The following is a 72089-nucleotide window of genomic DNA, read 5'->3' as shown; positions in this document are numbered from 1 at the left end:
CCTTTGATAACTGCAACTGCAGCTGCTTGGCTTTAGAAACCAAGCAGCTGCAGTTATCAAAGGACAATGGCCAAGCAACTGCGCCGAGTAGCAATCCAGCATACAGTGATACAAGCAGGGAAGAAAGAAAAACACTGGAGAATTTGACTTTCAACTACGACAATCAGTGTATTCGCCTAGCTACAGCGGGACAGCAACACCATCAGTAAATCTAGAGAAGAATTGAAATCTGTTCAGTAGGAAGGCAAGCCTCGGGAACTACTAGTAGTAGTGTTAGCTACTGATACTCGCTACAACTGAAACAAATCTCTGCCAAAGCCCTTTATATACGCGCCAAAAGCCATGCTATTATGTGGGCGAATCCACAACCACTTATATTTTTACACACGGTTGGTAGTGACCATGCGATGGGGACACGCCAGCTAAAGACTAAGTCAGTGTCTTGGACTTGATTGAACAACGCGTTACGTACAATGACTATGCAGTAGCCCCACGTACACGTCATGTCGACGTCGTTCCTCGGCCCCTTTAGCTTTGACTTTGGCTGCGCTTCGTCTACGTGGCCACGTACTAGTGAGTAGTGACGTAGACGAAGCCAAAGCGTGGTCACGTATACTACGCGTAGATGAAGCCAAAGCCTGCCGAAGACCGACATCACGTGTACTCTTCATGCATTAATAATTAATTACTATGTTGTCGGTCTCGACTCTTGATCGAGTCGAGACGATGAGAGGCTCGCAGTTGGCGCCCACGTCATTATTGGGAAACGCCATCCCTCCGCAAAATCGAGGAGACACAACACCACCGACTCCTCGATCTCATCTGGCGCGGCCTGAACGGCCAATGTAGTACAGCGCTTTCAAAGCAGCTGACGCCCGCAACCACGGTCCCAACTCGACATCAAGCCAACGTCGGGCTCATTCTCCCGCTGGCCAGGACGAATACAGGCACTCGCCGACCGTTCTTCCGTGGACCTGCGCTGTGGAACACTCTGCCAGCCAGTGTAGTTTCATTTCTATTATTGATCAAGATTGTATTTTTGCCCGTACAAGAGGCTTGAGTCAACTGGAATCCGTTCCTGCCCATCGTCAAGTCGAATCGGTTCCTACCCGTCGTCACTTGACGACGGGCGGTTGATCCAGTTCCATCACCTTTGACTTTTGAGCAGGCAGGACCGCGCTTTCCAGCCGGTGCAGTTTGATAATAGGGACCTTTCGCATTTGCTACGAAACGAATGCGAAACGAAAGTTTGATTCGGCTCGTAATCGTTTCGTTGAAAACAGATTTCAGGTTTCGCGAGTCGTCATGCAAATGTGCATGGCAACTACGAATACGGCCGCGGGCGCCGGTAGTTTGGCGTAGACCTACGGGTTTTTACACGCACACGTGCATGGATCATGGAATCAAGGGAAAAATGTGTACCTTGCAAAACATGTGTATCTATCCAAATAAATGTGTACCTGACGGATTCGGAGCGTGCCACGAATGAAGAGGCTTCCATTCGTGAAAACGAGTTCTCCGCAGGGACTCTGACGAATCCTCGAACCCAGGTGACGAATCAGCATTCGTTTCGTATCCGCACGCGGGGTGCGAAAGGTCCCTAATGTCATTGGTCGACTCCAAAGGCGACGATCAGGTGACACACGGGAAACAGCCTGCATGGCATGTGCATGCATGCACATCATTGATGCAGCCAGGGCTTTCTAACTGAATCAAAATCACAACCATCACCACCACCACCGTCACAACCAACAACAACAACAACAACAACAACAACAACAACAACAACAACAACAACAACAACAACAACAACAACAGCAACAACAACAACAGCAACAACAACAACAACAACAACAACAACAACAACAACAACAACAACAACAACAACAACAACAACAACAACAAAACCTGATAATGTGCTATAGCGCGACAGGACAGCATAATAATTATTACTATGGTGGTGGGATTGCAATCTGGGTGAAGGCTGGCCTACCAGATAGACAGCTGGACACCGACTGCACCGACCAGGATATGCTCTGGATTATCATAACTGAACCACAGGGCACACAGATCAGTGTATGTGCTGTATATCGCCCCGGCTCCTGTGCAGACAATAAACGTGGGCTGACGAATAATACACTTGTTGGTCAGGCTTCTGCACTTCTGTGCTTCTGTGAGTTTTCAGCAGACTTGGGATGGTGTTCAAGAAATTTTAATTGGTGCGGAGTGATGAGGATCAAGACCATCCATGCTCTACGCCAGAGGTTGCCCGAGAGTTGTTGTGCAACAACAACTGGATGGCTGATTTATTCACTGCCTTTTGTAACACAATGTATTTCGATGTGGAAAACGCTGTGATAAATTGTTGTATTTCCTGACATGTACCTACATGTATGTTTGTTTAAGAAGCTTCTGGGTCATCGATATTGATTTGTTCCGTCTAATACTTTGCCTTTTGATCACTAGATACCTCTAGATGACAAAAGCAGAAAAACGTCATTTTGTGAAGAATAGCCCTAACTAAGGTCCAGTATTGCAGATACTGGGCCATAAAGCCTTGTCGGACAAAATTGCTTTGGCCCAGTTTGGGGGTGCACACAGAAAACTGAACATACCATTTTTATTCATATCCCACAAATGCTTGCACATGCATTTGAAGTGAACATCTACGCAGTGCTAGAGCTAAGGATGATCGACAAAACCTAGTGTGATAGTCCCGACACAAGCAACGCAACGAAACTTTGCTTTAGTGCGCAAAAATAACTGAGAACAACGGGATAATTCAGCAAAATTAGTAAGCAGATTTTCAAGCCTTAAAAGTTCACCTTACCGTCCGTGGTAGTGAGAGTCTTCGATCCGTCTAGCTGAGCTTCTGCCGAATTCTGCATTCTAAGAGATTCTTCCTGTTCCAGTGTTTTTCTTTCTTCCCTGCTTGTATCACTGTATGGTGGATTGCTACTCGGCGCAGTTGCTTGGCCATTGTCCTTTGATAACTGCAACTGCAGCTGCTTGGCTTTAGAAACCAAGCAGCTGCAGTTATCAAAGGACAATGGCCAAGCAACTGCGCCGAGTAGCAATCCAGCATACAGTGATACAAGCAGGGAAGAAAGAAAAACACTGGAGAATTTGACTTTCAACTACGACAATCAGTGTATTCGCCTAGCTACAGCGGGACAGCAACACCATCAGTAAATCTAGAGAAGAATTGAAATCTGTTCAGTAGGAAGGCAAGCCTCGGGAACTACTAGTAGTAGTGTTAGCTACTGATACTCGCTACAACTGAAACAAATCTCTGCCAAAGCCCTTTATATACGCGCCAAAAGCCATGCTATTATGTGGGCGAATCCACAACCACTTATATTTTTACACACGGTTGGTAGTGACCATGCGATGGGGACACGCCAGCTAAAGACTAAGTCAGTGTCTTGGACTTGATTGAACAACGCGTTACGTACAATGACTATGCAGAAGCCCCACGTACACGTCATGTCGACGTCGTTCCTCGGCCCCTTTAGCTTTGACTTTGGCTGCGCTTCGTCTACGTGGCCACGTACTAGTGAGTAGTGACGTAGACGAAGCCAAAGCGTGGCCACGTACGTATACTACGCGTAGATGAAGCCAAAGCCTGCCGAAGACCGACATCACGTGTACTCTTCATGCATTAATAATTAATTACTATGTTGTCGGTCTCGACTCTTGATCGAGTCGAGACGATGAGAGGCTCGCAGTTGGCGCCCACGTCATTATTGGGAAACGCCAGCTAAAGACTTGGACTTGATCCTACAACGCGTTATTCTTACGTGTGCAACACTACCAAGCCAGCAGGCACTATACCCTCGAATGCAGCTACGATCCGTGATCAGGCAGTCGACTCAGCTTGAATTTCGGGACCCCCTACAACATGTAGTACGTGTACGTACATGTCCCATGATTGTGTACAAATTCTCCAATGACTATGTAGTAGCCCCACGTAGACGAAGCCAAAGAGGCCGAAAACCGACGTCACGTGTGCTCTTTATGCAGTGCAGTGTTGTCGTCCTGGAGTCGAGACGATGAGAGGCTCACAGCGGGCGCCCACGTCATTATTGCAATATTGGCTCCTTCTCTTAGTCATAGCCTCTCAAACCCTACCATAATAACAATTACTTCAAGTACGTGTATTATAGATTTGTGCACCGGCTCGCAGTTTTTGATCAAGAATCGTTGCGAAAGCTCGCGGTGAGCCGCGGCCTCGCTGCTCCAGCTCGAGCCGCGGTCACGATGGTAATGATGACGTTTCAAGCCGCGGATGACAAGCAGCGGAGCCGCAGTGGAACCCGGTCCTAAGGCTAAGCGTGATACCACATAGCATAGAGATGGAGGTCGGGGACGTGGTGGCTAGACCTACTGCATTTTTTCTTTGCTCAACAAGAAGTACAAGTAGGTTTAGAATTGTTTTCAGGTTGTCTTAGAGGTGGAAGTTGGGGACGTGGTGGCTACATTTTCATTTCTACTAGACTACACTCGAGCACGCGTACCTGGAAAACTTGATGAAGGCGAAAAGTCCTTCCCGATCGCCATGATCGTGTTTCAGGTTTCGACTTTCTTTGGCCCACGTACAGTCAACTTCGCTTCTAACGACGCTCGGCGAGGCATCAAAAAGGTGTCCTTATTCGCGAAGTGTCGTTATACCCGAAGTCTCATTAAATGTTTAGACATGGAGAAAATCAATGTGTCTAGCCCCATAAATATGTTTTTCGGCATGAAACAGAAAGGAAATCCTCGCAGTCCAAGGAGAATGCTTCCCTCACCCCCCCCCCCCCCCCCCCTCTCTCTCCAACCCCCAAAAATGCAAAATTCAATGTGGAAAGGTCTAGTCGTACACGTAGTAGTACCCACCGACTTGGGCAACACTAGCTTCACGGCCGGCCACAGTAGATCACTAGATAACTGTATCATACGTCATTACGTATGTGTAGACTTTAGAATAGCTGGTGCATGTCATCATGGTCACCAACTGGCTGACTGGCTCGAAAACCGCGGCCTGATATTGAATGAACGCAAAAGTCAAGTTCTGTCCATCTGTGGGAGGGATGCGCAAACCAGTATCGCTGTAAATTGCCATCAGACCCGCTTACCTGCTTGTACTGCGGCCAAGTACTTGGGTTTAACCATCACCGAGCAACTGACCTGGGACCACCATATCCACGATGTTACAGCGAAGGTGAACAGGAAAGTCGGAGCATTTATGGCGAGCCTGGCGATCCCTTTCCCAGAAGGCCAGGGTCCAATACCTAAAATCCGTTGTGATGCCCGACCTATTATATGGAAGTGTGGCCTATAGCACGTCCCTCTCAGCTTTCGCTCTAGGGAAACTCCAACGTCTTCAGAACCGTGCCATCTGCGCTGTGTTCAGCCTACCACCCACATCTTCGGTAAGCCACCAAAGGGAGTGCATAACCCTCCGCAAAATCGAGGAGACACAACACCACCGACTCCTCGATCTCATCTGGCGCGGCCTGAACGGCCAATGTAGTACAGCGCTTTCAAAGCAGCTGACGCCCGCAACCACGGTCCCAACTCGACATCAAGACAACGCCGGGCTCATTCTCCCGCTGGCCAGGACGAATACAGGCACTCGCCGACCGTTCTTCCGTGGACCTGCGCTGTGGAACACTCTGCCAGCCAGTGTAGTTTCATTTCTATTATTGATCAAGATTGTATTTTTGCCCGTACAAGAGGCTTGAGTCAACTGGAATCCGTTCCTGCCCATCGTCAAGTCGAATCGGTTCCTACCCGTCGTCACTTGACGACGGGCGGTTGATCCAGTTTATTTATTTATTTATTCAACATCTCCTGGCCCGTCCGAAGACTGCCAATAAACATGAGAGGTCAGGTGATAGCCAACCACGGCAAGCTAAAACGGAGAAAAAGAGAGATGCTGTCAGAGAGGGAAAGGAGATAGGGCGAGAAAAAGAAAGGGAGGCACATTAGTAATACATGGGATCACTTCGGATGAGACAGTGTGGAAAGCTGGACTTTGAATTTCCTGATATCCTGGCATGTCTTAATGCTAGTAGGCAGGTTAGACCAAAGGGAGTATGCTGAGAAGAAAGGGGATTTCAAAAACAGAGAGGAACTAGCTCGGGGCAGTGATAAGGCATTGCGTGTTGGTCTAGTGGTAACAAACCAGTTGTACTTGGCAATATGTTTCGGGACTTGGGCTAGGAAGATTTTTTGCACAAGGATACAAAGATGCTGCTGATGTCGGGCAAGAAGAGGGTGCGTGGAAGCAAGTTTATAAAGACAAAGGGAGGCAAATGTTTGGTCTTTTCGAAACAGAATTTTCAGAAGCAAGCGTTGATGTACTTCCAGTCTGTGGAGTAAAGTCTGAGACAACCCGCACCAAGCTATATCGCAGTTCCATCACCTTTGACTTTTGAGCAGGCAGGACCGCGCTTTCCAGCCGGTGCAGTTTGATAATAGGGACCTTTCGCATTTGCTACGAAACGAATGCGAAACGAAAGTTTGATTCGGCTCGTAATCGTTTCGTTGAAAACAGATTTCAGGTTTCGCGAGTCGTCATGCAAATGTGCATGGCAACTACGAATACGGCCGCGGGCGCCGGTAGTTTGGCGTAGACCTACGGGTTTTTACACGCACACGTGCATGGATCATGGAATCAAGGGAAAAATGTGTACCTTGCAAAACATGTGTATCTATCCAAATAAATGTGTACCTGACGGATTCGGAGCGTGCCACGAATGAAGAGGCTTCCATTCGTGAAAACGAGTTCTCCGCAGCAACTCTGACGAATCCTCGAACCCAGGTGACGAATCAGCATTCGTTTCGTATCCGTACGCGGGGTGCGAAAGGTCCCTAATGTCATTGGTCGACTCCAAAGGCGACGATCAGGTGACACACGGGAAACAGCCTGCATGGCATGTGCATGCATGCACATCATTGATGCAGCCAGGGCTTTCTAACTGAATCAAAATCACAACCATCACCACCACCTCCGTCACAACCAACAACAACAACAACAACAACAACAAAAACAACAACAACAACAACAACAACAACAACAACAACAACAACAACAACAACAACAACAACAGCAACAACAACAACAACAACAACAACAACAACAACAACAACAACAACAACAACAACAACAACAACAACAACGCCTGACGATGTGCTATAGCGCGACAGGACAGCATAATAATTATTACTATGGTGGTGGGATTGCAATCTGGGTGAAGGCTGGCCTACCAGATAGACAGCTGGACACCGACTGCACCGACCAGGATATGCTCTGGATTATCATAACTGAACCACAGGGCACACAGATCAGTGTATGTGCTGTATATCGCCCCGGCTCCTGTGCAGACAATAAACGTGGGCTGACGAATAATACACTTGTTGGTCAGGCTTCTGCACTTCTGTGCTTCTGTGAGTTTTCAGCAGACTTGGGATGGTGTTCAAGAAATTTTAATTGGTGCGGAGTGATGAGGATCAAGACCATCCATGCTCTACGCCAGAGGTTGCCCGAGAGTTGTTGTGCAACAACAACTGGATGGCTGATTTATTCACTGCCTTTTGTAACACAATGTATTTCGATGTGGAAAACGCTGTGATAAATTGTTGTATTTCCTGACATGTACCTACATGTATGTTTGTTTAAGAAGCTTCTGGGTCATCGATATTGATTTGTTCCGTCTAATACTTTGCCTTTTGATCACTAGATACCTCTAGATGACAAAAGCAGAAAAACGTCATTTTGTGAAGAATAGCCCTAACTAAGGTCCAGTATTGCAGATACTGGGCCATAAAGCCTTGTCGGACAAAATTGCTTTGGCCCAGTTTGGGGGTGCACACAGAAAACTGAACATACCATTTTTATTCATATCCCACAAATGCTTGCACATGCATTTGAAGTGAACATCTACGCAGTGCTAGAGCTAAGGATGATCGACAAAACCTAGTGTGATAGTCCCGACACAAGCAACGCAACGAAACTTTGCTTTAGTGCGCAAAAATAACTGAGAACAACGGGATAATTCAGCAAAATTAGTAAGCAGATTTTCAAGCCTTAAAAGTTCACCTTACCGTCCGTGGTAGTGAGAGTCTTCGATCCGTCTAGCTGAGCTTCTGCCGAATTCTGCATTCTAAGAGATTCTTCCTGTTCCAGTGTTTTTCTTTCTTCCCTGCTTGTATCACTGTATGCTGGATTGCTACTCGGCGCAGTTGCTTGGCCATTGTCCTTTGATAACTGCAACTGCAGCTGCTTGGCTTTAGAAACCAAGCAGCTGCAGTTATCAAAGGACAATGGCCAAGCAACTGCGCCGAGTAGCAATCCAGCATACAGTGATACAAGCAGGGAAGAAAGAAAAACACTGGAGAATTTGACTTTCAACTACGACAATCAGTGTATTCGCCTAGCTACAGCGGGACAGCAACACCATCAGTAAATCTAGAGAAGAATTGAAATCTGTTCAGTAGGAAGGCAAGCCTCGGGAACTACTAGTAGTAGTGTTAGCTACTGATACTCGCTACAACTGAAACAAATCTCTGCCAAAGCCCTTTATATACGCGCCAAAAGCCATGCTATTATGTGGGCGAATCCACAACCACTTATATTTTTACACACGGTTGGTAGTGACCATGCGATGGGGACACGCCAGCTAAAGACTAAGTCAGTTTCTTGGACTTGATTGAACAACGCGTTACGTACAATGACTATGCAGTAGCCCCACGTACACGTCATGTCGACGTCGTTCCTCGGCCCCTTTAGCTTTGACTTTGGCTGCGCTTCGTCTACGTGGCCACGTACTAGTGAGTAGTGACGTAGACGAAGCCAAAGCGTGGCCACGTATACTACGCGTAGATGAAGCCAAAGCCTGCCGAAGACCGACATCACGTGTACTCTTCATGCATTAATAATTAATTACTATGTTGTCGGTCTCGACTCTTGATCGAGTCGAGACGATGAGAGGCTCGCAGTTGGCGCCCACGTCATTATTGGGAAACGCCAGCTAAAGACTTGGACTTGATCCTACAACGCGTTATTCTTACGTGTGCAACACTACCAAGCCAACAGGCACTATACCCTCGAATGCAGCTACGATCCGTGCTCAGGCAGTCGACTCAGCTTGAATTTCGGGACCCCCTACAACATGTAGTACGTGTACGTACATGTCCCATGATTGTGTACAAATTCTCCAATGACTATGTAGTAGCCCCACGTAGACGAAGCCAAAGAGGCCGAAAACCGACGTCACGTGTGCTCTTTATGCAGTGCAGTGTTGTCGTCCTGGAGTCGAGACGATGAGAGGCTCACAGCAGGGGCCCACGTCATTATTGCAATATTGGCTCCTTCTCTTAGTCATAGCCTCTCAAACCCTACAATAATAACAATTACTTCAAGTACGTGTATTATAGATTTGTGCACCGGCTCGCAGTTTTTGATCAAGAATCGTTGCGAAAGCTCGCGGTGAGCCACGGCCTCGCTGCTCCAGCTCGAGCCGCGGTCACGATGGTAATGATGACGTTTCAAGCCGCGGATGACGAGCAGCGGAGCCGCAGTGGAACCCGGTCCTAAGGCTAAGCGTGATACCACATAGCATAGGGATGGAGGTCGGGGACGTGGTGGCTAGACCTACTGCATTTTTTCTTTGCTCAACAAGAAGTACAAGTAGGTTTAGAATTGTTTTCAGGTTGTCTTAGAGGTGGAAGTTGGGGACGTGGTGGCTACATTTTCATTTCTACTAGACTACACTCGAGCACGCGTACCTAGAAAACTTTATGAAGGCGAAAAGTCTTTCCCGATCGCCATGATCGTGTTTCAGGTTTCGACTTTCTTTGGCCCGCGTACAGTCAACTTCGCTTCTAACGACGCTCGGCGAGGCATCAAAAAGGTGTCCTTATTCGCGAAGTGTCGTTATACCCGAAGTCTCATTAAATGTTTAGACATGGAGAAAATCAATGTGTCTAGCCCCATAAATATGTTTTTCGGCATGAAACAGAAAGGAAATCCTCGCAGTCCAAGGAGAATGCTTCCATCACCCCCCCCCCCCCCCTCTCTCCAACCCCCAAAAATGCAAAATTCAATGTGGAAAGGTCTAATCGTACATGTAGTAGTACCCACCGACTTGGGCAACACTAGCTTCACGGCCGGCCACAGTAGATCACTAGATAACTGTATCATACGTCATTACGTATGTGTAGACTTTAGAATAGCTGGTGCATGTCATCATGGTCACCAACTGGCTGACTGGCTCGAAAACCGCGGCCTGATATTGAATGAACGCAAAAGTCAAGTTCTGTCCATCTGTGGGAGGGATGCGCAAACCAGTATCGCTGTAAATTGCCATCAGACCCGCTTACCTGCTTGTACTGCGGCCAAGTACTTGGGTTTAACCATCACCGAGCAACTGACCTGGGACCACCATATCCACGATGTTACAGCGAAGGTGAACAGGAAAGTCGGAGCATTTATGGCGAGCCTGGCGATCCCTTTCCCAGAAGGCCAGGGTCCAATACCTAAAATCCGTTGTGATGCCCGACCTATTATATGGAAGTGTGGCCTATAGCACGTCCCTCTCAGCTTTCGCTCTAGGGAAACTCCAACGTCTTCAGAACCGTGCCATCTGCGCTGTGTTCAGCCTACCACCCACATCTTCGGTAAGCCACCAAAGGGAGTGCATATCCCTCCGCAAAATCGAGGAGACACAACACCACCGACTCCTCGATCTCATCTGGCGCGGCCTGAACGGCCAATGTAGTACAGCGCTTTCAAAGCAGCTGACGCCCGCAACCACGGTCCCAATTCGACATCAAGCCAACGCCGGGCTCATTCTCCCGCTGGCCAGGACGAATACAGGCACTCGCCGACCGTTCTTCCGTGGACCTGCGCTGTGGAACACTCTGCCAGCCAGTGTAGTTTCATTTCTATTATTGATCAAGATTGTATTTTTGCCCGTACAAGAGGCTTGAGTCAACTGGAATCCGTTCCTGCCCATCGTCAAGTCGAATCGGTTCCTACCCGTCGTCACTTGACGACGGGCGGTTGATCCAGTTCCATCACCTTTGACTTTTGAGCAGGCAGGACCGCGCTTTCCAGCCGGTGCAGTTTGATAATAGGGACCTTTCGCATTTGCTACGAAACGAATGCGAAACGAAAATTTGATTCGGCTCGTAATCGTTTCGTTGAAAACAGATTTCAGGTTTCGCGAGTCGTCATGCAAATGTGCATGGCAACTACGAATACGGCCGCGGGCGCCGGTAGTTTGGCGTAGACCTACGGGTTTTTACACGCACACGTGCATGGATCATGGAATCAAGGGAAAAATGTGTACCTTGCAAAACATGTGTATCTATCCAAATAAATGTGTACCTGACGGATTCGGAGCGTGCCACGAATGAAGAGGCTTCCATTCGTGAAAACGAGTTCTCCGCAGGGACTCTGACGAATCCTCGAACCCAGGTGACGAATCAGCATTCGTTTCGTATCCGCACGCGGGGTGCGAAAGGTCCCTAATGTCATTGGTCGACTCCAAAGGCGACGATCAGGTGACACACGGGAAACAGCCTGCATGGCATGTGCATGCATGCACATCATTGATGCAGCCAGGGCTTTCTTACTGAATCAAAATCACAACCATCACCACCACCACCGTCACAACCAACAACAACAACAACAACAACAACAACAACAACAACAGCAACAACAACAACAACAACAACAACAACAACAACAACAACAACAACAACAACAACAACAACAACAACAGCAACAACAACAACAACAACAACAACAACAACAACAACAACAACAACAACAACAACAAAACCTGATAATGTGCTATAGCGCGACAGGACAGCATAATACTTATTACTATGGTGGTGGGATTGCAATCTGGGTGAAGGCTGGCCTACCAGATAGACAGCTGGACACCGACTGCACCGACCAGGATATGCTCTGGATTATCATAACTGAACCACAGGGCACACAGATCAGTGTATGTGCTGTATATCGCCCCGGCTCCTGTGCAGACAATAAACGTGGGCTGACGAATAATACACTTGTTGGTCAGGCTTCTGCACTTCTGTGCTTCTGTGAGTTTTCAGCAGACTTGGGATGGTGTTCAAGAAATTTTAATTGGTGCGGAGTGATGAGGATCAAGACCATCCATGCTCTACGCCAGAGGTTGCCCGAGAGTTGTTGTGCAACAACAACTGGATGGCTGATTTATTCACTGCCTTTTGTAACACAATGTATTTCGATGTGGAAAACGCTGTGATAAATTGTTGTATTTCCTGACATGTACCTACATGTATGTTTGTTTAAGAAGCTTCTGGGTCATCGATATTGATTTGTTCCGTCTAATACTTTGCCTTTTGATCACTAGATACCTCTAGATGACAAAAGCAGAAAAACGTCATTTTGTGAAGAATAGCCCTAACTAAGGTCCAGTATTGCAGATACTGGGCCATAAAGCCTTGTCGGACAAAATTGCTTTGGCCCAGTTTGGGGGTGCACACAGAAAACTGAACATACCATTTTTATTCATATCCCACAAATGCTTGCACATGCATTTGAAGTGAACATCTACGCAGTGCTAGAGCTAAGGATGATCGACAAAACCTAGTGTGATAGTCCCGACACAAGCAACGCAACGAAACTTTGCTTTAGTGCGCAAAAATAACTGAGAACAACGGGATAATTCAGCAAAATTAGTAAGCAGATTTTCAAGCCTTAAAAGTTCACCTTACCGTCCGTGGTAGTGAGAGTCTTCGATCCGTCTAGCTGAGCTTCTGCCGAATTCTGCATTCTAAGAGATTCTTCCTGTTCCAGTGTTTTTCTTTCTTCCCTGCTTGTATCACTGTATGCTGGATTGCTACTCGGCGCAGTTGCTTGGCCATTGTCCTTTGATAACTGCAACTGCAGCTGCTTGGCTTTAGAAACCAAGCAGCTGCAGTTATCAAAGGACAATGGCCAAGCAACTGCGCCGAGTAGCAATCCAGCATACAGTGATACAAGCAGGGAAGAAAGAAAAACACTGGAGAATTTGACTTTCAACTACGACAATCAGTGTATTCGCCTAGCTACAGCGGGACAGCAACACCATCAGTAAATCTAGAGAAGAATTGAAATCTGTTCAGTAGGAAGGCAAGCCTCGGGAACTACTAGTAGTAGTGTTAGCTACTGATACTCGCTACAACTGAAACAAATCTCTGCCAAAGCCCTTTATATACGCGCCAAAAGCCATGCTATTATGTGGGCGAATCCACAACCACTTATATTTTTACACACGGTTGGTAGTGACCATGCGATGGGGACACGCCAGCTAAAGACTAAGTCAGTGTCTTGGACTTGATTGAACAACGCGTTACGTACAATGACTATGCAGTAGCCCCACGTACACGTCATGTCGACGTCGTTCCTCGGCCCCTTTAGCTTTGACTTTGGCTGCGCTTCGTCTACGTGGCCACGTACTAGTGAGTAGTGACGTAGACGAAGCCAAAGCGTGGCCACGTATACTACGCGTAGATGAAGCCAAAGCCTGCCGAAGACCGACATCACGTGTACTCTTCATGCATTAATAATTAATTACTATGTTGTCGGTCTCGACTCTTGATCGAGTCGAGACGATGAGAGGCTCGCAGTTGGTGCCCACGTCATTATTGGGAAACGCCAGCTAAAGACTTGGACTTGATCCTACAACGCGTTATTCTTACGTGTGCAACACTACCAAGCCAACAGGCACTATACCCTCGAATGCAGCTACGATCCGTGCTCAGGCAGTCGACTCAGCTTGAATTTCGGGACCCCCTACAACATGTAGTACGTGTACGTACATGTCCCATGATTGTGTACAAATTCTCCAATGACTATGTAGTAGCCCCACGTAGACGAAGCCAAAGAGGCCGAAAACCGACGTCACGTGTGCTCTTTATGCAGTGCAGTGTTGTCGTCCTGGAGTCGAGACGATGAGAGGCTCACAGCAGGCGCCCACGTCATTATTGCAATATTGGCTCCTTCTCTTAGTCATAGCCTCTCAAACCCTACAATAATAACAATTACTTCAAGTACGTGTATTATAGATTTGTGCACCGGCTCGCAGTTTTTGATCAAGAATCGTTGCGAAAGCTCGCGGTGAGCCGCGGCCTCGCTGCTCCAGCTCGAGCCGCGGTCACGATGGTAATGATGACGTTTCAAGCCGCGGATGACGAGCAGCGGAGCCGCAGTGGAACCCGGTCCTAAGGCTAAGCGTGATACCACATAGCATAGGGATGGAGGTCGGGGACGTGGTGGCTAGACCTACTGCATTTTTTCTTTGCTCAACAAGAAGTACAAGTAGGTTTAGAATTGTTTTCAGGTTGTCTTAGAGGTGGAAGTCGGGGACGTGGTGGCTACATTTTCATTTCTACTAGACTACACTCGAGCACGCGTACCTGGAAAACTTGATGAAGGCGAAAAGTCCTTCCCGATCGCCATGATCGTGTTTCAGGTTTCGACTTTCTTTGGCCCACGTACAGTCAACTTCGCTTCTAACGACGCTCGGCGAGGCATCAAAAAGGTGTCCTTATTCGCGAAGTGTCGTTATACCCGAAGTCTCATTAAATGTTTAGACGTGGAGAAAATCAATGTGTCTAGCCCCATAAATATGTTTTTCGGCATGAAACAGAATTGAAATCCTCGCAGTCCAAGGAGAATGCTTCCCTCACCCCCCCCCCCCCCTCTCTCAAACCCCCAAAAATGCAAAATTCAATGTGGAAAGGTCTAGTCGTACATGTAGTAGTACCCACCGACTTGGGCAACACTAGCTTCACGGCCGGCCACAGTAGATCACTAGATAACTGTAACATACGTCATTACGTATGTGTAGACTTTAGAATAGCTGGTGCATGTCATCATGGTCACCAACTGGCTGACTGGCTCGAAAACCGCGGCCTGATATTGAATGAACGCAAAAGTCAAGTTCTGTCCATCTGTGGGAGGGATGCGCAAACCAGTATCGCTGTAAATTGCCATCAGACCCGCTTACCTGCTTGTACTGCGGCCAAGTACTTGGGTTTAACCATCACCGAGCAACTGACCTGGGACCACCATATCCACGATGTTACAGCGAAGGTGAACAGGAAAGTCGGAGCATTTATGGCGAGCCTGGCGATCCCTTTCCCAGAAGGCCAGGGTCCAATACCTAAAATCCGTTGTGATGCCCGACCTATTATATGGAAGTGTGGCCTATAGCACGTCCCTCTCAGCTTTCGCTCTAGGGAAACTCCAACGTCTTCAGAACCGTGCCATCTGCGCTGTGTTCAGCCTACCACCCACATCTTCGGTAAGCCACCAAAGGGAGTGCATATCCCTCCGCAAAATCGAGGAGACACAACACCACCGACTCCTCGATCTCATCTGGCGCGGCCTGAACGGCCAATGTAGTACAGCGCCTTCAAAGCAGCTGACGCCCGCAACCACGGTCCCAACTCGACATCAAGCCAACGCCGGGCTCATTCTCCCGCTGGCCAGGACGAATACAGGCACTCGCCGACCGTTCTTCCGTGGACCTGCGCAGTGGAACACTCTGCCAGCCAGTGTAGTTTCATTTCTATTATTGATCAAGATTGTATTTTTGCCCGTACAAGAGGCTTGAGTCAACTGGAATCCGTTCCTGCCCATCGTCAAGTCGAATCGGTTCCTACCCGTCGTCACTTGACGACGGGCGGTTGATCCAGTTCCATCACCTTTGACTTTTGAGCAGGCAGGACCGCGCTTTCCAGCCGGTGCAGTTTGATAATAGGGACCTTTCGCATTTGCTACGAAACGAATGCGAAACGAAAGTTTGATTCGGCTCGTAATCGTTTCGTTGAAAACAGATTTCAGGTTTCGCGAGTCGTCATGCAAATGTGCATGGCAACTACGAATACGGCCGCGGGCGCCGGTAGTTTGGCGTAGACCTACGGGTTTTTACACGCACACGTGCATGGATCATGGAATCAAGGGAAAATGTGTACCTTGCAAAACATGTGTATCTATCCAAATAAATGTGTACCTGACGGATTCGGAGCGTGCCACGAATGAAGAGGCTTCCATTCGTGAAAACGAGTTCTCCGCAGGGACTCTGACGAATCCTCGAACCCAGGTGACGAATCAGCATTCGTTTCGTATCCGTACGCGGGGTGCGAAAGGTCCCTAATGTCATTGGTCGACTCCAAAGGCGACGATCAGGTGACACACGGGAAACAGCCTGCATGGCATGTGCATGCAGGCACATCATTGATGCAGCCAGGGCTTTCTAACTGAATCAAAATCACAACCATCACCACCACCACCGTCACAACCAACAACAACAACAACAACAACAACAACAACAACAACAACAACAACAACAACAACAACAACAACAACAACAACAACAACAACAACAACAACAAAACCTGATAATGTCCTATAGCGCGACAGGACAGCATAATAATTATTACTATGGTGGTGGGATTGCAATCTGGGTGAAGGCTGGCCTACCAGATAGACAGCTGGACACCGACTGCACCGACCAGGATATGCTCTGGATTATCATAACTGAACCACAGGGCACACAGATCAGTGTATGTGCTGTATATCGCCCCGGCTCCTGTGCAGACAATAAACGTGGGCTGACGAATAATACACTTGTTGGTCAGGCTTCTGCACTTCTGTGCTTCTGTGAGTTTTCAGCAGACTTGGAATGGTGTTCAAGAAATTTTAATTGGTGCGGAGTGATGAGGATCAAGACCATCCATGCTCTACGCCAGAGGTTGCCCGAGAGTTGTTGTGCAACAACAACTGGATGGCTGATTTATTCACTGCCTTTTGTAACACAATGTATTTCGATGTGGAAAACGCTGTGATAAATTGTTGTATTTCCTGACATGTACCTACATGTATGTTTGTTTAAGAAGCTTCTGGGTCATCGATATTGATTTGTTCCGTCTAATACTTTGCCTTTCGATCACTAGATACCTCTAGATGACAAAAGCAGAAAAACGTCATTTTGTGAAGAATAGCCCTAACTAAGGTCCAGTATTGCAGATACTGGGCCATAAAGCCTTGTCGGACAAAATTGCTTTGGCCCAGTTTGGGGGTGCACACAGAAAACTGAACAAACCATTTTTATTCATATCCCACAAATGCTTGCACATGCATTTGAAGTGAACATCTACGCAGTGCTAGAGCTAAGGATGATCGACAAAACCTAGTGTGATAGTCCCGACACAAGCAACGCAACGAAACTTTGCTTTAGTGCGCAAAAATAACTGAGAACAACGGGATAATTCAGCAAAATTAGTAAGCAGATTTTCAAGCCTTAAAAGTTCACCTTACCGTCCGTGGTAGTGAGAGTCTTCGATCCGTCTAGCTGAGCTTCTGCCGAATTCTGCATTCTAAGAGATTCTTCCTGTTCCAGTGTTTTTCTTTCTTCCCTGCTTGTATCACTGTATGCTGGATTGCTACTCGGCGCAGTTGCTTGGCCATTGTCCTTTGATAACTGCAACTGCAGCTGCTTGGCTTTAGAAACCAAGCAGCTGCAGTTATCAAAGGACAATGGCCAAGCAACTGCGCCGAGTAGCAATCCAGCATACAGTGATACAAGCAGGGAAGAAAGAAAAACACTGGAGAATTTGACTTTCAACTACGACAATCAGTGTATTCGCCTAGCTACAGCGGGACAGCAACACCATCAGTAAATCTAGAGAAGAATTGAAATCTGTTCAGTAGGAAGGCAAGCCTCGGGAACTACTAGTAGTAGTGTTAGCTACTGATACTCGCTACAACTGAAACAAATCTCTGCCAAAGCCCTTTATATACGCGCCAAAAGCCATGCTATTATGTGGGCGAATCCACAACCACTTATATTTTTACACACGGTTGGTAGTGACCATGCGATGGGGACACGCCAGCTAAAGACTAAGTCAGTTTCTTGGACTTGATTGAACAACGCGTTACGTACAATGACTATGCAGTAGCCCCACGTACACGTCATGTCGACGTCGTTCCTCGGCCCCTTTAGCTTTGACTTTGGCTGCGCTTCGTCTACGTGGCCACGTACTAGTGAGTAGTGACGTAGACGAAGCCAAAGCGTGGCCACGTATACTACGCGTAGATGGAGCCAAAGCCTGCCGAAGACCGACATCACGTGTACTCTTCATGCATTAATAATTAATTACTATGTTGTCGGTCTCGACTCTTGATCGAGTCGAGACGATGAGAGGCTCGCAGTTGGCGCCCACGTCATTATTGGGAAACGCCAGCTAAAGACTTGGACTTGATCCTACAACGCGTTATTCTTACGTGTGCAACACTACCAAGCCAACAGGCACTATACCCTCGAATGCAGCTACGATCCGTGATCAGGCAGTCGACTCAGCTTGAATTTCGGGACCCCCTACAACATGTAGTACGTGTACGTACATGTCCCATGATTGTGTACAAATTCTCCAATGACTATGTAGTAGCCCCACGTAGACGAAGCCAAAGAGGCCGAAAACCGACGTCACGTGTGCTCTTTATGCAGTGCAGTGTTGTCGTCCTGGAGTCGAGACGATGAGAGGCTCACAGCAGGCGCCCACGTCATTATTGCAATATTGGCTCCTTCTCTTAGTCATAGCCTCTCAAACCCTACAATAATAACAATTACTTCAAGTACGTGTATTATAGATTTGTGCACCGGCTCGCAGTTTTTGATCAAGAATCGTTGCGAAAGCTCGCGGTGAGCCGCGGCCTCGCTGCTCCAGCTCGAGCCGCGGTCACGATGGTAATGATGACGTTTCAAGCCGAGGATGACGAGCAGCGGAGCCGCAGTGGAACCCGGTCCTAAGGCTAAGCGTGATACCACATAGCATAGGGATGGAGGTCGGGGACGTGGTGGCTAGACCTACTGCATTTTTTCTTTGCTCAACAAGAAGTACAAGTAGGTTTAGAATTGTTTTCAGGTTGTCTTAGAGGTGGAAGTTGGGGACGTGGTGGCTACATTTTCATTTCTACTAGACTACACTCGAGCACGCGTACCTGGAAAACTTGATGAAGGCGAAAAGTCCTTCCCGATCGCCATGATCGTGTTTCAGGTTTCGACTTTCTTTGGCCCACGTACAGTCAACTTCGCTTCTAACGACGCTCGGCGAGGCATCAAAAAGGTGTCCTTATTCGCGAAGTGTCGTTATACCCGAAGTCTCATTAAATGTTTAGACATGGAGAAAATCAATGTGTCTAGCCCCATAAATATGTTTTTCGGCATGAAACAGAAAGGAAATCCTCGCAGTCCAAGGAGAATGCTTCCCTCACCCCCCCCCCCCCCTCTCTCTCTCCAACCCCCAAAAATGCAAAATTCAATGTGGAAAGGTCTAGTCGTACATGTAGTAGTACCCACCGACTTGGGCAACACTAGCTTCACGGCCGGCCACAGTAGATCACTAGATAACTGTATCATACGTCATTACGTATGTGTAGACTTTAGAATAGCTGGTGCATGTCATCATGGTCGCCAACTGGCTGACTGGCTCGAAAACCGCGGCCTGATATTGAATGAACGCAAAAGTCAAGTTCTGTCCATCTGTGGGAGGGATGCGCAAACCAGTATCGCTGTAAATTGCCATCAGACCCGCTTACCTGCTTGTACTGCGGCCAAGTACTTGGGTTTAACCATCACCGAGCAACTGACCTGGGACCACCATATCCACGATGTTACAGCGAAGGTGAACAGGAAAGTCGGAGCATTTATGGCGAGCCTGGCGATCCCTTTCCCAGAAGGCCAGGGTCCAATACCTAAAATCCGTTGTGATGCCCGACCTATTATATGGAAGTGTGGCCTATAGCACGTCCCTCTCAGCTTTCGCTCTAGGGAAACTCCAACGTCTTCAGAACCGTGCCATCTGCGCTGTGTTCAGCCTACCACCCACATCTTCGGTAAGCCACCAAAGGGAGTGCATATCCCTCCGCAAAATCGAGGAGACACAACACCACTGACTCCTCGATCTCATCTGGCGCGGCCTGAACGGCCAATGTAGTACAGCGCTTTCAAAGCAGCTGACGCCCGCAACCACGGTCCCAACTCGACATCAAGCCAACGCCGGGCTCATTCTCCCGCTGGCCAGGACGAATACAGGCACTCGCCGACCGTTCTTCCGTGGACCTGCGCTGTGGAACACTCTGCCAGCCAGTGTAGTTTCATTTCTATTATTGATCAAGATTGTATTTTTGCCCGTACAAGAGGCTTGAGTCAACTGGAATCCGTTCCTGCCCATCGTCAAGTCGAATCGGTTCCTACCCGTCGTCACTTGACGACGGGCGGTTGATCCAGTTCCATCACCTTTGACTTTTGAGCAGGCAGGACCGCGCTTTCCAGCCGGTGCAGTTTGATAATAGGGACCTTTCGCATTTGCTACGAAACGAATGCGAAACGAAAGTTTGATTCGGCTCGTAATCGTTTCGTTGAAAACAGATTTCAGGTTTCGCGAGTCGTCATGCAAATGTGCATGGCAACTACGAATACGGCCGCGGGCGCCGGTAGTTTGGCGTAGACCTACGGGTTTTTACACGCACACGTGCATGGATCATGGAATCAAGGGAAAAATGTGTACCTTGCAAAACATGTGTATCTATCCAAATAAATGTGTACCTGACGGATTCGGAGCGTGCCACGAATGAAGAGGCTTCCATTCGTGAAAACGAGTTCTCCGCAGGGACTCTGACGAATCCTCGAACCCAGGTGACGAATCAGCATTCGTTTCGTATCCGTACGCGGGGTGCGAAAGGTCCCTAATGTCATTGGTCGACTCCAAAGGCGACGATCAGGTGACACACGGGAAACAGCCTGCATGGCATGTGCATGCATGCACATCATTGATGCAGCCAGGGCTTTCTAACTGAATCAAAATCACAACCATCACCACCACCACCGTCACAACCAACAACAACAACAACAACAACAACAACAACAACAACAACAACAACAACAACAACAACAACAACAACAACAACAACAACAACAACAACAACAACAACAACAGCAACAACAACAACAACAACAACAACAACAACAACAACAACAACAACAACAACAACAACAACAACAAAACCTGATAATGTGCTATAGCGCGACAGGACAGCATAATAATTATTACTATGGTGGTGGGATTGCAATCTGGGTGAAGGCTGGCCTACCAGATAGACAGCTGGACACCGACTGCACCGACCAGGATATGCTCTGGATTATCATAACTGAACCACAGGGCACACAGATCAGTGTATGTGCTGTATATCGCCCCGGCTCCTGTGCAGACAATAAACGTGGGCTGACGAATAATACACTTGTTGGTCAGGCTTCTGCACTTCTGTGCTTCTGTGAGTTTTCAGCAGACTTGGGATGGTGTTCAAGAAATTTTAATTGGTGCGGAGTGATGAGGATCAAGACCATCCATGCTCTACGCCAGAGGTTGCCCGAGAGTTGTTGTGCAACAACAACTGGATGGCTGATTTATTCACTGCCTTTTGTAACACAATGTATTTCGATGTGGAAAACGCTGTGATAAATTGTTGTATTTCCTGACATGTACCTACATGTATGTTTGTTTAAGAAGCTTCTGGGTCATCGATATTGATTTGTTCCGTCTAATACTTTGCCTTTTGATCACTAGATACCTCTAGATGACAAAAGCAGAAAAACGTCATTTTGTGAAGAATAGCCCTAACTAAGGTCCAGTATTGCAGATACTGGGCCATAAAGCCTTGTCGGACAAAATTGCTTTGGCCCAGTTTGGGGGTGCACACAGAAAACTGAACATACCATTTTTATTCATATCCCACAAATGCTTGCACATGCATTTGAAGTGAACATCTACGCAGTGCTAGAGCTAAGGATGATCGACAAAACCTAGTGTGATAGTCCCGACACAAGCAACGCAACGAAACTTTGCTTTAGTGCGCAAAAATAACTGAGAACAACGGGATAATTCAGCAAAATTAGTAAGCAGATTTTCAAGCCTTAAAAGTTCACCTTACCGTCCGTGGTAGTGAGAGTCTTCGATCCGTCTAGCTGAGCTTCTGCCGAATTCTGCATTCTAAGAGATTCTTCCTGTTCCAGTGTTTTTCTTTCTTCCCTGCTTGTATCACTGTATGCTGGATTGCTACTCGGCGCAGTTGCTTGGCCATTGTCCTTTGATAACTGCAACTGCAGCTGCTTGGCTTTAGAAACCAAGCAGCTGCAGTTATCAAAGGACAATGGCCAAGCAACTGCGCCGAGTAGCAATCCAGCATACAGTGATACAAGCAGGGAAGAAAGAAAAACACTGGAGAATTTGACTTTCAACTACGACAATCAGTGTATTCGCCTAGCTACAGCGGGACAGCAACACCATCAGTAAATCTAGAGAAGAATTGAAATCTGTTCAGTAGGAAGGCAAGCCTCGGGAACTACTAGTAGTAGTGTTAGCTACTGATACTCGCTACAACTGAAACAAATCTCTGCCAAAGCCCTTTATATACGCGCCAAAAGCCATGCTATTATGTGGGCGAATCCACAACCACTTATATTTTTACACACGGTTGGTAGTGACCATGCGATGGGGACACGCCAGCTAAAGACTAAGTCAGTGTCTTGGACTTGATTGAACAACGCGTTACGTACAATGACTATGCAGTAGCCCCACGTAAACGTCATGTCGACGTCGTTCCTCGGCCCCTTTAGCTTTGACTTTGGCTGCGCTTCGTCTACGTGGCCACGTACTAGTGAGTAGTGACGTAGACGAAGCCAAAGCGTGGCCACGTATACTACGCGTAGATGAAGCCAAAGCCTGCCGAAGACCGACATCACGTGTACTCTTCATGCATTAATAATTAATTACTATGTTGTCGGTCTCGACTCTTGATCGAGTCGAGACGATGAGAGGCTCGCAGTTGGCGCCCACGTCATTATTGGGAAATGCCAGCTAAAGACTTGGACTTGATCCTACAACGCGTTATTCTTACGTGTGCAACACTACCAAGCCAACAGGCACTATACCCTCGAATGCAGCTACGATCCGTGATCAGGCAGTCGACTCAGCTTGAATTTCGGGACCCCCTACAACATGTAGTACGTGTACGTACATGTCCCATGATTGTGTACAAATTCTCCAATGACTATGTAGTAGCCCCACGTAGACGAAGCCAAAGAGGCCGAAAACCGACGTCACGTGTGCTCTTTATGCAGTGCAGTGTTGTCGTCCTGGAGTCGAGACGATGAGAGGCTCACAGCAGGCGCCCACGTCATTATTGCAATATTGGCTCCTTCTCTTAGTCATAGCCTCTCAAACCCTACAATAATAACAATTACTTCAAGTACGTGTATTATAGATTTGTGCACCGGCTCGCAGTTTTTGATCAAGAATCGTTGCGAAAGCTCGTGGTGAGCCGCGGCCTCGCTGCTCCAGCTCGAGCCGCGGTCACGATGGTAATGATGACGTTTCAAGCCGCGGATGACGAGCAGCGGAGCCGCAGTGGAACCCGGTCCTAAGGCTAAGCGTGATACCACATAGCATAGGGATGGAGGTCGGGGACGTGGTGGCTAGACCTACTGCATTTTTTCTTTGCTCAACAAGAAGTACAAGTAGGTTTAGAATTGTTTTCAGGTTGTCTTAGAGGTGGAAGTTGGGGACGTGGTGGCTACATTTTCATTTCTACTAGACTACACTCGAGCACGCGTACCTGGAAAACTTGATGAAGGCGAAAAGTCCTTCCCGATCGCCATGATCGTGTTTCAGGTTTCGACTTTCTTTGGCCCACGTACAGTCAACTTCGCTTCTAACGACGCTCGGCGAGGCATCAAAAAGGTGTCCTTATTCGCGAAGTGTCGTTATACCCGAAGTCTCATTAAATGTTTAGACATGGAGAAAATCAATGTGTCTAGCCCCATAAATATGTTTTTCGGCATGAAACAGAAAGGAAATCCTCGCAGTCCAAGGAGAATGCTTCCCTCACCCCCCCCCCCCCCCCCCCCTCTCTCTCCAACCCCCAAAAATGCAAAATTCAATGTGGAAAGGTCTAGTCGTACATGTAGTAGTACCCACCGACTTGGGCAACACTAGCTTCACGGCCGGCCACAGTAGATCACTAGATAACTGTATCATACGTCATTACGTATGTGTAGACTTTAGAATAGCTGGTGCATGTCATCATGGTCACCAACTGGCTGACTGGCTCGAAAACCGCGGCCTGATATTGAATGAACGCAAAAGTCAAGTTCTGTCCATCTGTGGGAGGGATGCGCAAACCAGTATCGCTGTAAATTGCCATCAGACCCGCTTACCTGCTTGTACTGCGGCCAAGTACTTGGGTTTAACCATCACCGAGCAACTGACCTGGGACCACCATATCCACGATGTTACAGCGAAGGTGAACAGGAAAGTCGGAGCATTTATGGCGAGCCTGGCGATCCCTTTCCCAGAAGGCCAGGGTCCAATACCTAAAATCCGTTGTGATGCCCGACCTATTATATGGAAGTGTGGCCTATAGCACGTCCCTCTCAGCTTTCGCTCTAGGGAAACTCCAACGTCTTCAGAACCGTGCCATCTGCGCTGTGTTCAGCCTACCACCCACATCTTCGGTAAGCCACCAAAGGGAGTGCATATCCCTCCGCAAAATCGAGGAGACACAACACCACCGACTCCTCGATCTCATCTGGCGCGGCCTGAACGCCAATGTAGTACAGCGCTTTCAAAGCAGCTGACGCCCGCAACCACGGTCCCAACTCGACATCAAGCCAACGCCGGGCTCATTCTCCCGCTGGCCAGGACGAATACAGGCACTCGCCGACCATTCTTCCGTGGACCTGCGCTGTGGAACACTCTGCCAGCCAGTGTACGTTCCTGCAAAGCCGTGGCCGATTTCGCAGCAGCCGTGTACCCGTACATTCTCAGGCCATAAACGTTTTTAAAATAAGAGAAACCGTGACATGCACCCCCCCCCCCCCATTGTCCTTTGATAACTGCAACTGCAGCTGCTTGGCTTTAGAAACCAAGCAGCTGCAGTTATCAAAGGACAATGGCCAAGCAACTGCGCCGAGTAGCAATCCAGCATACAGTGATACAAGCAGGGAAGAAAGAAAAACACTGGAACAGGAAGAATCTCTTAGTGCCGACTGGTTGCCGTCTTGGATGAAAGAGGAGCCTCAGTGGACGAATTGGGCCGATCTACCCAGTCCCGAGGTTTCGCCAACACACCACTGTCACCAGGCAGTGAACGGGAATGAAGATGGGAAAAGAAAGAAAAAGAAAAAAAGATGGGCACCAAAGAAGCACCGCAGCGCCGCAACTAACGCCAACACAGGCCAGATCAGCAACGCCGTTCTCAATGGTTACTGGTGTTAGATGGAACTGATGCTTGCAGCATGCGCAGATGTGCACAAGTAGCCAGGGCACATTCTCACTCCACCCTTTCCTACTTGTATAATAATATCATGCCGACCATACCTGAATGACCAGAATACGACCATACCGAGTACTAGTACTGTAGTAGTAGTACCTGGCTAATACTAGTCTAGGATATACCAACCTGGCCCTAGTCCTGTCTGTGTCATGGCAAAAAAAAATAAAAAATAAAAAATAAAACAATCATGTTGTATGACCATGCATGATGAGTGTACGCTGCAGTACATTGGTACAGGTTCCTGCACCAGTACGAGGGCAGTACATACCGCGGAATCCAGCCCGCACCGTGATACCGGCAAGGGCCGGCTGGATGAACAGCAGTCGAATATGAGTGACTGGAAGTGCAGGTTCCTGCACGAGTACGAGGGCAGTACCGCGGAATCCAGCGCGCGCGGTGATAGCGGCAGGGCTGGATGAACAGCGGTAGATCCTTCTTCCAAAACTGGTCGAGTTTGAGTGACTGGAACGTGTGCACCCAACTTCCCAAGCCAAAGTCTCTTTCAAGTCTTTGGGAAAGTTAATGAGCATGCATGCACTGCCTGGGAGCGGTTTTTCCAGCCGTGCTGCTACCCACAGTCAACTGGGAACTTGTGGCCAGGCACAAGGGGTACATGGATGCAGCTAATGGGGCCGTTCTCGGCACTTGTGCCAGTGGTTGTGAGACTTATCCACTCACCCCCACCGTTAGGCGCTGCATCTGCCGCTAGGATTTACCGGGTGTTAGCGGCCGTCGTGAGTTCCCTTCGGGAACGGACACGATAATTTACTTTTTTTTTATGCACGCGCTTTCCGTTGTCCTTGTATTTACGGAATACGCACCAAGTAGGTTCGTGAGCCAATGAACGCAGTGGATTCCGTTCCTGCCCGTCGTCAAGTGACGACGGGCAGGAACGGAATCCGTTATGAGGGAACACCTGCAAAGCTTCCATCTCACTGCTCCTGTGGCCATGAAATCAATGTGTTGGACTCGCTTTCATGTCCCCGTGGAGGTTTCCCGTCGATACGACATAACGCTAATCGGGACACAACTGCCCAGTTGTTGGATCAGGAGTGCTCGAAAGTCTCCACTGAACCTGTGTAGCAGCCGCCGACTGGTGAGCAGTTCTGAGTTGAGATATCGTACTGCTAATGTGGAGAACAATGCACGACTGGATGTGGCTGCCAGTGGTTTGTGCGGCAGTCGATTTGAGCGAACCCTTCTTGATGTTCGGGTGTTCAACCCATATGCTCGCTCAAATCGATCTGCACCACGTGCCACTGTGTACCAACGCCACGAGAGAGGAGAAAATACGACATTCTGAGGAACGGGTGAGGAACGTGGAGCAGGCATTGTTCCAGTGGCGATGGCGGCAAGTGAAGGGATGGGGAAGGCAACATCGGCATTATACGCAAGGGTGGTCGCTCTTCTGGCAGCAAAGAAGTCCGAGCAGTATTGTCACGTCGTGGCCTATATTCCATGTAAGTTGTCTTTCTCGCTACTTAGGTCTTGTATTATGTGTCTTCGAGGCTGCAGGAAGCTGTTCGGACGTCCCGTAGTTCTGGAGGCTGGTGCTTCGTCTGCTGCACTAGATGTGTGGGAGGTCCAAGTTCCGGTCTAAATTAATGGTTTCACGGATAGGTTTTTGAGGAAGCTTACTTATTTATTATGCTGTTGCCTCTTGTGCGCTCCGTGTGCAGCTGGTTGGGTTCTTTTCTTTAACTTTGGGTTCTTTTCATTTGTTTGAATTCTTTACATTTTAAAATTGTTTTTGGGTTTTAGTTTCATTTTTATTATTGATCAAGATTGTATTTTTGCCCGTACAAGAGGCTTGAGTCAACTGGAATCCGTTCCTGCCCATCGTCAAGTCGAATCGGTTCCTACCCGTCGTCACTTGACGACGGGCGGTTGATCCAGTTCCATCACCTTTGACTTTTGAGCAGGCAGGACCACGCTTTCCAGCCGGTGCAGTTTGATAATGTCATTGGTCGACTCCAAAGGCGACGATCACGGGAAACAGCCTGCATGGCATGTGCATGCATGCACATCATTGATGCAGCCAGGGCTTTCTAACTGAATCAAAATCACAACCATCACCACCACCACCGTCACAACCAACAACAACAACAACAACAACAACAACAACAACAACAACAACAACAACAACAACAACAACAACAACAACAACAACAACAACAACAACAACAACAACAACAACAACAACAAAACCTGATAATGTCCTATAGCGCGACAGGACAGCATAATAATTATTACTATGGTGGTGGGATTGCAATCTGGGTGAAGGCTGGCCTACCAGATAGACAGCTGGACACCGACTGCACCGACCAGGATATGCTCTGGATTATCATAACTGAACCACAGGGCACACAGATCAGTGTATGTGCTGTATATCGCCCCGGCTCCTGTGCAGACAATAAACGTGGGCTGACGAATAATACACTTGTTGGTCAGGCTTCTGCACTTCTGTGCTTCTGTGAGTTTTCAGCAGACTTGGGATGGTGTTCAAGAAATTTTAATTGGTGCGGAGTGATGAGGATCAGGACCATCCATGCTCTACGCCAGAGGTTGCCCGAGAGTTGTTGTGCAACAACAACTGGATGGCTGATTTATTCACTGCCTTTTGTAACACAATGTATTTCGATGTGGAAAACGCTGTGATAAATTGTTGTATTTCCTGACATGTACCTACATGTGTGTTTGTTTAAGAAGCTTCTGGGTCGTCGATATTGATTTGTTCCGTCTAATACTTTGCCATGTGATCATTAGATACCTCTAGATGACAAAAGCAGAAAAACGTCATTTTGTGAAAAATAGCCCTAACTAAGGTCCAGTATTGCAGATACTGGGCCATAAAGCCTTGTCGGACAAAATTGCTTTGGCCCAGTTTGGGGGTGCATACAGAAAACTGAACATACCATTTTTATTCATATCCCACAAATGCGTGCACATGCATTTGAAGTGAACATCTACGCAGTGCTAGAGCTAGGGATGATCGACAAAACCTAGTGTGATAGTCCCGACACAAGCAACGCAACGAAACTTTGCTTTAGTGCGCAAAAATAACTGAGAACAACGGGATAATTCAGCAAAATTAGTAAGCAGATTTTCAAGTCTTAAAAGTTCACCTTACCGTCCGTGGTAGTGAGAGTCTTCGATCCGTCTAGCTGAGCTTCTGCCGAATTCTGCATTCTAAGAGATTCTTCCTGTTCCAGTGTTTTTCTTTCTTCCCTGCTTGTATCACTGTATGCTGGATTGCTACTCGGCGCAGTTGCTTGGCCATTGTCCTTTGATAACTGCAACTGCAGCTGCTTGGCTTTAGAAACCAAGCAGCTGCAGTTATCAAAGGACAATGGCCAAGCAACTGCGCCGAGTAGCAATCCAGCATACAGTGATACAAGCAGCCTCGTACTAGTTAGCAGAGAATTTGACTTTCAACTACGACAATCAGTGTATTCGCCTAGCTACAGCGGGACAGCAACACCATCAGTACATCTAGAGAAGAATTGAAATATGTTCAGTAGAAAAGCAAGCCTCGGAAACTACTAGTAGTAGTGTTAGCTACTGATACTCGCTACAACTGAAATAAATCTCTGCCAAAGCCCTTTATATACGCGCCAAAAGCCATGCTATTATGTGGGCGAATCCACAACCACTTATATTTTTACACACGGTTGGTAGTGACCATGCGATGGGGACACGCCAGCTAAAGACTAAGTCAGTGTCTTGGACTTGATTGAACAACGCGTTACGTACAATGACTATGCAGTAGCCCCACGTACACGTCATGTCGACGTCGTTCCTCGGCCCCTTTAGCTTTGACTTTGGCTGCGCTTCGCCTACGTGGCCACGTACTAGTGAGTAGTGACGTAGACGAAGCCAAAGCGTGGCCACGTATACTACGCGTAGATGAAGCCAAAGCCTGCCGAAGACCGACATCACGTGTACTCTTCATGCATTAATAATTAATTACTATGTTGTCGGTCTCGACTCTTGATCGAGTCGAGACGATGAGAGGCTCGCAGTTGGCGCCCACGTCATTATTGGGAAACGCTAGCTAAAGACTTGGACTTGATCCTACAACGCGTTATTCTTACGTGTGCAACACTACCAAGCCAACAGGCACTATACCCTCGAATGCAGCTACGATCCGTGATCAGGCAGTCGACTCAGCTTGAATTTCGGGACCCCCTACAACATGTAGTACGTGTACGTACATGTCCCATGATTGTGTACAAATTCTCCAATGACTATGTAGTAGACCCACGTAGACGAAGCCAAAGAGGCCGAAAACCGACGTCACGTGTGCTCTTTATGCAGTGCAGTGTTGTCGTCCTGGAGTCGAGACGATGAGAGGCTCACAGCAGGCGCCCACGTCATTATTGCAATATTGGCTCCTTCTCTTAGTCATAGCCCCTCAAACCCTACAATAATAACAATTACTTCAAGTAGGTGTATTATAGATTTGTGCACCGGCTCGCAGTTTTTGATCAAGAATCGTTGCGAAAGCTCGCGGTGAGCCGCGGCCTCGCTGCTCCAGCTCGAGCCGCGGTCACGATGGTAATGATGACGTTTCAAGCCGCGGATGACGAGCAGCGGAGCCGCAGTGGAACCCGGTCCTAAGGCTAAGCGTGATACCACATAGCATAGGGATGGAGGTCGGGGACGTGGTGGCTAGACCTACTGCATTTTTTCTTTGCTCAACAAGAAGTACAAGTAGGTTTAGAATTGTTTTCAGGTTGTCTTAGAGGTGGAAGTCGGGGACGTGGTGGCTACATTTTCATTTCTACTAGACTACACTCGAGCACGCGTACCTGGAAAACTTGATGAAGGCGAAAAGTCCTGCCCGATCGCCATGATCGTGTTTCAGGTTTCCACTTTCTTTGGCCCGCGTACAGTCAACTTCGCTTATAACGACGCTCGGCGAGGCATCAAAAAGGTGTCCTTATTCGCGAAGTGTCGTTATACCCGAAGTCTCATTAAATAAATTAGGGCTGAAACGATCGTGGATTTTCAAGTATCAATTACTCTTTAGCTTAACGATCGAGTAATCGATTATAATCGTTAGCAAATAGAGTCATAGTTCTGCGCAAACATTACTCTGTTTCCACAAACTATGCCTTCATAATACCAACAAATCTGCATTAGTGAAAGGGTAGCTCCGAAACATGGCAGTTTTGAAGTCAATTATTTTAACCTCAGAACATGAACCATGCATACCCCTGGCAACTGCATACTCCCAGCGGAAACTGATTCAAACTTCACAAAACGAGGGTTTACAGTGCTTTCTTGACACAAATTAAAAAAACGCAAAATAATCGTAATCGGTAATCTAAACGATTGCTCGATCGTTAGAGTTATCAAACGAGTACTCGATTATTCGGTATAATCGTTTCAGCCCTACTCATTATGCATTACAGTTGGATTGGACTTTGCTCTGGGCATGGACATTCTGTCGTTATTCGCGAGTTGTTGTTATATCGACAGTAGAAAGTATTATGGGCACACCATATCACTGACGTCATCGATGACGTCATAGCGATTTAACCCTAAAAACCGGGGCGTTTTAACCCTAATTTTTTTGCGATTTACGGTAAATTTTTGCGATTTAACCTAAAATCGGAGCGTTTTACACATGACGTCATCGATGACGTAATGCGATTTAACCCTAAAAACCGGGGTGTTTTAACCCTAATTTTTGCGATTTAACCCTAAATCTGTACGTTTAACCCTAAAAATCGCGGCATATTAACCCTAATAATCCCGGTAACCCTAACCCTATCACCATGACGATAACCCTAACCCTAGGGCTATCACCATGGCGATAACCCTAATATTCCTGACGATGATAACCCTAACCCTATCAACATGACGATAACCCTAACCTTAGGGCTATCACCATGGCGATAACCCTAATATTCCTGATAACCCTAACCCTATCACCCTGATGATAACCCTAACCCTAGGGCTATCACCATGACGATAGCCCTAATATTCCTGATAACCCTAACCCTAACCCTAGGGCTATCACCATGACCATAACCCTAATATTCCTGATAACCCTAACCCTAGGGCTATCACCATGACGATAACCCTAATATTCCGGATGATGATAACCCTAATAATCCTGGTAACCCTATGACCATGACGATAACCCTAACCCTAGGGCTATCACCATGGCGATAACCCTAATATTCCTGACGATGATAACCCTAACCCTATCAACATGACGATAACCCTAACCCTAGGGCTATCACCATGGCGATAACCCTAATATTCCTGACGATGATAACCCTAACCCTATCAACATGACGATAACCCTAGGGCTATCACCATGGCGATAACCCTAATATTCATGATAACACCATAACCCTAATAATCCTGACACCATGGCCATAACCCTAATATTCCTGATAACACCATAACCCTAATAATCCTGACACCATGGCCATAACCCTAATATTCCTGATAACCCTATCACCATGACGATAGCCCTAATATTCCTGATAACCCTAAATCTGTACGTTTAGCCCTAAAAATCGCGGCATATTAACCCTAATAATCCCGGTAACCCTAACCCTATCACCATGACGATAACCCTAACCCTAGGGCTATCACCATGGCGATAACCCTAATATTCCTGACGATGATAACCCTAACCCTATCAACATGACGATAACCCTAACCTTAGGGCTATCACCATGGCGATAACCCTAATATTCCTGATAACCCTAACCCTATCACCCTGATGATAACCCTAACCCTAGGGCTATCACCATGACGATAGCCCTAATATTCCTGATAACCCTAACCCTAACCCTAGGGCTATCACCATGACCATAACCCTAATATTCCTGATAACCCTAACCCTAGGGCTATCACCATGACGATAACCCTAATATTCCGGATGATGATAACCCTAATAATCCTGGTAACCCTATCACCATGACGATAACCCTAACCCTAGGGCTATCACCATGGCGATAACCCTAATATTCCTGACGATGATAACCCTAACCCTATCAACATGACGATAACCCTAGGGCTATCACCATGGCGATAACCCTAATATTCATGATAACACCATAACCCTAATAATCCTGACACCATGGCCATAACCCTAATATTCCTGATAACACCATAACCCTAATAATCCTGACACCATGGCCATAACCCTAATATTCCTGATAACCCTATCACCATGACGATAGCCCTAATATTCCTGATAACCCTATCACCATGAAGATAACCCTAATATTCCTGATAACCCTATCACCATGAAGATAACCCTAATATTTCTGGTGACTATAAACCCAACAATAACCCTAATATTTCGAGAGACGATAACCCTAGTAGCCCTCGTAACCCTATCACCATAACAATCCTATTGCCATGTCAACTCTACTCTTTTTATGTGTGCAGGTACTACACGGCTGTTAGCTGCACTTGGATCGCGGCAACTTAGTTTTCTGCACGTGAACCATGAAAAATCAATGCATGCTCATGCATCTTCATGCATAACCAGTCAGCTGGCCTGCTCGCCCACGCATTTGACAGGTAACAATTCCATCAAATTTGAGATATCGCTTCGTTCTAAGTCTCAAAACAGTTCTAAAGTCACCAAACCACGCTGGTAATCGATGGCTATTCAATGTTAACATCTTCAGGAAGACTTCAGCCGTTTCCCGAGAGTTTGGGCATCGTTGCCGTTATTTTTCACGGTGTTCTTCTTCCTCCTGTCTGGAGCTGCAATTGCATCCTGGAATTATTTGAAAGGTATTTCGTGCGGGCTGTGGGGGGTTCCAACAGGCATAAACTGACATCGCTATAGGATAACTGGTAACTTTCACCCTTCAAGGAGGTAGAGCAATGAGAATTTTTTTGTGGCGGTCGTCCAATTTTTGTGGCGGTCGTGGCTGTATTTGTGCACTTCCAAGGCTTTCATTCTGCCTGATACTACTCTCTACTGTATGGGAATCGTTGTTTAGGCACATGTAGCTGTCTTATTTGGTAGATCTGCTGTTTCAATCACTTGGGACACTTTGTATAGTCTATTTGTCTTTCGTTCGTGCCATCTATCAGTTTTGTGGGGTGCCTTGACCTGTATTTGTGAAGTTCTCGAGTAAAGACCCTAATTCTTGACTGGAGTCACGTGTGAATTGAATTTGCTGTGCGAGCCCTCGTTCACGCAGTTGTCCTTATCGTAATAGTCAATATCTGCTTGCTGGACGGACTAGCGGCTAGAATAGGGATGACCAAATGGTCCAAGTGTGCACTAGTACACGATTATTGTTTCCATCATCGTAAAATGAGCGTTGTGGAATTGCAGTCGTCTGCCTTTGGCACAGAGGACATGAGGAGAGTTGATTGTTACTTCTGCTCAGCAATGAAGCGATCATCAGCTCTCTTTGTTCTAATTATTGAGAGGACATACCGGCATCGCAATCAAGTAAAGATTAGGCAAACCTCGCCAACCTCCAAAGAGAGTCGAAGATATTTTCTCCAAATGCAAAGACGATCTTTGTGAGTTTGTGACTTGCATTTGCGTGCATACATGAGCAAGTCACGGACCACGGCACGTGCGCGGTTACCATGCCATCTCGAACCGACGCCATCTTTCTAAGTTGCCGCTTCTTGACAGCCGTGACTACAGATCACAACGACAACAACAACACTCAGCAAACCCTAATAATCATCTTATGTGTGTACAAGTCCTATATGCCCTATTAGCAAATCTTGTTGTTACGTACACAGATCCTATCGTTATTCATCTTATGTGTGTACAGGTCCTATATACCCTATTAGCAAATCTTGTTGTTATGTATACAGATCCTATCGTTATGCTAACACAATCACCATCGCAACCCCCATCAACACTTTGATGACGACCGTAATCACCCAATCACCATCACATACGGGTCTACAGGTACTGGAGAGTTGTTGAAAAACATCCTCCCCCCGATTTACCTAACAGCAAGACTTAGTAAACTATTTTACTTACCTTGCACGAATTTATACAACAATTCAATCGGGGGGAGGATCATGCTCATCACCAGGTAAGATGCACATGTGCATTCACACGCGCAGATGTATGACGATAGTGTTGTAGCTGCAAACGACGAAAAATTACGAACAAATAAATCAAACGCTGCAAAATTACGAACAAATAAATATGTCTATATATGGAATCAGACTACGAGCAAGAATTGTGTACGATCCTAATCGGATAGACATGCAATGGCCGACGATCACATACCTTGTACGAAGCAATGCTGCAAGGAGATGAAGAGGGATGTCCGTCTCTTGTCCGACTAAACGACTAGGCGAAAATAATTCCAGGACTACATGAAAAAAGGAACACTGTCACTACGAAATGATTTGAGGAAATGAAGATTGCTTCCATATACGTGCACACCACTTGCTCCGACGAGTTTGAAATTTTCAAGTTCGTACGCATCAAACCACAAAGCCAGGCAAAACGGGAGCCGCGTACCGGATACGCATCAAAAGCTCGCCCGAGCCCTCGCGTCTCACGTACGCGGGTCAAAAGGTTACGAGGAGTGCGTCGTACGCGCCCACACTATCTAAACTAAAGGGAGTAGTAAAAATGTTTATTTTACTCCTCGCTATGCTCAGAGTACACACAGCGTACTCCGATCAAGCAAAAGTTTCTGGATTCAACTAGAACCCACGACAGATTTGGACGCGTTCAAACAGAACGCGGACGAAGTACTCTAGATGCTTTTCCTTTTACTTGCTCATAATTTATTTTCCTTCGATGAAGAAAGGTGGAAGTAAGTTTGTTTAGTTGAAAGTACATTTAGCTACAAGATGTCCCAACCAAGCCGAGTGATGCGAATGTTCGAGTTCGAGCTCGAGCATAATGCGAGAATGCTCAGGAACTACGTCTGCCATCTTGGTGCTGGAGAGTACCAGGATGCTAGCGTTTTGTTGCAGCTGATGGACAGGAGCCTCAGTGAGCTGCTTCGCGATGACGTCCTCGAGTTTGGGAGATACAAAGTAGCTATTGTCCTTCAACTGCGCTTGTTGAAGCAGGATGGTGTCACCGGTGACAAGGTGTTCATCAGCTTCTTCGTGCGCACGCGAACCACCATCGTCCTGAATGATGATGATGTTCGTTACAAATTGGATAGTGCTGCAGCAGAGATCGATGCTCAAATCGATGAGTTTGTCCGGAATGGATCGGGGTGGATCGTGGATCACGTCGAAGCCGTCTATCTGGAATTGTCGAAATTTGAGCCGATGGGAGGGGGAACGTTCATCCAACTCCCCCAGCACATCAAGGCTAAGACAGCCTGCCTCAACATCATCAGCAACGACAATCGGTGTTTGCAGTGGGCTCTGCTGGCCGCAAAACATCACGAGGATGTCGGTGCAAACTACAATCGTGCAACGAAGTACGTTCCATACGTCGACGAGCTGAACTTTGCTGGCGTAGAGTTTCCAGCTAGTATGTGTGCCATCACGACGTTGGAGCAGAACAATGTCGATCTCGCCGTCAACGTTTTCGGCATATCGGATGATGGGAAGACTGTCGTTCCGCTTCGTCTGACCAGAAAAGGCGATCCTCAGGAAGCCATCAATCTGCTCCTGTTTTCTGGTCAAACTGAGGACGAACGTAACGTGCAGCACTGGGTGTTCATCAAGAACATGAGTCGTCTGGTACACAACAAAAGTCATCATTCGCGGAAGGTGTGCTACCGGTGTCTGAACGTGTTGAGTACTCAGACGGCTCTGGAGAGTCACCAGCTGCATTGTAAAGACCATCTCATCGCGCGGGCGGTGATGCCGCAGAAGGGTGAAAAGCTGCGTTTCACGCAGTACGAGAAGCAGCTTCGTGCACCGTATGTGATTTATGCTGATTTCGAGAGCATCATCACACCTCATGCTGAGCCTAAAAGCATTGGGGGGAAGACGAAGCAGCACTCGGAGCACATACCCTGTTCTGCCGCATACATCGTCGTGCGCAGTGATGGCACCGTGACGGATACGTTCCAGCATACGGGCGAAGATTCAGTAGAGCAGTTCCTGACCTCCCTGGAACTGCAGGAAGTCTCCATTCGTGAAGACTTGGAGAATCGTCGCCCTATGAACCTGACGCCTGATGAGGAGGCTGGTTTTCTCAGCGCCAGGGATTGCTGGATATGTAAACGTCGTCTCGGAGGGGATCGTGTGCGTGACCACGATCACATGACGGGTGCGTTTCGCGGAGCAGCGCACAACTCCTGTAATCTTCAGCTGCGCATCGTACCCGGCAAGGTGAACATCCCGGTGGTGTTCCACAATCTCAAGGGGTACGACGCGCATCACATCGTCAGTCATCTCGGTAAAACGAAGATTGACGAAGTGACGTACCAAGATGCTGGAGACAAGGAGCACACGGAGCAGCGCGGCTCCATCAACATCGTTCCGTCCAACACGGAAAAGTACATCGCTATGATGTGGCGGCAGTTCGTGTTCATCGACTCGTACGCTTTTCTCAGCACTTCGCTGGATAAGCTTGCGAAGGCAACACCTGGAGAAGCGTTCGTCCGCATGCGTGATCTGCATGGGGGGGATCCCGAGAAGACGGATCTTCTGCTTCGGAAAGGTGTATACCCGTACGAGTACATGGACTCGTTCAGCCGCTTCGACGAGGAGAGTCTCCCCCCACGGGAGAAGTTCTACTCGTCGCTGTCCGAGGCACACATCACCGATGACGAGTACCGTCACGCGCAAACCGTCTGGAGCAGGTTTGATTGTGTCACTCTGCGTGATTATCACGATCTTTACCTGAAGACGGACGTGTACTTGCTGGCGGATGTATTTGAGAACTTCCGCACCACCGCCATCGCCACGTACTCGCTAGATCCGGCCAACTACTACACGCTGCCCGGGTTTGCGTGGAGTGCGCTGCTCAAGGTGTCCGACGTCAGTCTGGACCTGCTGTCTGACGTGACGATGCACACCTTCATCGAGCACGGCATCCGCGGTGGAATCAGCATGAGTGTGCAGAGGTACGCCGAGGCTAACAACGATCTTATCCCAGACGGGTACGACCCCTCGAAGCCTATGACGTATCTGCAGTACGTCGATGCAAATAATCTGTACGGCTGGGCCATGCAGCAGCCCCTGCCCATCGGCGACTTCAAGTTCGTGGAGGACATCAGCGATGATCTCGTGGACGACATCGTCATGACGCACCCCCACGATTCGCCTGTGGGATATATCGTGGAGTGTGATCTCACGATTCCCGATGGTGTGCACGATGCGCTAAACGAGTATCCTCCTTGCCCCGAGAACATGTGCGTGACGGACGACATGCTGTCGCCGCATCAGCAGCAGCTGGCGCAACAGCTCGGCTTGGGCAAGCAGAAGGAGAAGAAGCTGATGCTCACTCTGCTGCCAAAAACCCGCTACGTGTGCCACTACGTAAATCTGCAGGCGTACGTGGCGCTTGGCGTGGAAGTGCATCGCGTCCTCCAGTTCACGCAGCGTCCGTGGATGCGCTCGTACATCCAGCTGAACACCGATCTGCGTACGAATGCTGCATCGGAGTTTGAGAAAGATTTCTACAAACTCATGAACAATGCAGTGTTTGGCAAGACGATGGAGAACGTCCGGCGCCGCTTGAACCTGAAGCTTGTCCGCTCGGAAGAAGAGGTGGACAGGCTGCGGCGCGCCATCGTCAAGCCAACGTACAAGCGCAGTATCGTGTACGACAACGACCTGGTGGCGGTGGAGTTCTTCAAGTGTAAAGTTCACTTGAACAAACCTATCTACGTGGGTTTCTCCATCCTAGAGTTGTCGAAGGTGCTGATGTACAGCTTCTTCTACGACACTCTGAAGCCACGCTATGGTCAGAACGTACGGCTGTGTTACACGGACACCGACTCGTTCATCCTGCAGTACGCCACGGCCGACCTGTATGCGAACATGAGTGACATGATGGGTCAGTACGATACGTCCAACTATCCGACTGACCATCCTCTGCACTCCCTCGCAAACAAGAAAGTCGTCGGCAAGTTCAAGGATGAGCTGGGTGGACGCATCATGAGCGAGTTCGTGGGACTTCGCTCAAAGATGTACGCGTACACCGGCGAAGAGTCAGCAAAGCGTGAGAAGGGCGTGAAGAAGTCCGTCGTGAACGATACTCTGCAGTTCTCGACGTACAAGGACTGCCTTCTACGCGATCAGCAGAGCATCGAGAGAGAGATGAATGTGCTGCGCAGCCGGAATCACCACATCTATGGTGAGACCATCCGCAAAGTGGCGCTATCACCGTTCGATAGCAAGAGGTACATCCTCGACGACGGTGTGAGCACACTTGCGTATGGCCATTATAAGATACCGGCATAACACATCTTAGCGTAGCGACAGACCATTCGCTCACTTCATGAAATACATAGTGTTCTCATAATATTTGATTTTCACAATATTTTATTCTTACGCAACCGATTAACTTCCGATTTTCTTAGCCATTCATCCACCTTGGCCGGATAGCCTTTGAAAGATACTAGAGATGTATTGCGCTTCGTTTTAATCACTTTGTTCAGTCTCAGTCCGGTTTCTTTAGCTCGTTGCAATTCATTTTCATAGAAACCGCCTGTAAGTTCCTCACCTTTTAGATCTTCCAACTGATACGTAACCGGATCTGTGAATAGAACCTTCCTGATCTGAAACACTTACTCACTCCAAAAATTGCATGCAACCTTAACCCTGTTGACGAGCATAATGATGCATGACGAAAGCAAGCAGAGTCTTTTATATCGACTCCTACGGCCAATGAACACTCGTCGGCTCTGCATTATAGACGGATGCAGACGGTGCATCGACGCCATTTCCCGAACATCATGGACCTGTGTGATCAATTTGATGCGCTCATCAATTACGTTCGACAGCCAAAGGGCTCTCCGGCACGTGATGATGGTTGCAATCACGTGACCGAGGCAGTGATAGATGGACACTACGTGTGCACGTCGTGTGCGCACGTGATCGATCAGCACGTCTACGCACCGGAGCATGATTTTCAAAAGCGGTGCATGCCAGAAAAAAGATGCTATCAATCTCGACAGCGCCTTCTAGGCGTCGACAGGCATCTGATTAGTTTTCTGAAGAAAACAAACATTGGTGACTTTCTCTCAGCTCACTTCAACCTTCATCCCCTGCAAGAAACGTTACATTCTCTGAAGAAATCCTGTTTGTACAAAAGTCTCAATTATGCTATTGCACTATCGTGTCTCCTATTCGATTGCAATTATATCGTTCAGAAGCGTTTACGCGCCTTCCTTCCAAGCAGCAACGTTTCCTGGCTACGGTTTGCGCGAATGTTCAAACCCTTGCCGGTGAGATTTTCTCTCCTTTGGTGTCTTCATTTCATGGAGAGCTCGCGCCAGCTCACACCGCAACACGCGACGACCGCTCGTAGAAATCTACAAAACCTGAGCGACGGTGATGCTAAAATTCTAATCTCTATCGTCGGTGCCTATTGCTGGGAGACGTACCCTCTATCCCATCTGATCGACAACTTTTACTCACAGCATCAAGACTTGCAGTGTATCCTATACGACTATGCGAAAATCGCATGCGATCGACAGCCATCGGCACGACAGAGGCGCGTTCGAGCGTGCCCGAGGCACGTCCGGGCAGCCGGGCAGCCGGGAGCCAGGCAGCCAGCAGCCAGGCAGCCGGGGGGAGGGGGGGGGGGGCAGCAGCCGGGCAGCCCAGCCAGAATGGGGCCAGAATGTGCTTTAGAACGAGAAGTCGTTTCTTCTTCGGTATTCTGAACAACCCCTTTTTTTATTTATAGCTCTTATAGTGCTGGGTAACCCCGATGAAAATTGTAAGAGTAAGTGGCCCATGACTCGCACCGAGCGTACTCAAAATGTATATGAGGTTTATTTTATTATTTTTATTAATATTTATTATTTTTTTTGAATTGGCCAAAATTTGCGCTAGATTTTGGGGTGGTTTTCAGGCTAAAATTTAGGCTAAGTTTTAGGCCAAAAGTAAAGGAGTTTACAAAATAGACCGACTCATTCGAAATTAACTTTATTGCTTTCTACATCACAATAAGTTGAGTAGGTGTTCTTAGAACAATCTATGGCAAGAATTGGCCTCTGACACATGGTCAACAGTTTTTCATAAAGTTTGAAAGTCAGCGCAGATTTTAGGGTTAGGGTTAGGGTTAGGTTTAGGGTAAGGTTTAGGGTTAGGGTTTGGTTTAGGGTTAGGGTTAGGTTTAGGGTAAGGTTTAGGGTTAGGGGTAGAGTTAGGGTTAGGGTCCTGGCCGCCCGGGCGTGCCTCTGGCACGCGCTGCCCGGCTGCCGGGCAGCCGGGCAGCTGGGCAGCCAGGACCCTAACCCTAACTCTACCCCTAACCCTAAACCTTACCCTAAACCTAACCCTAACCCTAAACCAAACCCTAACCCTAAACCTTACCCTAAACCTAACCCTAACCCTAACCCTAAAATCTGCGCTGACTTTCAAACTTTATGAAAAACTGTTGACCATGTGTCAGAGGCCAATTCTTGCCATAGATTGTTCTAAGAACACCTACTCAACTTATTGTGATGTAGAAAGCAATAAAGTTAATTTCGAATGAGTCGGTCTATTTTGTAAACTCCTTTACTTTTGGCCTAAAACTTAGCCTAAATTTTAGCCTGAAAACCACCCCAAAATCTAGCGCAAATTTTGGCCAATTCAAAAAAAATAATAAATATTAATAAAAATAATAAAATAAACCTCATATACATTTTGAGTACGCTCGGTGCGAGTCATGGGCCACTTACTCTTACAATTTTCATCGGGGTTACCCAGCACTATAAGAGCTATAAATAAAAAAAGGGGTTGTTCAGAATACCGAAGAAGAAACGACTTCTCGTTCTAAAGCACATTCTGGCCCCATTCTGGCTGGGCTGCCCGGCTGCTGCCCCCCCCCCCCTCCCCCCGGCTGCCTAGCTGCTGGCTGCCTGGCTCCCGGCTGCCCGGCTGCCCGGACGTGCCTCGGGCACGCTCGAACGCGCCTCTGTCGTGCCGATGGCTGTCGATCGCATGCGATTTTCGCATAGTCGTATAGGATACACTGCAAGTCTTGATGCTGTGAGTGAAAGTTGTCGATCAGATGGGATAGAGGGTACGTCTCCCAGCAATAGGCACCGACGATAGAGATTAGAATTTTAGCATCACCGTCGCTCAGGTTTTGTAGATTTCTACGAGCGGTCGTCGCGTGTTGCGGTGTGAGCTGGCGCGAGCTCTCCATGAAATGAAGACACCAAAGGAGAGAAAATCTCACCGGCAAGGGTTTGAACATTCGCGCAAACCGTAGCCAGGAAACGTTGCTGCGTGGAAGGAAGGCGCGTAAACGCTTCTGAACGATATAATTGCAATCGAATAGGAGACACGATAGTGCAATAGCATAATTGAGACTTTTGTACAAACAGGATTTCTTCAGAGAATGTAACGTTTCTTGCAGGGGATGAAGGTTGAAGTGAGCTGAGAGAAAGTCACCAATGTTTGTTTTCTTCAGAAAACTAATCAGATGCCTGTCGACGCCTAGAAGGCGCTGTCGAGATTGATAGCATCTTTTTTCTGGCATGCACCGCTTTTGAAAATCATGCTCCGGTGCGTAGACGTGCTGATCGATCACGTGCGCACACGACGTGCACACGTAGTGTCCATCTATCACTGCCTCGGTCACGTGATTGCAACCATCATCACGTGCCGGAGAGCCCTTTGGCTGTCGAACGTAATTGATGAGCGCATCAAATTGATCACACAGGTCCATGATGTTCGGGAAATGGCGTCGATGCACCGTCTGCATCCGTCTATAATGCAGAGCCGACGAGTGTTCATTGGCCGTAGGAGTCGATATAAAAGACTCTACTTGCTTTCGTCATGCATCATTATGCTCGTCAACAGGGTTAAGGTTGCATGCAATTTTTGGAGTGAGTAAGTGTTTCAGATCAGGAAGGTTCTATTCACAGATCCGGTTACGTATCAGTTGGAAGATCTAAAAGGTGAGGAACTTACAGGCGGTTTCTATGAAAATGAATTGCAACGAGCTAAAGAAACCGGACTGAGACTGAACAAAGTGATTAAAACGAAGCGCAATACATCTCTAGTATCTTTCAAAGGCTATCCGGCCAAGGTGGATGAATGGCTAAGAAAATCGGAAGTTAATCGGTTGCGTAAGAATAAAATATTGTGAAAATCAAATATTATGAGAACACTATGTATTTCATGAAGTGAGCGAATGGTCTGTCGCTACGCTAAGATGTGTTATGCCGGTATCTTATAATGGCCATACGCAAGTGTGCTCACACCGTCGTCGAGGATGTACCTCTTGCTATCGAACGGTGATAGCGCCACTTTGCGGATGGTCTCGCCATAGATGTGGTGATTCCGGCTGCGCAGCACATTCATCTCTCTCTCGATGCTCTGCTGATCGCGTAGAAGGCAGTCCTTGTACGTCGAGAACTGCAGAGTATCGTTCACGACGGACTTCTTCACGCCCTTCGCACGCTTTGCTGACTCTTCGCCGGTGTACGCGTACATCTTTGAGCGAAGCCCCACGAACTCGCTCATGATGCGTCCACCCAGCTCATCCTTGAACTTGCCGACGACTTTCTTGTTTGCGAGGGAGTGCAGAGGATGGTCAGTCGGATAGTTGGACGTATCGTACTGACCCATCATGTCACTCATGTCCGCATACAGGTCGGCCGTGGCGTACTGCAGGATGAACGAGTCGGTGTCCGTGTAACACAGCCGTACGTTCTGACCATAGCGTGGCTTCAGAGTGTCGTAGAAGAAGCTGTACATCAGCACCTTCGACAACTCTAGGATGGAGAAACCCACGTAGATAGGTTTGTTCAAGTGAACTTTACACTTGAAGAACTCCACCGCCACCAGGTCGTTGTCGTACACGATACTGCGCTTGTACGTTGGCTTGACGATGGCGCGCCGCAGCCTGTCCACCTCTTCTTCCGAGCGGACAAGCTTCAGGTTCAAGCGGCGCCGGACGTTCTCCATCGTCTTGCCAAACACTGCATTGTTCATGAGTTTGTAGAAATCTTTCTCAAACTCCGATGCAGCATTCGTACGCAGATCGGTGTTCAGCTGGATGTACGAGCGCATCCACGGACGCTGCGTGAACTGGAGGACGCGATGCACTTCACTCACTTCCACGCCAAGCGCCACGTACGCCTGCAGATTTACGTAGTGGCACACGTAGCGGGTTTTTGGCAGCAGAGTGAGCATCAGCTTCTTCTCCTTCTGCTTGCCCAAGCCGAGCTGTTGCGCCAGCTGCTGCTGATGCGGCGACAGCATGTCGTCCGTCACGCACATGTTCTCGGGGCAAGGAGGATACTCGTTTAGCGCATCGTGCACACCATCGGGAATCGTGAGATCACACTCCACGATATATCCCACAGGCGAATCGTGGGGGTGCGTCATGACGATGTCGTCCACGAGATCATCGCTGATGTCCTCCACGAACTTGAAGTCGCCGATGGGCAGGGGCTGCTGCATGGCCCAGCCGTACAGATTATTTGCATCGACGTACTGCAGATACGTCATAGGCTTCGAGGGGTCGTACCCGTCTGGGATAAGATCGTTGTTAGCCTCGGCGTACCTCTGCACACTCATGCTGATTCCACCGCGGATGCCGTGCTCGATGAAGGTGTGCATCGTCACGTCAGACAGCAGGTCCAGACTGACGTCGGACACCTTGAGCAGCGCACTCCACGCAAACCCGGGCAGCGTGTAGTAGTTGGCCGGATCTAGCGAGTACGTGGCGATGGCGGTGGTGCGGAAGTTCTCAAATACATCCGCCAGCAAGTACACGTCCGTCTTCAGGTAAAGATCGTGATAATCACGCAGAGTGACACAATCAAACCTGCTCCAGACGGTTTGCGCGTGACGGTACTCGTCATCGGTGATGTGTGCCTCGGACAGCGACGAGTAGAACTTCTCCCGTGGGGGGAGACTCTCCTCGTCGAAGCGGCTGAACGAGTCCATGTACTCGTACGGGTATACACCTTTCCGAAGCAGAAGATCCGTCTTCTCGGGATCCCCCCCATGCAGATCACGCATGCGGACGAACGCTTCTCCAGGTGTTGCCTTCGCAAGCTTATCCAGCGAAGTGCTGAGAAAAGCGTACGAGTCGATGAACACGAACTGCCGCCACATCATAGCGATGTACTTTTCCGTGTTGGACGGAACGATGTTGATGGAGCCGCGCTGCTCCGTGTGCTCCTTGTCTCCAGCATCTTGGTACGTCACTTCGTCAATCTTCGTTTTACCGAGATGACTGACGATGTGATGCGCGTCGTACCCCTTGAGATTGTGGAACACCACCGGGATGTTCACCTTGCCGGGTACGATGCGCAGCTGAAGATTACAGGAGTTGTGCGCTGCTCCGCGAAACGCACCCGTCATGTGATCGTGGTCACGCACACGATCCCCTCCGAGACGACGTTTACATATCCAGCAATCCCTGGCGCTGAGAAAACCAGCCTCCTCATCAGGCGTCAGGTTCATAGGGCGACGATTCTCCAAGTCTTCACGAATGGAGACTTCCTGCAGTTCCAGGGAGGTCAGGAACTGCTCTACTGAATCTTCGCCCGTATGCTGGAACGTATCCGTCACGGTGCCATCACTGCGCACGACGATGTATGCGGCAGAACAGGGTATGTGCTCCGAGTGCTGCTTCGTCTTCCCCCCAATGCTTTTAGGCTCAGCATGAGGTGTGATGATGCTCTCGAAATCAGCATAAATCACATACGGTGCACGAAGCTGCTTCTCGTACTGCGTGAAACGCAGCTTTTCACCCTTCTGCGGCATCACCGCCCGCGCGATGAGATGGTCTTTACAATGCAGCTGGTGACTCTCCAGAGCCGTCTGAGTACTCAACACGTTCAGACACCGGTAGCACACCTTCCGCGAATGATGACTTTTGTTGTGTACCAGACGACTCATGTTCTTGATGAACACCCAGTGCTGCACGTTACGTTCGTCCTCAGTTTGACCAGAAAACAGGAGCAGATTGATGGCTTCCTGAGGATCGCCTTTTCTGGTCAGACGAAGCGGAACGACAGTCTTCCCATCATCCGATATGCCGAAAACGTTGACGGCGAGATCGACATTGTTCTGCTCCAACGTCGTGATGGCACACATACTAGCTGGAAACTCTACGCCAGCAAAGTTCAGCTCGTCGACGTATGGAACGTACTTCGTTGCACGATTGTAGTTTGCACCGACATCCTCGTGATGTTTTGCGGCCAGCAGAGCCCACTGCAAACACCGATTGTCGTTGCTGATGATGTTGAGGCAGGCTGTCTTAGCCTTGATGTGCTGGGGGAGTTGGATGAACGTTCCACCTCCCATCGGCTCAAATTTCGACAATTCCAGATAGACGGCTTCGACGTGATCCACGATCCACCCCGATCCATTCCGGACAAACTCATCGATTTGAGCATCGATCTCTGCTGCAGCACTATCCAATTTGTAACGAACATCATCATCATTCAGGACGATGGTGGTTCGCGTGCGCACGAAGAAGCTGATGAACACCTTGTCACCGGTGACACCATCCTGCTTCAACAAGCGCAGTTGAAGGACAATAGCTACTTTGTATCTCCCAAACTCGAGGACGTCATCGCGAAGCAGCTCACTGAGGCTCCTGTCCATCAGCTGCAACAAAACGCTAGCATCCTGGTACTCTCCAGCACCAAGATGGCAGACGTAGTTCCTGAGCATTCTCGCATTATGCTCGAGCTCGAACTCGAACATTCGCATCACTCGGCTTGGTTGGGACATCTTGTAGCTAAATGTACTTTCAACTAAACAAACTTACTTCCACCTTTCTTCATCGAAGGAAAATAAATTATGAGCAAGTAAAAGGAAAAGCATCTAGAGTACTTCGTCCGCGTTCTGTTTGAACGCGTCCAAATCTGTCGTGGGTTCTAGTTGAATCCAGAAACTTTTGCTTGATCGGAGTACGCTGTGTGTACTCTGAGCATAGCGAGGAGTAAAATAAACATTTTTACTACTCCCTTTAGTTTAGATAGTGTGGGCGCGTACGACGCACTCCTCGTAACCTTTTGACCCGCGTACGTGAGACGCGAGGGCTCGGGCGAGCTTTTGATGCGTATCCGGTACGCGGCTCCCGTTTTGCCTGGCTTTGTGGTTTGATGCGTACGAACTTGAAAATTTCAAACTCGTCGGAGCAAGTGGTGTGCACGTATATGGAAGCAATCTTCATTTCCTCAAATCATTTCGTAGTGACAGTGTTCCTTTTTTCATGTAGTCCTGGAATTATTTTCGCCTAGTCGTTTAGTCGGACAAGAGACGGACATCCCTCTTCATCTCCTTGCAGCATTGCTTCGTACAAGGTATGTGATCGACGGCCATTGCATGTCTGTCCGATTAGGATCGTACACAATTCTTGCTCGTAGTCTGATTCCATATATAGACATATTTATTTGTTCGTAATTTTGCAGCGTTTGATTTATTTGTTCGTAATTTTTCGTCGTTTGCAGCTACAACACTATCGTCATACATCTGCGCGTGTGAATGCACATGTGCATCTTACCTGGTGATGAGCATGATCCTCCCCCCGATTGAATTGTTGTATAAATTCGTGCAAGGTAAGTAAAATAGTTTACTAAGTCTTGCTGTTAGGTAAATCGGGGGGAGGATGTTTTTCAACAACTCTCCAGTACCTGTAGACCCGTATGTGATGGTGATTGGGTGATTACGGTCGTCATCAAAGTGTTGATGGGGTTGCGATGGTGATTGTGTTAGCATAACGATAGGATCTGTATACATAACAACAAGATTTGCTAATAGGGTATATAGGACCTGTACACACATAAGATGAATAACGATAGGATCTGTGTACGTAACAACAAGATTTGCTAATAGGGCATATAGGACTTGTACACACATAAGATGATTATTAGGGCTTGCTGAGTGTTGTTGTTGTCGTTGTGATCTGTAGTACCTGCACACATAAAAAGAGTAGAGTTGACATGGCAATAGGATTGTTATGGTGATAGGGTTACGAGGGCTACTAGGGTTATCGTCTCTCGAAATATTAGGGTTATTGTTGGGTTTATAGTCACCAGAAATATTAGGGTTATCTTCATGGTGATAGGGTTATCAGGAATATTAGGGTTATCTTCATGGTGATAGGGTTATCAGGAATATTAGGGCTATCGTCATGGTGATAGGGTTATCAGGAATATTAGGGTTATGGCCATGGTGTCAGGATTATTAGGGTTATGGTGTTATCAGGAATATTAGGGTTATGGCCATGGTGTCAGGATTATTAGGGTTATGGTGTTATCATGAATATTAGGGTTATCGCCATGGTGATAGCCCTAGGGTTATCGTCATGTTGATAGGGTTAGGGTTATCATCGTCAGGAATATTAGGGTTATCGCCATGGTGATAGCCCTAGGGTTAGGGTTATCGTCATGGTGATAGGGTTACCAGGATTATTAGGGTTATCATCATCCGGAATATTAGGGTTATCGTCATGGTGATAGCCCTAGGGTTAGGGTTATCAGGAATATTAGGGTTATGGTCATGGTGATAGCCCTAGGGTTAGGGTTAGGGTTATCAGGAATATTAGGGCTATCGTCATGGTGATAGCCCTAGGGTTAGGGTTATCATCAGGGTGATAGGGTTAGGGTTATCAGGAATATTAGGGTTATCGCCATGGTGATAGCCCTAAGGTTAGGGTTATCGTCATGTTGATAGGGTTAGGGTTATCATCGTCAGGAATATTAGGGTTATCGCCATGGTGATAGCCCTAGGGTTAGGGTTATCGTCATGGTGATAGGGTTAGGGTTACCGGGATTATTAGGGTTAATATGCCGCGATTTTTAGGGTTAAACGTACAGATTTAGGGTTAAATCGCAAAAATTAGGGTTAAAACACCCCGGTTTTTAGGGTTAAATCGCATTACGTCATCGATGACGTCATGTGTAAAACGCTCCGATTTTAGGTTAAATCGCAAAAATTTACCGTAAATCGCAAAAAAATAGGGTTAAAACGCCCCGGTTTTTAGGGTTAAATCGCTATGACGTCATCGATGACGTCAGTGATATGGTGTGCCCATAATACTTTCTACTATCGACAGTCGTTATTAGCGAAGTTGACTGTATATTGTACACCAGGTATATATTAATAATAATAATAATTAAAAAAATTCGACGAGGAGACAATAATTTTAATATGGCAATAAGTAAGACGCGCTGAAGCGACATGTGGACTACTTTATTAACAATGTAAGCGATGGAGCCGATGCAAGAAACAACCTAAAGGGTAAGGAAAAATACATGTAAGAAGAAAAAGGGCAATGGAAAAAAATAGATGATTCGAACAAGTTTTCGTACAACACTCTTCAGGAATCACCGTTGTACTAAAGAACAAAATGAGAACAAAGGAAATAATATAGCAATCAAGGTAGGGTGACACGATACAATGACAGCACTGGAATATCGAAAGTCAAATTCTCTGCTAACTAGTACGAGGCTGCAGAATTCGGCAGAAGCTCACCTAGACGGATCGAAGACTCTCACTACCACGGACGGTAAGGTGAACTTTTAAGGCTTGAAAATCTGCTTACTAATTTTGCTGAATTATCCCGTTGTTCTCAGTTATTTTTGCGCACTAAAGCAAAGTTTCGTTGCGTTGCTTGTGTCGGGACTATCACACTAGGTTTTGTCGATCATCCCTAGCTCTAGCACTGCGTAGATGTTCACTTCAAATGCATGTGCAAATATTTGTGGGATATGAATAAAAATGGTATGTTCAGTTTTCTGTGTGCACCCCCAAACTGGGCCAAAACAATTTTGTCCGACAAGGCTTTATGGCCCAGTATCTGCAATACTGGACCTTAGTTAGGGCTATTTTTCACAAAATGACGTTTTCTGCTTTTGTCATCTAGAGGTATCTAGTGATCAAAAGGCAAAGTATTAGACGGAACAAATCAATATCGACGACCCAGAAGCTTCTTAAACAAACACACATGTAGGTACATGTCAGGAAATACAACAATTTATCACAGCGTTTTCCACATCGAAATACATTGTGTTACAAAAGGCAGTGAATAAATCAGCCATCCAGTTGTTGTTGCACAACAACTCTCGGGCAACCTCTGGCGTAGAGCATGGATGGTCTTGATCCTCATCACTCCGCACCAATTAAAATTTCTTGAACACCATCCCAAGTCTGCTGAAAACTCACAGAAGCACAGAAGTGCAGAAGCCTGACCAACAAGTGTATTATTCGTCAGCCCACGTTTATTGTCTGCACAGGAGCCGGGGCGATATACAGCACATACACTGATCTGTGTGCCCTGTGGTTCAGTTATGATAATCCAGAGCATATCCTGGTCGGTGCAGTCGGTGTCCAGCTGTCTATCTGGTAGGCCAGCCTTCACCCAGATTGCAATCCCACCACCATAGTAATAATTATTATGCTGTCCTGTCGCGCTATAGGACATTATCAGGTTTTGTTGTTGTTGTTGTTGTTGTTGTTGTTGTTGTTGTTGTTGTTGTTGTTGTTGTTGTTGTTGTTGTTGTTGTTGGTTGTGACGGTGGTGGTGGTGATGGTTGTGATTTTGATTCAGTTAGAAAGCCCTGGCTGCATCAATGATGTGCATGCATGCACATGCCATGCAGGCTGTTTCCCGTGTGTCACGTGATCGTCGCCTTTGGAGTCGACCAATGACATTAGGGACCTTTCGCACCCCGCGTACGGATACGAAACGAATGCTGATTCGTCACCTGGGTTCGAGGATTCGTCAGAGTCCCTGCGGAGAACTCGTTTTCACGAATGGAAGCCTCTTCATTCGTGGCACGCTCCGAATCCGTCAGGTACACATTTATTTGGATAGATACACATGTTTTGTAAGGTACACATTTTTCCCTTGATGCCATGATCCATGCACGTGTGCGTGTAAAAACCCGTAGGTCTACGCCAAACTACCGGCGCCCGCGGCCGTATTCGTAGTTGCCATGCACATTTGCATGACGACTCGCGAAACCTGAAATCTGTTTTCAACGAAACGATTACGAGCCGAATCAAACTTTCGTTTCGCATTCGTTTCGTAGCAAATGCGAAAGGTCCCTGTTATCAAACTGCACCGGCTGGAAAGCGCGGTCCTGCCTGCTCAAAAGTCAAAGGTGATGGAACTGGATCAACCGCCCGTCGTCAAGTGACGACGGGTAGGAACCGATTCGATTTGACGATGGGCAGGAACGGATTCCAGTTGACTCAAGCCTCTTGTACGGGCAAAAATACAATCTTGATCAATAATAGAAATGAAACTAAAACCCAAAAACAATTTTAAAATGTAAAGAATTCAAACAAATGAAAAGTACCCAAAGTTAAAGAAAAGAACCCAACCAGCTGCACACGGAGCGCACAAGAGGCAACAGCATAATAAATAAGTAAGCTTCCTCAAAAACCTATCCGTGAAACCATTAATTTAGACCGGAACTTGGACCTCCGACACATCTAGTGGAACCGCCATTCTTGTCCATTTTTTCACGGAACCCCTGGTTGAAATCAGAGTCTTGGATGCACCAATCTGGGTCTCTGACCAAGATCTCATTGTCGGTTTGGCGGGGTACGGGACATGCGCAGGCACGCAGGGAGTACGGCATGGGCACATTGTCACGAAATCTGGCTTGAGAGTTGCTACGGGTATACGACATTTGACCTTCAAGCTAAGCAAGGGCACCCACATCCCGTCCGTCATAAAAACCCAGGGCGGGCTGACTGTACGCGTACGCTACGATGGCCAGGTGCGTACTTGCAATGTGTGCAACAACCCTGACCACCTCGCAGCACAATGCCCAAATAAGGGCATAAACGCACGTGCACCACCCCGTACAGGGCGAGCCCCACCACCACCAGCTGGGGAGGCGTGCAGTCAAGGCCCGCCTGGCAGCACAGAGGTAGTTGAGACATCCACGACATGCACACCGCCACCAGCTGGGGAGGCGTGCAGTCAAGGCCCGTCTGCCAGCACGGAGGTAGTTGTAGCTGTACCACCACCAAACACGTACAGTCAAGCCCTGCAAAGTCCAACTGCACGCGCACCACCCGCCAGCACTGAGGTACCACCACCAAACACGTACAGTCAAGCCCTGCAAAGTTCAACCGCACGCGCACCACCTGCCAGCACTGAGGTGGTCGCAGCCGCAGTACCGCACACAAGCTTGACCCCAGCGAAGCCAGCAGCGTCGCCAGCCGCCAACACAGTCGCCTGCACCCCAGTCACGCCGACGACTGCTCTGGCCACCTCCAGGGGGAAAACCACACACCCATCACCGGACACTGAAGACGATGGCTTTACTCCAGTGAAGAGGGGAAAGAACTCCTTTCGCCCAGGTAATAGTGCCACCTCGGAATGCCAGAACAACGACACAGACCCACAGGTCACGTGGGCTAACGAAGCCAGTGCGAAAGAGGTCGAAAACCTCCTCAAGCGGATCCGCAGACGCAAGGGCAGCTTCTAACCGGTCTACAGCCACAGGCGTGCAGCCACCACTCTCCCCTCCTCCTCCATCAAACACTTGTAAGTTACCCCACACTAGCCTTAATGTAGGAACCCTCAACATTTGCAGCCTCAGGAACAAAGTTGAAGAAGTCCACCACGTTTTGCATAATTTTAACCTAGATGTATTAGCCATTACTGAAACTTGGCTCAATAACACTATAAGCGATGCACTAGTTGTAATACCTGGCTACTCTATACTTAGATCTGACAGGACCAGCCAGCAAGGTGGAGGAATATGTTTTTATGTCAGGCACTCACTCACTGTCACTGCCATCACCTTCCCAAATCCAAACCAGCTTGAAGTCTTGTGCATTGTGGTGCAGACCACAAAAACTGACCAGCTTACACTGACCTGTGTCTACAGGCCCCCAAACAACACTGTGGGCTTTTGGCAGCTTCTTACAGATACCGCCGATCATCTCTACAACCCACGTGCACCGATGATTGTTCTGGGTGACCTAAACTGTGACACACTGCGAACACCACCCACATCCCACCTTCACCATTTCAAAGAGTTCTGCAGCTCACTTCACCTTGAGAACATAATCTCCTCTCCCACACGATTCCCCAGCCAATCATGTCTAGACGTTGTACTGGTCGATCAACAGTTGCTAGGTCGTGCGCCAGGCAGTTCCAGAGCTTTCATCTGGAACCAAGCTGTACATCCCGTAGTAGACGTCAGTGATCATCACCTTGTAACTTTCTCCTACAGCGCCCCTGGTAGAGCTTCATCACCCGCAACTACAGGGATACGACATATCCGCCGACCACCTCTGTCTTCAATCAGCCCTGATATGCTGAAAACCGAAATCGCAAAGAATGTGGCCGAATCGACGAGCGGCACCTTCCAATCGCTGGATGAATCAGCATCAGCGTTTCGCGACAGCGTCCTGTTGGCCGTAAACACGCTGTGTCCACTACGGCCCTGTCGCAGTCAGAAATCACGGAAACCTAACCCATCCCCGTGGTGTACACCAGCGCTAACAAATCTCTTCCACCGTCGCAAACATCTTCACCGCGGGGTTATGAGAAACCCGACTGACACCCAGCTCTTGCAACTGTACCGTGCAGCAAGAAGAGAAGGCACGCTGCTTAACAAACGCCTAAAGAATCAATATTTAGTAAGGGAGTTCTCAGACTGCCGAAATGATCCTCGCCGCCAATGGAAACTGCTCAACAAACTCCTTGGTCGGAACACCACTCCAACACCTCTCAAAGCCGACGTTTCCAGCCTCACCAACTTCTTTGGATCGGTCGTCTCTGACCCAGAGCGACCCCCTTCCCTGCAAATCCCCCAAGGCCCCCGACAGCTCACCAGTTTCGCAAATTTCACCCCTGTCACTACCACTGAAGTCTGCAAGCTCCTCAAGAAGATCTCCCCTTTCAAATCCACCGGATCCGACGAACTCCCACCCCTTCCTCTGAAGATCTGTGCAGAAGAACTAGCCGGTCCCCTCTGTCTCATTTTCAACGAATCACTCTCCCTCGGTTCCTTTCCAGACATATATAAAGTAGCGTCTGTATTCCCCCTCTTCAAGAAAGGCAATCCAGAATGTCCCTCTAACTATCGCCCCATATCTCTACTCCCCATCGTATCCAAGCTTCTAGAAAAGATCGTCCTTCATCAACTGCAGCGCTATATCAACACCCACCCAGAGCTCAACATTCTTCCTCCCCAACAGTTCGCCTACCGCTCTGATCATTCCACAGAGGATGCACTTTCACTGGCTATATCAAAGTGGCAACACCGCTTAATGACGGTCAGAACACCGGAGTGTTATTCTTGGACATGAGCAAGGCGTTCGACCGGGTCAAGCACCAGCCACTCATCAACGAGCTCTACTCCTGCGGTATTTGTGGCACAGCACTGTCTTGGTTCGCCTCCTATCTAAGCGCTCGTCGACAGATAGTGACGAACCCCTCCACAAAAACATCCGGCGACTCCGTGACCTGTAGTCGAGGGGTACCTCAAGGCTCTGTCCTGGGCCCCGTTCTTTTCACAATCTACACAAGACACGTAACAGACGTCACACCAACTCACACATCTAACATACTCTACGCCGACGATATAGGACTCTACACATCGAGCAGCTGCATCAACACGATACAGGGCCGACTGTCAGAGAGCTTCGATGCGGTTAAATCACACCTCACGGAACTGGGCCTCCTACTGAACCCCGAAAAAACTCAACTATTAATCGTCCGCCGGAAGACAACCCCATTTCCACCTACCTTCACTGTCATCTGTGGTAACTTCCCAGTATCCCCTTCCCAGTGTGTCCGTTACCTTGGAGTGCTAGTCGACCAGCACCTTGCCTTCAAGGAGCAGGTCGGGAAAGTTGTTGCTGACGTCAACCGTAAGCTGGCCGCATTCCGCAGAATACGACATCACATCACCACCCAGGCACAACGTTCCTTTTACCTAAGCATTATCCAATCCACCATGGAGTACGCCAGCAACTGCTACGTTCACACGATATCAGCAACCCTATACAACACACTCATTCGATGCTTCAAACGTAGCCTCAGGATAACATTTGGCTACCCACCATGCCACCCAACCGCCACCATTTGTCAACGCCACAAAATTATTCCTGTCGCCATCCGTTATAGCCTAAAGATATTTTGCCTTGTCTATAAATGTGTGCATGGCCGCCGCAGCCCTCTACTTGCCGAGCTTTTTGTACTTAGATCAAATAGCAACCATACCAATGGCAATGCCTTGACCAGGGGACAATCCGCCCTGGCTTTAGCCCTGCCTAATGCTTCGTCACGGTACGGTTTCTATGCTTTGCCTTACCTGGCTGCTGACTGGTGGAATTCGCTTCCAGCAGCATGCCGCCAGGCAGCCTCCTTTGCAATGTTCAACAGTACTCTTCGCAGCCTCTTTTGCAACACATAATGGCACAGTATGCAGCCACCGTTTTCTTTTTTTCTTTACTCTATTTCACACACTTGGGGCTTTCTTCATTCAGCTCTATTTCACGCACTTACCTAGGGTACCCTGTAAAAAGACTCACAGTCTGTGGGGATTGCCCTAGTAATAATTATAATAAATACTACTACTAATACTACTACTAGTGCAGCAGACGAAGCACCAGCCTCCAGAACTACGGGACGTCCGAACAGCTTCCTGCAGCCTCGAAGACACATAATACAAGACCTAAGTAGCGAGAAAGACAACTTACATCGAATATAGGCCACGACGTGACAATACTGCTCGGACTTCTTTGCTGCCAGAAGTGCGACCACCCTTGCGTATAATGCCGATGTCGCCTTCCCCATCCCTTCACTTGCCGCCATCGCCACTGGAACAATGCCTGCTCCACGTTCCTCACCCGTTCCTCAGAATGTCGTATTTTCTCCTCTCTCATGGCGTTGGTACACAGTGGCACGTGGTGCAGATCGATTTGAGCGAGCATATGGGTTGAACACCCGAACATCAAGAAGGGTTCGCTCAAATCGACTGCCGCACAAACCACTGGCAGCCACATCCAGTCGTGCATTGTTCTCCACATTAGCAGTACGATATCTCAACTCAGAACTGCTCACCAGTCGGCGGCTGCTACACAGGTTCAGTGGAGACTTTCGAGCACTCCTGATCCAACAACTGGGCAGTTGTGTCCCGATTAGCGTTATGTCGTATCGACGGGAAACCTCCACGGGGACATGAAAGCGAGTCCAACACATTGATTTCATGGCCACAGGAGCAGTGGGATGGAAGCTTTGCAGGTGTTCCCTCATAACGGATTCCGTTCCTGCCCGTCGTCACTTGACGACGGGCAGGAACGGAATCCACTGCGTTCATTGGCTCACGAACCTACTTGGTGCGTATTCCGTAAATACAAGGACAACGGAAAACGCGTGCATGCATGCTCATTAACTTTCCCAAAGACTTGAAAGAGACTTTGGCTTGGGAAGTTGGGTGCACACGTTCCAGTCACTCAAACTCGACCAGTTTGGGAAGAAGGATCTACCGCTGTTCATCCAGCCCTGCCGCTATCACCGCGCGCGCTGGATTCCGCGGTACTGCCCTCATACTCGTGCAGGAACCTGCACTTCCAGTCACTCATATTCGACTGCTGTTCATCCAGCCGGCCCTTGCCGGTATCACGGCGCGGGCTGGATTCCGCGGTATGTACTGCCCTCGTACTGGTGCAGGAACCTGTACCAGTGTACTGCAGCGTACACTCATCATGCATGGTCACCCATATGCTCGCTCAAATCGATCTGCACCACGTGCCACTGTGTACCAACGCCACGAGAGAGGAGAAAATACGACATTCTGAGGAACGGGTGAGGAACGTGGAGCAGGCATTGTTCCAGTGGCGATGGCGGCAAGTGAAGGGATGGGGAAGGCGACATCGGCATTATACGCAAGGGTGGTCGCTCTTCTGGCAGCAAAGAAGTCCGAGCAGTATTGTCACGTCGTGGCCTATATTCGATGTAAGTTGTCTTTCTCGCTACTTAGGTCTTGTATTATGTGTCTTCGAGGCTGCAGGAAGCTGTTCGCACGTCCCGTAGTTCTGGAGGCTGGTGCTTCGTCTGCTGCACTAGATGTGTCGGAGGTCCAAGTTCCGGTCTAAATTAATGGTTTCACGGATAGGTTTTTGAGGAAGCTTACTTATTTATTATGCTGTTGCCTCTTGTGCGCTCCGTGTGCAGCTGGTTGGGTTCTTTTCTTTAACTTTGGGTTCTTTTCATTTGTTTGAATTCTTTACATTTTAAAATTGTTATTGGGTTTTAGTTTCATTTCTATTATTGATCAAGATTGTATTTTTGCCCGTACAAGAGGCTTGAGTCAACTGGAATCCGTTCCTGCCCATCGTCAAGTCGAATCGGTTCCTACCCGTCGTCACTTGACGACGGGCGGTTGATCCAGTTCCATCACCTTTGACTTTTGAGCAGGCAGGACCGCGCTTTCCAGCCGGTGCAGTTTGATAACAGGAACCTTTCGCATTTGCTACGAAACGAATGCGAAACGAAAGTTTGATTCGGTTCGTAATCGTTTCGTTGAAAACAGATTTCAGGTTTCGGGAGTCGTCATGCAAATGTGCATGGCAACTACGAATACGGCCGCGGGCGCCGGTAGTTTGGCGTAGACCTACGGGTTTTTACACGCACACGTGCATGGATCATGGAATCAAGGGAAAAATGTGTACCTTGCAAAACATGTGTATCTATCCAAATAAATGTGTACCTGACGGATTCGGAGCGTGCCACGAATGAAGAGGCTTCCATTCGTGAAAACGAGTTCTCCGCAGGGACTCTGACGAATCTTCGAACCCAGGTGACGAATCAGCTTTCGTTTCGTATCCGTACGCGGGGTGCGAAAGGTCCCTAATGTCATTGGTCGACTCCAAAGGCGACGATCACGTGACACACGGGAAACAGCCTGCATGGCATGTGCATGCATGCACATCATTGATGCAGCCAGGGCTTTCTAACTGAATAAAAATCACAACCATCACCACCACCACCACCGTCACAACCAACAACAACAACAACAACAACAACAACAACAACAACAACAACAAAACCTGATAATGTGCTATAGCGCGACAGGACAGCATAATAATTATTACTATGGTGGTGGGATTGCAATCTGGGTGAAGGCTGGCCTACCAGATAGACAGCTGGACACCGACTGCACCGACCAGGATATGCTCTGGATTATCATAACTGAACCACATGGCACACAGATCAGTGTATGTGCTGTATATCGCCCCGGCTCCTGTGCAGACAATAAACGTGGGCTGACGAATAATACACTTGTTGGTCAGGCTTCTGCACTTCTGTGCTTCTGTGAGTTTTCAGCAGACTTGGGATGGTGTTCAAGAAATTTTAATTGGTGCGGAGTGATGAGGATCAAGACCATCCATGCTCTACGCCAGAGGTTGCCCGAGAGTTGTTGTGCAACAACAACTGGATGGCTGATTTATTCACTGCCTTTTGTAACACAATGTATTTCGATGTGGAAAACGCTGTGATAAATTGTTGTATTTCCTGACATGTACCTACATGTATGTTTGTTTAAGAAGCTTCTGGGTCATCGATATTGATTTGTTCCGTCTAATACTTTGCCTTTTGATCACTAGATACCTCTAGATGACAAAAGCAGAAAAACGTCATTTTGTGAAGAATAGCCCTAACTAAGGTCCAGTATTGCAGATACTGGGCCATAAAGCCTTGTCGGACAAAATTGCTTTGGCCCAGTTTGGGGGTGCACACAGAAAACTGAACATACCATTTTTATTCATATCCCACAAATGCTTGCACATGCATTTGAAGTGAACATCTACGCAGTGCTAGAGCTAAGGATGATCGACAAAACCTAGTGTGATAGTCCCGACACAAGCAACGCAACGAAACTTTGCTTTAGTGCGCAAAAATAACTGAGAACAACGGGATAATTCAGCAAAATTAGTCAGCAGATTTTCAAGTCTTAAAAGTTCACCTTACCGTCCGTGGTAGTGAGAGTCTTCGATCCGTCTAGCTGAGCTTCTGCCGAATTCTGCATTCTAAGGGATTCTTCCTGTTCCAGTGTTTTTCTTTCTTCCCTGCTTGTATCACTGTATGCTGGATTGCTACTCGGCGCAGTTGCTTGGCCATTGTCCTTTGATAACTGCAACTGCAGCTGCTTGGCTTTAGAAACCAAGCAGCTGCAGTTATCAAAGGACAATGGCCAAGCAACTGCGCCGAGTAGCAATCCAGCATACAGTGATACAAGCAGCCTCGTACTAGTTAGCAGAGAATTTGAGTTTCAACTGCGACAATCAGTGTATTCGCCTAGCTACAGCGGGACAGCAACACCATCAGTAAATCTAGAGAAGAATTGAAATCTGTTCAGTAGGAAGGCAAGCCTCGGGAACTACTAGTATTAGTGTTAGCTACTGATACTCGCTACAACTGAAATAAATCTCTGTCAAAGCCCTTTATATACGCGCCAAAAGCCATGCTATTATGTGGGCGAATCCACAACCACTTATATTTTTACACACGGTTGGTAGTGACCATGCGATGGGGACACGCCAGCTAAAGACTAAGTCAGTGTCTTGGACTTGATTGAACAACGCGTTACGTACAATGACTATGCAGTAGCCCCACGTACACGTCATGTCGACGTCGTTCCTCGGCCCCTTTAGCTTTGACTTTGGCTGCGCTTCGTCTACTTGGCCACGTACTAGTGAGTAGTGACGTAGACGAAGCCAAAGCGTGGCCACGTATACTACGCGTAGATGAAGCCAAAGCCTGCCGAAGACCGACATCACGTGTACTCTTCATGCATTAATAATTAATTACTATGTTGTCGGTCTCGACTCTTGATCGAGTCGAGACGATGAGAGGCTCGCAGTTGGCGCCCACGTCATTAAGGACCTTTCGCACCACGGGTACGGATACGAAACGAATGCTGATTCGTCACCTGGGTTCGAGGATTCGTCAGAGTCGCCGCGGAGAGCTCGTTTTCACGAATGGAAGCCTCTTCATTCGTGGCACGCTCCGAATCCGTCAGGTACACATTTTATTTAGCCAGGTACACATGTTTTGCCAGGTACACATTTTTTCCCTTGATTCCATGATCCATGCACGTGTGCGCGAACACACCCATACGCCAAGCTACCGGCCGTATTCGTAGTTGCCATGCACATTTGCATTACGACTTGCGAAACCTGAATTCTGTTTTCAACGAAACGATTACGGGCCGAATCAAACTTTCGTTTCGCATTCGATTCGTAGCAAATGCGAAAGGTCCCTATTATTGGGAAACGCCAGCTAAAGACTTGGACTTGATCCTACAACGCGTTATTCTTACGTGTGCAACACTACCAAGCCAACAGGCACTATACCCTCGAATGCAGCTACGATCCGTGATCAGGCAGTCGACTCAGCTTGAATTTCGGGACCCCCTACAACATGTAGTACGTGTACGTACATGTCCCATGATTGTGTACAAATTCTCCAATGACTATGTAGTAGCCCCACGTAGACGAAGCCAAAGAGGCCGAAAACCGACGTCACGTGTGCTCTTTATGCAGTGCAGTGTTGTCGTCCTGGAGTCGAGACGATGAGAGGCTCACAGCAGGCGCCCACGTCATTATTGCAATATTGGCTCCTTCTCTTAGTCATAGCCTCTCAAACCCTAGAATAATAACAATTACTTCAAGTACGTGTATTATAGATTTGTGCACCGGCTCGCAGTTTTTGATCAAGAATCGTTGCGAAAGCTCGCGGTGAGCCGCGGCCTCGCTGCTCCAGCTCGAGCCGCGGTCACGATGGTAATGATGACATTTCAAGCCGCGGATGACGAGCAGCGGAGCCGCAGTGGAACCCGGTCCTAAGGCTAAGCGTGATACCACATAGCATAGGGATGGAGGTCGGGGACGTGGTGGCTAGACCTACTGCATTTTTTCTTTGCTCAACAAGAAGTACAAGTAGGTTTAGAATTGTTTTCAGGTTGTCTTAGAGGTGGAAGTCGGGGACGTGGTGGCTACATTTTCATTTCTACTAGACTACACTCGAGCACGCGTACCTGGAAAACTTGATGAAGGCGAAAAGTCCTGCCCGATCGCCATGATCGTGTTTCAGGTTTCCACTTTCTTTGGCCCGCGTACAGTCAACTTCGCTTATAACGACGCTCGGCGAGGCATCAAAAAGGTGTCCTTATTCGCGAAGTGTCGTTATACCCGAAGTCTCATTAAATAAATTAGGGCTGAAACGATCGTGGATTTTCAAGTATCAATTACTCTTTAGCTTAACGATCGAGTAATCGATTATAATCGTTAGCAAATAGAGTCATAGTTCTGCGCAAACATTACTCTGTTTCCACAAACTATGCCTTCATAATACCAACAAATCTGCATTAGTGAAAGGGTAGCTCCGAAACATGGCAGTTTTGAAGTCAATTATTTTAACCTCAGAACATGAACCATGCATACCCCTGGCAACTGCATACTCCCAGCGGAAACTGATTCAAACTTCACAAAACGAGGGTTAACAGTACTTTCTTGACACAAATTAAAAAAAAACGCAAAATAATCGTAATCGGTAATCTAAACGATTGCTCGATCGTTAGAGTTATCAAACGAGTACTCGATTATTCGGTATAATCGTTTCAGCCCTACTCATTATGCATTACAGTTGGATTGGACTTTGCTCTGGGCATGGACATTCTGTCGTTATTCGCGAGTTGTTGTTATATCCACAGTCGTTATTAGCGAAGTTGACTGTATATGGTACACCAGGTATATATTAATAATAATAATAATTAAAAAATTCGACAAGGAGACAATAATTCTAATATGGCAATAAGTAGGACGAGCTGAAGCGACATGTGGACTACTTTATTAACAATGTAAGCGATGGAGACGATGCAAGAAACAACCTAAAGGGTAAGGAAAAATACATGTAAGAAGAAAAAGGGCAATGGAAAAAAATAGATGATTCGAACAAGTTTTCGTACAACACTCTTCAGGAATCACCGTTGTACTAAAGAACAAAATGAGAACAAAGGAAATAATATAGCAATCAAGGTAGGGTGACACGATACAATGACAGCACTGGAATATCGAGGTGCGAATTCTCACAAAAGTGTGCAGAAAACAAGGGTGAACAATTTTAGGTCTCGTAATAACAAGTCTTCAGAATACAATCAGTTTCTTGTACTGACTGTTGTCGTACTTATTCTGATTCCTGTTTTTCTGTTTTATGCCGTGCTCGTCATGGTTATCTTTTGCAGTTACAAGTTTTGGAAGCTGTTTGTCAGCGCACCGAATTTGTGTGTCCAGAAAGATAGTGTTATTACCCTAAAATTGTTCAAATAATGTTCTGTTGTGTAGTGTGGCAACGTTGTTGCCACTTGTGCCTAAATGTGTTTTGTCACCTTCTTGTTTATTATTGTTATTATTATCATTCATTCTCACTTTTTTGTTTTTGTTGCTGATACACACTTGTCACGCTTAGTTCTTACTTGTATACCCTTGTTTTCTGCACACTTTTGTGAGAATTCGCACCTCGATATTCCAGTGCTGTCATCGTATCGTGTCACCCTACCTTGATTGCTATATTATTTCCTTTGTTCTCATTTTGTTCTTTAGTACAACGGTGATTCCTGAAGAGTGTTGTACGAAAACTTGTTCGAATCATCTATTTTTTTTTCCATTGCCCTTTTTCTTCTTACATGTATTTTTCCTTACCCTTTAGGTTGTTTCTTGCATCGTCTCCATCGCTTACATTGTTAATAAAGTAGTCCACATGTCGCTTCAGCTCGTCCTACTTATTGCCATATTAAAATAATAATAATAATAATAATAAAACAATTTCAAATTTGGACTTCACGGAGAATTTACAAAGTGTTTGGAAATTTGAGGCCACATGCCACGTACTGCTCTTTTCTCTCCGAAACTCAACACTTGCAAGCCAGATATGAAAGAAAGAAAAAATCATCAGTCACACCACCGGGACTCGAACCAGGGGCCTTGCTATTCGCGAGCAATGCTCTAACCAACTGAGCTACAGTATGACTCTTATCTACAGTGATGGTAAATCTATCCTTCTTCGATCAATCAATATCTGGCTTGCATCACACTGGCAACTCACACCAGTCAAGAGGGCCCTCGGCCATTCGCTTGATATCATGGGGAGCGCATCAAACTATGTTCACTGCGAGCAAACACAAATTGCAATTTCAAATTTGGACTTCACGGAGAATTTTCAAAGTGTTTGGAAATTTGAGGCCACATGCCACGTACTGCTCTTTTCTCTCCGAAACTCAACACTTGCAAGCCAGATATTGATTGATCGAAGAAGGATAGATTTACCATCACTGTGGATAAGAGTCATACTGTAGCTCAGTTGGTTAGAGCATTGCTCGCGAATAGCAAGGTCCCTGGTTCGAGTCCCGGTGGTGTGACTGATGATTTTTTCTTTCTTTCATATCTGGCTTGCAAGTGTTGAGTTTCGGAGAGAAAAGAGCAGTACGTGGCATGTGGCCTCAAATTTCCAAATTATAAAACAGGTCGCGTAATGAAGCAGCATAACGATAGATGTGCAAAGTCATGATGCCTGGTCCGCTTCTGTCCTGGGTTAACTACCCCGTGCGCTGCAGCCGCGAGCAAAACCAGCTCAGGCTGAGAGTTCCCTCCATGATTGCTTGTCCAAAGCGCGCATTCTGAGCCCACTCAGATTAGTCATGGTCTTCAGTGGCATGTCTCTGGCAGCTGTGCTTGCCTTGACTGCCGTGGCCAGGTTCGATTTCGGGCATCCACGCACACCGGTGACATCTCGACGGAAGTAGTTGTCCATTGCCTGCTGTGGCGGGGCATCTTAGGGCATCCTCAGAACATGACCCAACATCCGGAAACGGCGGACAGCAACGGTGTGCGAAAGTGGCTGTGTATGTGCTCTGGAATATAGCCATTATAGGTCTTTGTTGGAGATGATGGCGGGATACCTAATTCCGAACAAGTTCCGTAGTTGACGTCTATGGAAGGCGTTCAGCTTCTCCAGTGCAGCCTCTGTCAGTCCCCAGGTTTCGCAGTTGTATAACAGTGTTGGTAGGACAATGGCATTGTAGAGACGAAGCCTGGAATATATTAAAGCGCATTAATTATTTTGATTGATCACACTGGAACTCAAGTACACGTACCTGTGTAGTATTCCTGCCTTGTTAGTACTGAACTGCAGCTGACTACTAATAATCTCGTAGTCGTTGTCCAGTCAAAAATATCCTGTCCGCAGTCGAATATGAGATGCGAACTGAGCTGACAACGAAAAACTGCCGCAGACCCCTGCACTGCCGAGCTAGGCTGACAGAGTACTTTATCTTTAGCCGGTCATGATCAGATCGCGCCGCACATGCGCATTCACCATTATTCGAAGTCCTTGCCTTGGACAACATCTCCGACGAGGACTAAACATTAATTGTCTCTCGCTCCTCAAAAACTATTTACTCACTACAGTCTTGAACGTCTGTAGGGAGACCAGAAACGCCAACCGACCTTTCAGCTCATCCTGTTTACGACAGTGTTATGTACACAAGGGAAGCAGATCTCAACAAGCACAATTCTGTGGTGAGAAGTGACACCGATAAAGTCAGCTGTAGCGGAGCTGAAGCGCACGGAGCTGAAGCGCAAGGAGCTCAAGCTCACAAGCTGAGTCCACCACATCCCCGACCACCACCCCTAGGCTATGGCTAAACGTGTCTTGCTTTGTATACCTTCAATTCATGCCGCCGGCTGATGCTGTGCGTGTACAGGTGTACATGTGACATAACTAGAGCAAAATTAGATGACGTGGGCCTTGTCTGAACCATAATCCTACACAGTTGGGTGAGGTGTATTTCACGTCATTAAACTCCCACTCTCATGCAGAGCGCGCAAGAAGCAGTACACGTATAGTAATGAGGCGGGTGCACTCAGTGCTCTCAAGCTAGGCCTTGACGGTTTATGCTAATATTTTCGTGAAATTATGCTTTTCGCATTGCTGAAAAAATTGCAGAATTATGCTACTTTTATGCTAAAAGTTTTTATGCTAAAAGTTATACATATTATGCCGCATTATGCTCACATATAAAGAATACAAACAACAAACATATGCTGCTAATGTATATGATGGTTCTGTGCAAAATAACAGGGGAATTTTTTTGTAGAGGGCGCTGTACTGTAGTAGCAAAAGTTCAACGGGGTCAACGCACCGTCCGACCTAGCTACGACCGTCACTGATTGTGAGTGGACTGGACATGTTATTTTAAAAGGGAGTCGTAACCCTACGACTTCCTCGTGCATCAACTTGTACTTGTACTTGTAGAACATGTACAACTGTGTGGAATTTGATGCGAGCAGGCGGATTGTTCCAATTTATGCGATTCGTATGCAATTTGCCTCGAATTATGCGACTATTCGATTTTGGAAGCAATTATGGGAAAAATTATGCTAGCATAACCCGTCAAGGTCTATCTTAAGCTCGCATTCGACCTGACACACATAATGTTCGAAGACTAGCTACATGTACATGTATAAAAGCTAGCCTTCGACAATTATTATATCCTTCAGTTGGTTCGCCGTCGCGCTAGCTAACACTACAATGGTCTAGCACTAGTAGTACTAGTATCCGAGGTTTGTTTTGCCAGTGGACAGATTCCTTCGCTTCTCCTCTAGATTTGCTGATGGTGTTGTGTTCACAAAGTACCTAGGTGAATACAGCTGTTGCCGTAGCTGAAAGCCAAATTCTTGTGGAGCTACAAGGCTGCATATACTCGGCAGAAGCTCACCTAGACGGATCGAAGACTCTCACTACCACAGACGGTAAGTTGGACCTTCCTTCAACATTTGCTTCCACTAATTTTGCTGCATTTTCCCGTTGTTGGTACTTAATTTTTTCGCATGAAAGCAAAGTTGCGATAGACTTATTTTTCGACGGAGTTACGAATGTTTGTACACTGATCTTAGGCCCTCTTCAGACTAGGTACAAAACAGCCTATAACTTTATAAGTCACATTTACATACTTCAAAAGTACTTCAGTAGAAGTTTCCGAGACAACAACAAGAATCTGGCGGGAAGCCTAAAAAGCTGCCCAATCCTTTCAGGCAGGGTGCGAACCCCTGTACAAGGCAACTTTCCTGCATTTATCGTACTTTCTCACCAGGTAGTTGAACAAACGTACAGACTTTGAACCTGGGTACGACTGCCGGCTGCTTGCACACATCGCAGGTCCATTGCGCAATAACGTAGGGTTGCCTGTATTGCATGTAAAATATGTAGTCTGAATGCAGGCTTGAAAAAATGTTGCCTTTTAGGTTTTATGTGATTTTGTACTGGATGTTCTATGTACGTACTGCGTAGTCCATTGGCCAAGTCTCAAAATCGAAAGTGGTGATGCACTGAGCTTCCAAGTAAACGCGACTATACCCAACACGTAGGGAATATATCAGAGAACACTATTCCGTTTGTTGGACGTGCCGAGTTCAGTCCAGGGCGTCGATACGAAGCGTTCTTCGTCGCCGAGTTTTTTACTGTGCGCTCCATTTGAGAGTGCGCAGAGTTCTGATCGAGAGTCTTTTTCAGTAGTCTGCAGAGGGCCTAAGCACTGCGATGTACTGCGCAAATCTCATGACGTCTATAGACGTCATTAGTCGTTTGCCGTACAGCGCGCATGACGTGTATAGACTAGTCTAGACGTCATTACTACACATTATACACGGAAAAGGTTAACCCTTAAGCTCTTTCCTTTTCCATTCTAATGACGTCTATAGACGGTATTGCACGCTGCACGCCAAACGACTAATGACGTCTATACTATAGACGTCATGAGATTTGCGCAGTACATCGCAGTGCATAGATATATCAGTGTACAAACTTTCGTAACTCCGGCAAAAATAAGTCTATCTCGACAATCGATACACCGTTAACGCTGGAAAGGTATTGAGCTCAGCTTTCCAGCGATATAAAGTTCTTTGCGATAGAAGAAAGATTGATGGAGCTCGAGCGCGAGCGGCGACAGTGTGAACACAAAATTCACGGCACCGAGCGACCCTGAATTTTTTTGTTACTGCATTCACAGTTTTCTGTTGCATGCCAGGAGATTTCCCTTTGGCACAGCGCATGCGTAGTGGACACCCGCGGAAGCAAATGTATCTCAGCTTTGCAGCGCAGTTTGAATCGTGAAAATCGGCTGACCTGGAGCAAGAAATGAAAAAGAATGTGAGATCGAGTTCCTGTGCCTTTCCGAGGCATCGTGAGGTAGCTTCAAGATGACGTAGGAGTTGCACTGCTATGCATATTGAGTTGAGAGCTACCAGGATGGATTCGCTTGGTCCTGACCTTTTCAACAAGCCCAGGATGATGAAAATCCATCAACGTAAACTGAATTGAGAGAAAAATTCGTTTGGACCTGTGCGCGAAAACGACACCAGGAGAGTCAGTGCGCTGGAAAGGCAGTTTGCTGGAGTAAAAGGGGCCAGCACGGAAAGGGTTCGGCTGCTTTATAATAACCCGCAGGTAAAACGTTTCATCGATCAGCACTAACACTGGGCAGATATTCACTTGAAATGTATGCAGTTGTGGGAAATGAGAGATCGGGTGTTCCGGTATTTCTGTTTGCACAACCGCAGCAAATCGGTCTGTCATTGACTAAAGGGTTTTAATTAGGGCTGAAACGGTCGTGGATTTTCAAGTATCGATTTCTCTTTATCTGAACGATCGAGTAATCGATTATAATCGTTAACAAATAGTGTCATAATTCTGTGCAAAAATTACTCTGTTTCCAGTCAATTTAACCTCAGAACATGAACCATACCCCTGGCAACTGCATACTCCCAGCGGAAAACTGATTCAAACTTCACCAAACGAGGGTTTACTGTACTTTCTGGACACAAATTTGAAGGGAAAGTATACCCTATAATCAACTTTTCACCAGTTGTAGTCTTCGGGGTGCTGTGTCGAATGGTCTTGGTCCGAGGAAACCAAACCCAAACCAGTCGACTCAGCGTCCAAAATACTACAACATATGGGCCAATCGCAGTCATCCGTGCTTTTATAAGAACGACATAGCACTTTTAGTGAGATTTTGCATACAAATCCCCATCTAGTAGGGCGCAGTCACCCAGTTTCGGTGGAAGTACGCGGGTTCGAGTGGGAAAAAAGAAGGAAGGGAGCGTCGCAGCTTCCTCGGACCACGACTATTCGACTCAGCACCCAGAAGACTACAACTGGTGAAAATTTGATTTTTGGGTATACTTTCCCTTTAAAGAACGCAAAATAATCGTAATCGGGAATCTGAACGAATGCTCGATCGTTAGAGTTATCAAACGAGTACTCGATTATTCGGTATAATCGTTTCAGCCCTAGTTTTAATGTTTAGACATGGAGAAAATCAATGTGTCTACAGTCCATTCAGAAAAAAATGAACTTCTAGCTTTTGGCCATAAATGGGTCAAACGTTGAGTTTTTTTAGAATTTTTTTCTGCAATCCCATATGGAATCCACTTCCAATTATGTTTCTGAAGTTTTTTTGTCCAAAAAGCAAGCCATAGCAAGAATAGGATTTCGGCCAGGTTTTGCCCCAAAAGCACTGAATTGGGAAAAACCATCAAAATCCAGGCCGTTTGACCCCGCCTGCAACACTGCATTCTGCGGTTCGAACCCCAGTTCAGGCACCCTTTTTGGACCCTTTTTCAAATTTCAAAGTTCGCAGCACTGCACTGTGTACGATGAAATCACGAAAAATCGCCAAATACGGGAGCTCGCCAGAGCCAGGACCCATTTTTATATGAATGGACTGTAGCCCCATAAATATGTTTTTCGGCATGAAACAGAAAGGAAATCCTCGCAGTCCAAGCAGAATGCCTCCCTCACCCCCCCCCCCCCTCTCTCCAACCCCCAAAAATGCAAAATTCAATGTGGAAAGGTCTAGTCGTACATGTAGTAGTACCCACCGACTTGGGCAACACTAGCTTCACGGCCGGCCACAGTAGATCACTAGATAACTGTATCATACGTCATTACGTATGTGTAGACTTTAGAATAGCTGGTGCATGTCATCATGGTCACCAACTGGCTGACTGGCTCGAAAACCGCGGCCTGATATTGAATGAACGCAAAAGTCAAGTTCTGTCCATCTGTGGGAGGGATGCGCAAACCAGTATCGCTGTAAATTGCCATCAGACCCGCTTACCTGCTTGTACTGCGGCCAAGTACTTGGGTTTAACCATCACCGAGCAACTGACCTGGGACCACCATATCCACGATGTTACAGCGAAGGTGAACAGGAAAGTCGGAGCATTTATGGCGAGCCTGGCGATCCCTTTCCCAGAAGGCCAGGGTCCAATACCTAAAATCCGTTGTGATGCCCGACCTATTATATGGAAGTGTGGCCTATAGCACGTCCCTCTCAGCTTTCGCTCTAGGGAAACTCCAACGTCTTCAGAACCGTGCCATCTGCGCTGTGTTCAGCCTACCACCCACATCTTCGGTAAGCCACCAAAGGGAGAGCATATCCCTCCGCAAAATCGAGGAGACACAACACCACCGACTCCTCGATCTCATCTGGCGCGGCCTGAACGGCCAATGTAGTACAGCGCTTTCAAAGCAGCTGACGCCCGCAACCACGGTCCCAACTCGACATCAAGCCAACGCCGGGCTCATTCTCCCGCTGGCCAGGACGAATACAGGCACTCGCCGACCGTTCTTCCGTGGACCTGCGCTGTGGAACACTCTGCCAGCCAGTGTACGTTCCTGCAAAGCCGTGGCCGATTTCGCAGCAGCCGTGTACCCGTACATTCTCAGGCCATAAACGTTTTTAAAATAAGAGAAACAGTGACATGCACCCCCCCCCCCCCACACACACACACGGACTGTATGTATAGGCATATAACGAACGATCTTTTCCTGTTAGCTCTGTTTGTCTAATACATGAGATAAAACGTCTTTTTTGTTGTTTTTCCTTCTCCATGTAGCTGCTTCCAGCATGGTAAACGACAGTACCATGGCCTTTTCAGATTTTCATTGTACCTATTTGTAGTACCTCCTGGGATCAGTATTTTCCACTTGAAATAACATCCACCCCAATGCTTCATTCTTAGCATTCTTTTATTCGCTTCCATGTAATTGGGCTTATTGGCCGTTTAGTATTGCGAATTCAAATAAAAAACAACAACAACAACAACTGATTCAACTCCCTATTATGCTTATCCAATATAAGACGAGACTACTAAAGGTATTGTTAGGTTCACGATTTCACATATGCACGCACTCGCACACTCGTACGCACTCGCACCCTCGAACTCACCTTTAACGGTGAAAACAGTGAAAACGATTGGAAACGGAGCGCGGTCATGGAAACCATTTCGCGCGGGACTATATTTCGCGGGAAATACCTGACCTTTGCGACCACCAGCACGTACCAACTCCAACTAACGTGTTACTTCCCGCCCTTGCGCCAAGCCAGCACGTGCTAACTCCAGCCTGATCGCCCGTTTTCCGTTTTCGTGTAAACGGTTCAAAACGATTTGCCGTACTCCTGTAAACGGTTTGAAAACGATTCGAGGCCAGCCCGTTTTCGTTCCGTTTCGTTTCGTTTCGTCTCCGTGTAAACGCAGCCTCATTCCCTTGATGGTACCGTACTCTTGATGGTACGGGACAGGTACGGGATAGCGCCAGGCATGTCGATGGCACAAACAAACAAAAAATATTGTGGCCAGCTGCCTTTGCTGGTACGGTACAGTACGGGACAGATACGGGATAGCGCCAGGCGTAACACAAACAAACAAACAAACAAACACCAAATTACAGCTGTGTGGACCCTGGCTAGCGCCAGACGTTACTGAAGTAACGTCTTCTGCATAGCTACGGGAATTAAAGCTGTGTGGACCCTGGCTAGCGCCAGACGTTACTGAAGTAACGTCTTCTGCATAGCTACGGGAATAATCATCTACTTTTGGTTTGCTCCTTCTTTTCTTTTTATCTCCTTATACTGTAAATCAACAAATTTTGGCCGATGAGAAATAGAAACCTCTCTATTAGAGGGGTTAAGATGCACGTTATTTCCGACGTGACGCGCAATTTCACGTCGAATTTGAAATTGATCGGTATTTTTGCTCTCACATGCATCCATTGCTCAATCATGCATCATTTGCCTATAATCGCACCCCTAGAGTGCGGATGCAAGTTTTTGCGCTCCGCGGTCGAGTTTGTTTCACCGGTGTAGCTGCCTTCGGCAGGACCCAACCTACACTGATTTGTTCTAGTGTTGATGTATGACTCAATAATATGGCGACTAACGAAGATATGGACTTAGCTCTGCTGACATACGAGGAGCTGCTCACAGTTGCCCGAGCTACAGGACTGACCAACCCGGAGACAATGGGCCGACAAGACTTGGTTGTTGCCCTTCGCAAGGAAGGACTAGGAATACGGAAGTCACCAGACCAAATGGTAAGCGACCTGCTCTCCACTTTTCAGCTCCTTAACGAGACTATAAAAGGTATAGCTTCAGAAATAGAATGTCTTCGAACGAGCAAGACAGACGCCATTGTCTCCTTGCAAGTAGAAGTTGCTCAACTGAAGGGAGTAGTAGAGAGAATGCAGTCCACAAATCCCGTACCCGTAGCGTCCCCAGCTTGCACTGACCAAGAGAAATTGTACAGTAGCACTGCAAGGAAAGCTGCCTCACCAACAGGCACACACACCAGCACGGACGGTAGTACCCGTACTACTACAAGAAGTAGTACTAGTACTCCAACGGCCAGACCTGACCTGCCCGCCAAACGTCAAACGCAAGATACAAGCACAAGCGACAATAGGGAGGTTCTGCTATACGTGAAACGTAGAGAAATCACGTAGAGAGCAGGTGTCTGGGTTAGAGTCTACGGCTTCGCGTGTTTTGGCTCCAGATTTCTACGCGGAGATGGGGTTCTCTACGTTGTGGCACACGCAGAGAAAATGCGTACGGATTTGCTGGGTATCGATCAACTGCATGCAGAAAACTGCCAAGTATGGAAGGGGAAATTCCCAGTACACAATCCACGTGACTTCTCTAGGTGAAACGTAGAGCAGAACAGCATTTCTTACGTTACGGGAACGCGAAGAAAGTTCGCGTGATTCTTTGCGTCGCGTTCCCAAAACGTAGAGCAGAACCTCCCTAGTGGGTGGCAAAACCCACACCGCCGCCGCCCTGCACAAGCCGACACCAACACTACCGGTAGTCCACTGAAACGCACTATCACAAGCCAGTTCACAAAAGAGCCAGCCCGTACCAAACGCACTGACCTTCAGGGCGTGGAGCGGGTGAAGCGCACGGCTTTCTACCTTGGCAATGTAGACCTTGGATGCGATGCTGCCTCAATTGAACTGTGGTGTAAAAAGAAAGATGTCGAAGTTTTTCACTGCTCAATCTCAGAATCACGGTACTTTGGTACAGCTTATGCCCACCTGGTTGTGGGAGAGAACTGTGTAGACAAGATCCAAGGGCCTAGTTTCTGGCCTGACAAAATTAGTATCCGGAAATGGAGGTTCCACACTGACCAGGCTGAATCTGAACAATGAGTAAACCAACACCTCAACTTGACCCTAACGCAACACCCTTCTATCCTTCAACGTCCC

The 72089-nt window shown here is 47.6% G+C and overlaps 2 protein-coding genes across 2 annotated transcripts; one reads left to right on the top strand and one right to left on the bottom strand.

The window, feature by feature from the left end:
• Nucleotides 1-35308: 35308 nt before the first annotated feature.
• Nucleotides 35309-38776, top strand: LOC135804850 (uncharacterized). The gene has a single exon (XM_065318852.1). It carries the CDS (start codon nucleotides 35309-35311, stop codon nucleotides 38774-38776), a length of 3468 nt encoding a protein of 1155 aa, XP_065174924.1.
• A 3921-nt stretch (nucleotides 38777-42697) lies between these two features.
• On the bottom strand, nucleotides 42698-46174 carry LOC135804753 (uncharacterized). The gene has a single exon (XM_065318742.1). It carries the CDS (start codon nucleotides 46172-46174, stop codon nucleotides 42698-42700), a length of 3477 nt encoding a protein of 1158 aa, XP_065174814.1.
• Between the last annotated feature and the right edge of the window lie 25915 nt (nucleotides 46175-72089).

Source organism: Sycon ciliatum, chromosome 1 (genome assembly GCF_964019385.1).
Source record: "Sycon ciliatum chromosome 1, ocSycCili1.1, whole genome shotgun sequence".
NCBI lineage: Eukaryota > Metazoa > Porifera > Calcarea > Leucosolenida > Sycettidae > Sycon > Sycon ciliatum.
This window is presented reverse-complemented; position numbering and strand designations above follow the sequence as displayed.

What these genes read in the sequence shown, in the direction of transcription:
- LOC135804850 (XM_065318852.1), top strand. Translation starts at nt 35,309, where the DNA reads ATGCTCAGGAACTACGTCTGCCATCTTGGTGCTGGAGAGTACCAGGAT.
- LOC135804753 (XM_065318742.1), bottom strand. Translation starts at nt 46,174, where the DNA reads ATGCTCAGGAACTACGTCTGCCATCTTGGTGCTGGAGAGTACCAGGAT.